Source organism: Lycium barbarum, chromosome 4, assembly GCF_019175385.1.
Source record: "Lycium barbarum isolate Lr01 chromosome 4, ASM1917538v2, whole genome shotgun sequence".
Classification (NCBI taxonomy): domain Eukaryota; kingdom Viridiplantae; phylum Streptophyta; class Magnoliopsida; order Solanales; family Solanaceae; genus Lycium; species Lycium barbarum.
The window spans coordinates 145,435,439-145,505,992 of record NC_083340.1 but is presented as its reverse complement, the minus strand read 5'-3'; the positions used below and the strand labels follow the sequence as shown (position 1 = coordinate 145,505,992).

Genomic DNA, 70,554 nt, shown 5'->3' with positions numbered 1-70,554 from the left:
ATGGGTGTATCGAAAGGTTGTGGTGATGTATTACGTATTCTTCCGTACTTAACGAAAGGTCTCTAGTTCCAATCTTGAAAATAAAACTCTTTTCAACAAGGAGAACTTTATCCTCAATATGGTGCCTCCCTAGGTGAATCCGAATAATGTCGAGTCTTAAAAAACTGGAAGCATAAATGACAAAAACTGTGACAATAAGGACTTTTTAATTAACGGTAAAATCCAATAATTTCTTTTAAGGAGTAAGGTTCTCTAGGAGTATTAGGGTTTCCTAAAAGATTAAAAAAAAATGTCACATCAATTTTGGTACCGCTGGCGCTGAGCTAAGAACTAGGTTCAGTACAATTTTCACAAAATAATGTCTTTTGTCCCAAAAAGAAACGTCCTCGTGATTGTGCACTCTATACTCTGTACAAATATTCTTGTGTCTATCATGCACACATGCGTCTCCATATTGTCCGTCAAATAATAGGATTTAGTCCCCACCCAATCAAGAACAATAGAAACGAATCCAGAATTTTAAGTTTACAAGTTTAACATTACAACACTGCAAGGGATTGAGATTAAGAATTTCATTGCTAATTTATCGTGCTTATAAATAGCTTGTAGGTAATCATTTTCTTAATAATGATATGTCACTAATTCATAGTTAAATAAGATTAGCTACAAATCTTGTTGTTTAGCTACAAAAAGTGTTCTTGTAGTAGTGCAGACAACTTACTAGATTCGGAATAATTAAGTTATATGTACATATAAGTAATTTTGTTCACACAATATAGAGTCTAAGTTAAAGTTATTTGATTTATCGAATCCGTAACTAATGATGTAGATTCCGGCTCTACCCACAGTGAGAGAGAGAGAAGGGAATAGGTGATGAGTCTGATTAGTGTTAGTGGTGGGGGTGGGGGGTTATATTCCCCTTCGCTTATGTGCACATCGATTATTCTATAAAACACCTGCTATATCCTTCTAAACTTAAGTAGATGAAAGGCAATTATCTAGCGTCTTCTAAATTGTGTCACTATTTTCTCATAATTGATCCAGTAAGGGCATTACAAGAAAACTGATCATACCAGCCTGGAGATATACATGGCAAAAAAGCAAGCCAAAAATAATGAATGCAAAGTATGGGGACCAATTTAGCTTTGAAAAGACTTTCTAAATGTAGATCATCATCAAATATGAAGCAGATAATCATGGCCACTGATTGGCACTAATTTTGATGTCAAAAAAAGAAAAGTTATGTGGGTTAAAGTGCATGATTGTAGTCCCATTGTGGTTTTAAGTTGTTAAAAACCCAATAAGCACGCCATACATAAAATGATTAGTTAGGTAAATGATAAAAGAAATTAGGAAGCATTTTCGCCTAATTAATTAGGTTAATTAGTTTAACACATTTTTAAGTACAATAAGTGTAAAGGCTTTTGACTTCTAATCCAACGAGCAATACTCATTGGTTTTTTATTCTTTGTAGCTATTCAATGTTTTTTCTTCATATGTGGATTTCTACCTTAAAATGAGTTAAATTTCCACAAAATGGTATATAGTATTATAGTGTATTTTTCTGAGTGCCCACCACCCCCCTTCCCCCCCAAAACCCAAAAAATAATGCACAAGTCTTTGATACATTATCATTTGGATTGGATTTAAAAAAAAAAAAAAAAAAAACTTATAGTGGAACTTTTAAGATTTTGAAGTTGAAAATCATATTTGACTCGAGAATTAATTTTTTTTTTCCCCTCCCATTTTAGGAGACTCGAGAATTAATTAATTTGCATGGACGGCGCTTATAAGATTCTCCTGATACTTCTAAGATTTTAAGCATTTATTCTCAGTAGTTTTTAAGCAAAAAACTGTTAGGTACAAAATTATCTTACATTTTAAGCATTTATTCTCAGTAGTTTCGAACCAAAAAAGTGTTAGGTACAATTTTTTTTGAGGGGGTAAAAGGAGGAGAGTGGGGTGTGGGGGGGGGGGGGGGGGAGGGGATCAAAATTATTGACTTTTAGGGTCTTATTGTCAATTACTAGTAGGATAATATATGCCTTATTTGTTTGTAATTCCCCCTAATGTAGTAGTGTTAATGTGAAGTTAAAAAGTCAAATTTGTAATTTCAAATAGTTGATCATGTGTATATTTGTTCAAGTGGTGGATTATTTGTCTAAAATTGATTTTTATTGGGGAGGCCTCCTAACATGATTCGGCTTAAGTGTGAACAAAAAAGAGTATTTAAAGTTTAAGTCGAAAAAAGGATTTGGAATTAATAGAAAGGCAAACTCTCAAGAGTTTAAGTTTTATGCACTAACTGTGTAAAAATAATTCACATAATCATGACACTTATTTGGTAATTACAAACATATCTTTTGAAAAATATTAATTGATGATTTGGTAATTACAAAAAGGTACCTAACTTACTATTACATGCATGCTAAAATTCACTAATAGCGTAAGAAATCTCTATTCTCAGTTTATGTAACCTAAGTAGGAGTTTGGACATGCGATTTCATCTCATGATTTCAAGTCATGAGATGAAATCAGCGTTTGGAGATGCGATTTCATCTCATGAGATGAAATTCCAAATCATCCAAAAAGACATTATTTGGGATTCCAAATCAACAACAAGTCAACAACAAGTCAACAACATACTCAGTGAAATCTCACAATGTGGGGTCTGGAGAGGGTAAAGTGTACGCAGAGCTTACCCTATCTCGGAAGATAGGGAGGCTATTTCCGAAAGACCCTCGGCGGGATTCCAAATCATGATTTCAAATTTTCTAAATTTAAAATTTGACCCATAAGTTTAAATTTTGTAAAAATAGATCTTTAAGTTGGTATATATATTTACCAATCATGTTTACCAACCATTTATATCAAATATTAAAAGATCTACAAGTTGGTAGTATATTTATAACAATTTACGCTTACCAACCATGTGGGAGGATTATATTAAAGACTAAAGAGTAGTTACACTACAACTCATGTTCGATTTTCCATTTTATTGAACTAAAGTTTGATCAATTAATGTTGTATTTTTTTGAAAGGCCTTCTAATAGCGTATTAATTTTGTTATAAACTATGACTTGATCATTTGGTAAGATTGTATAAGAATTGAAAAAGTTTTGATGATTTTCATAATTTTTTTTTTTTTTTTTTTGCGTGATGGACATATCCAAACAAATTAATTAACAGTTCAATCCTTCTCCTCTATCCGAACGCAGACATGTAATATTTTGCTAAGAAATTGTAGTAGAGTGAAAAAAGAGATTAAAGTAAAAAAATTGCAAATCTTAGAACAAATTCCAGGTTCTCAACCAATACAAATCCATCAAAAAAAACTTCAAAATCTTAAAACAAATTCCAACTCCTAAACATTTTATAGGTCCAAATTGCATCCTAGAGGTCTTGATCAATGAGATAATCTCCCAATCTCTCAACCATCAAATTGCATTGTCCAGGAGTAACAGGCTCATCATATATACCAAATAACAAAGCTTGATTTGTCTTCTTGATAGTTATTCCTCCTGAACCCTGCAAAATTTTGTGGAAAAAGTTTAGTCCATGAATAAGATTTCTTAATGTACTTCAAGTCAAACAAGACGTAGCATGTTCGATAGAGTCCAATGCGTCTAAATCGGATTATATGCTTGTGGTGTGGAAAAATAATTAGTACATATATAAGGAAAATCTTAGATTCTGAAACAAGATTGTAGTCCATGATGATCTAGTATAAAAGTTTTCTTTTTGTAATTCATGTTAGACTAGACGTAGCAGGTTCGATAGAATCCATTTCGTCTAACTCGGATTATATGTGTGTGTAGTGAAAAAAACTGACACATATATAAAGAGTTGAAGTCATTGACTCCAAAGTAAATACTCTGAAACAAGGGTTCGTCCATGATGATACTGATTATAAGAAATTATCTCTATGTAATTCAGGACAGACTAGATGTAGCAGGTTCCACAAAATTTACTACATCTAATTCGGATTGTGTGTGTGTGAAAAAAAAAATTACACACATATAAAGAGCAGAGTTCAATGACTCTAAATCTTAGATTCTAAAACAATGTTAGTCCATGATGATCTATTACAAGAAGTTCTCTCTATGTAATTCAGGTCAGACTACACGCATCGAGTTCGACAGAATTCACTATGTCCAACCGGATTTATGTATGAAAAAATTGACACATATATAAAGACCAGAACTCATTCACTCTAAACCTTATGTTCTAAAACAATGTCGGCATGATGACATATAAGAAGTTCTTTTTTTTGTAATTCAGGTCAGACTAAACACATCGAGTTCGACAGAATCCACTGCGACTGACAAGATTATATGTGTGTGGAAAAAAAGTGATACATATACTTAAAAAGCAAAATTCACTGACTCTAAATCATAGATTCACATTTATCCCAATAAGGGTTTAGGGTAAAGTACACAACACCTTTTTTCCACGAATGACAGCACCAGGCTCTCCTTGAATCACCATATATTTTGATCCTCCAAGAAATAATCCTGTTGGTGCTAGATGGCCTGGCTGATCAAAATCAGTCAATATGGCCTTCATCTCCTCTGCTTTAAACTGCAAAAGTATTCAAAGAAGAAAAACTGAGTCAATATTTAATCACACTTATGGCATGTTAACAATCCATAAACTTTTTGTTAACATCTTAAAGACCCAATAAGAAAATAATACTTGATGAAAATTACAACAGCATTAATGAAAAAGAGAAATAATGTGGAGTGATCTATGGCAAATAAATAGATAGTGTTCATACTTTTAACGGTTTAAGTTTTAGATGAGACGATTCACATAATTTGACATTGTATTAAAGTGAACGAATATCATCAATAACAATTCATCATATAATTGTATTAAAGCGAACGAATATCATCAATCACAATTCATCAAACATATTTTGATGTGAGAGTGCATTGATAATATGACCTTTTTCTTTCCTACGTTTATGCATCGGTTACATTTCTTTTTAGCCGAGGGTCTATCGGAAACAACTTCTCTATCCTACCAACAGAGGCGTATGTAGCCTATAAGGTTGGGGTTCAACTGAACCCCAAACTTTGGACGCGAAGCCTAAATTTATGTGTAAAAAATTATTAAAATTGCAATAAATAGTAGATATGAACCCCTAATTTTAAAAATATAATGGGTTCAATGCTAAAATTCTATAGATTGAACCCATAAAATTTAAATCCTGGATCCGCCTCTGCCTACCAAGATAGGAGTAAGGTCCGCGTACATCTTACCCTTCCCAGACTCCACTTGTGGGATTATATTGGGTATGTTGTTATTGGTAGAAGCACTTCTATTTTTAATGGAAATGGACTTTACACAACACTAATTTGAAGTAGTGGGATCGTGCATAACGAATACCAAATAATTATAAATTGATTGTCCACTCTCTCACCATCTCCTTTCTCAACCACAAAAATTTTACATGAGAAAAAATATTCAGCTTCAAATAGACATGTACGTTAATAATAACAAAAGCAAATCACTAACGATGTGTCGGGATGGATGGAGTACTGCAATCATTAATCAAAGATCTCGAGTTTCTATCTTAATTCTTGGTACGGAGCACTTTTCCTAAATAGATCTTACTCGGCACGAATTTAAATTAATCGAATTAACGAGTTTCGTATAGCAGACAATTATATCAAAATTATATTGAATGGAAAGAGAAACATATAAGAAAATTGAAATGTACCTTAGGGAAATTGGCACTTTGTGCCCAAACGGAGCCATCGTGGCCAATGATGGCGGCGGCAGTAAGGTGGCCACCACCTTCAACTTCACACATCAAATGGTCATCTACGTACGTTTGCCACGACATTTTTCAACACAAAAATAATCACACACACAATACTATATTCTTTGTCCTTCTGATGTTTTCCAAGTTTCTGTATTTGGAATGAAAATGGAAGATTTTGTTTTTCACCTTTTTTTGAAAGAGAATTTTGTGGGATTAATTAGGAAATATACATGATCCACGTACTCTTCATCAAAATTCAAAAAAGAACCAAGATATTATCTATACCGTTCAATTTTGAGATTCGTTTAATTAGCGGAATTCATGATTAATGTCCGCCTTCATTTCAGGAAACGGACTATTATCTTGGACTTGCCATTTATTTGTATAGATTTTAATATATGTATCTCTTGGCCATTTATACTGCATGTCCCCGAGTGAATTGTCATTTACTGATCTCATACCTTTGTTAACTGTACAAGAATATGTGGAGCTCAACATATTTAGAAACACTTGAGGATGTTCGTCTGTTGGTATTATTATTACTAGTATTTGATATCGCATTCGTAGCATTATTATGCATACCCTATTTATTGCGAGTTGGTCATTGTTAGCACCGATTAAGCTTACGATGTGCTTGATAACCCTCAGCCAAACGAGTATCTTACATAAAGTCGGCAAGAAATTATATTAATAAGTAACCATTTTGTCCATTTTCCAATTTTTATACCAAATCAATAAATGCAAAAACACATGCTTTATGCTTATATTTTCACTTAGTCATGGTTAAGTGATGTATTCTGCCACTTTAGATTTTAACTACTAAAATTAAATTGATTGATATGAACCGAGTGCGGCTATAGCTTGATAAATCGGATAAAAAGGTGTTCAACACTCACAAAATTATATTATCACGAGTTTAAATCTCAATAATTTTCTGACCAAGACCTCTACTCCTTCATTAGATAAGAAGAAAAGAAAAATAGGAGAAGAGGGGCCGCGCCATTGTCATTTCTGCATGCCTTCAACATAGCGCGATGAAACCAAAATGGAAGTGTGAACCATTCTTTTGAGCTTGATGAAAAAAGAACCCCAGCAAATATGCCTCCAACAGCTGCATGGCTACCAAATCTATACAATACCTGGATTTCTCATGTAAAATTTCAAAAAAAAAAAAAAAGAAAGACGAACCCATCTCGATCGCTTTGCTTTTCATCTGAATGGCCTATACTATATTTATTTACCCTTGTAAGACTTCTAGCTGGAAAATAATGACAGCAAAGAAGCAACACAAACTCATATTTCCTCTGTGCAGAGTATTGCCACTCATCTGCAGTTCATTATAGCAGCATGTTTAAAATATCATCATAAAAGATTTACCATCTCCTTTCTTGCAAAATTACAAAAGAAAAAGTGAAGCTGTCAACTATATTTACTATCTTACATTGAAAAAGTAGCAACTTTCGTTCAATGAAGCAATATGATCTTCCTCCAAACACAATACAAGAACTTCTGTCAGGTTTTGCGTGATTCGTTGTTGGTGCACCAATCTAAACTCTATATACATATTCTGGTATAAATCACATATTGGACACTAACCACAGATACGCTTCCCGTCTGGTACTTGCTCCTTTATCATTCACCCTCTTAAACAATTCCTTCTCATATCCTATCACAACATAAACAACATTGAAATCATCATTATTTGTTGGGGAATAAAAAAGGGTAAGGAAAAGTAGCACAGTTACATCATTTTATTTAAGGTCACAATCATTTTATTTAAGGTCACAATTATCAAGTGGAACAATCATACTACAGAAGGATAAGGAATAGTTTTACCTTTACTGCAGTCGACCCCATCCCAGTGTCTCCCTGGTTTGATACTATAACGGTTGGGCGGCACATCTAATCTTCTTTTGATCCAGGTGTGAGCAGGGATTTCTTGTGGAATCCTAAAACCTGATTCCTTCATTTCCTCACTGGCCCAAAGGTCTGGAAGCACTGTCTCCCCATGCTTTTTATGCAACATACAAGATCTTGTCATTCATATCAATACAAATAAATGTTACTACTATTTAGAAAAGAACTCGTGAAATTGAGGCAGTTGGAAACAACCTCTCTACCATGGTAGGGGTAAGGTCTGCATACACTTTACCCTCCCCAGACCCCACTTGAGTGGGGTTACACTGGGTATGCTGTTGTTGCTTGAAGTTGAGGCAGTTGATTCCTCATCACGAAAAATAAATAGAACTCCAGTTACTAGCAGCCAGGGAGGAAAGAAAATCCATGAAAAAAGAAAATCACCTTAACCAAATGAGCCATTGAGTCATCACCCCATCGAGGTCTTTCCTTCTGCATTCAATCAAGTTAAGGATCATCTCTCCAAAGCAAAATGAAGAACAAATCCAAAAAAAAAAAAACTTATCCACCAACTTCCAGACCGTGCAACCCTCGAGGATTTGTCAATCAAAAAAAAAAAAAAAAATCCAAAAGCCAGAAGAGTACTAACGAATATGTATTTCAGGAGCCAGGACACAATTCATTAGATTATACATGAGAATCATCGAAAGGAGTCAAATAAAATAGGCTGGGGCTACCAATAAGTAACATGCCTAACTACCTAGCATCTTTGAAGAAAGAATTTGGTAATGGTGAGAATGCTTAAGTCATGATACTTTCTTAGGGCTACCAACAAGTAGCATTCTAGAACATATTTGAAGAAAGAACACAAGCAAGGTTTTGAATTACTAAAACACATATAAAGAACATATCTAAAAGTGTTTTTACTGATTCCACAATGCATCTTGTTGCTCCTAAAGTTACATGTTAGAAAAATGTCAATGAGAAAGTTCAAGAGTTCCAAATAATTCATGTTGATACAAGTTAAAGAAAATCTAGGTAATTATGCCAAGGAAGAAGAATAAATTGCCATTGCAGAATCCATAAGCACATAATCTTAAAGAAACAAATATTTCTATCAGTTCAACATACCTGCTCCGTGCAAATGCCTCGTCGTTCTCACTTTCTAATTCTTGAAGCCTAGCCTCGAGCTTTCGCTTTTGAGCCAAACCCTTTCCCCATTCCAGTTTTATTTCCTGATGCACAGACACAATTAACAACTAGAGAAGCATATTTCACAAAGGGTTAAGACTAAATTAGCACTACACTAATTTTACCAAACAAACTATCACTCATTTTAGAGTATTCATCTCAATTCAATATAATCTTGTCTAATAAAATGACCCAAGTATGGTACTTATACTAACAAGCTAAAGAAGACTAGGCTGCTTATTACAAAAATACCCTTAATGACACAAGGGTCTTGTTTGTAGTCTTCTTTAGGGGTGATGGCTTGAATTTAGAAAATAGCCTCTTTGCATGGTTAGCCACCATCGCTTCCCTCCTTCTCATCTTCACTCCACGGGACCAAGCAATCATCCATACGTCATACGCCCTCCTATGAAGCTCCTCAATGGTCTCCAACACCTCTCCTTGCATCAACATGGCTTGTAACGCTTGGAGTTCATTGGCTCGGCCTTGGGTGAAGCCATTTGGATCACGTGTGCTCCTCGGGATCATATCAAAAATTTAAGCCCTTTGATTTTTCAGTCCCTAGATTTTGTTAATGAGACAGGCTAGGCACCCCTGGAATTTCTCTGTATTGTACAAGAGATAACTACTGATTGTCTAATCATTAGTGGAACCTGAGAATATGTAGAAAACATAAAAAGAGATACCTTAATTCTTAGAAATCCCAACTCTATACAAATAGAGCTCCAGATAAAATTTAAAATGTTGACTGTTTTAGTGATGCAAAAGTATTTGAATGAATGTACCTTTTGCTTCTCCTTGTCTTCCTGCTTCTTCCAAGACTTCAAAAACTCTTTCTTTGACATTTGTTGCCCTGAGCTAACACAGTGTTACACCAAATTATAGACACATATAGTTTTTTAGAATGCAAAGATGCATATAGTTAATAAGTAAGAAAATCATATATGCTACTTCTAGCTCACCTGTTAGTTTATCCCGATATATCGGTTCAGCCGCTCTGCCACTGTGCAAAGGGTCTATGTCTTTAAACCTGAAATCACAAATATAGTTAATTTAGATCAACTAATTAACTAGAATTAGGTCAAGCAAGTATGACACATTGCTGAGACTTAGTGATTGCCATATTAAGGAAAGCTGATAATTTTGGGCGTCTAACATTTCCCTTTTCTAATCATATGAGGTCCACGCTCTGGACAAAATATTTTACTAGGCTCTGAATTTCCAAAACTAAACAATGATTAAGGGTGTGTTCGGTATGGAGGAAAACATTTTCCTCCAATTTTCCCATGTTTGTTTGATCAAAACATTTGGAAAACATTTTTTCTAGAAAAACAAGTTCCTTAATGAGAAAAATGACATTTCTATTGAAAGTAGAGAAAACAAGCTTCACAAGTTGCATTCCACATTGATTGTGTCCTCTCTACCCTCCAACACACCTCTCGGCCCCACCCCGTAGCCCCCATCTCTAACCACCCCACACTCTTAAACCTGCACCTCACCTCCCATAGTATTTGTCTAAATTATATACAGATGCATTTAGGATAATATCTTTTGCTTACGTACCGAACACAAAAAAATAAGTAAGGAACCCACTTATTTTCCTGAAGAACATTATCCAAGAAAACATTTTCCATAGAAAATATTTTCCTTCATACCGAATACACCATAAGGGAAATTTTGAAAGGTGGGTAAGGGCGAAAAACAGTGGAGACGTTACCTCAGCAGGTCTTCCTTCTTTATCTTAGCAATCTCTTCTTTGATATCTTTGTCAGTAACCAAACCAGTCTAAGTATAAGACAAGAACAAACTTCTGGTTACAACACAAGGATTATATCCTTGGCTTTATTTTCATACATAGGAGAAGATAGTACTATGAAAAAGTTTCAGTAGGTAAAATAATATCGAAAACTTAATTTCTATCCACACTGATTCTCTGTTCAGGTGTGATTCATTAACACATGCCTTACCACCTTCTTTGGGTGGTTGTTACATATCGTCTCATAATGTATCGATTTACATTATATTGCATTCATGTGTTGCATTGTATTGTACTATATACAATATTCGGATAGATTGTATAGTTTTCGTCGATACATAATGTCACACGTCAACAATTTGAAGACAAACCTATAGAAAAAAGGGTATGGGGTAGAACTATTATAAGAAGTAGGGTAAAGAATAAAATAGGACTGTTAGATAACAAGTAAGACAAAATGAGGAGAAAAATTAAGGTAACAACGCGATCACAATAAATCAGCCGTTACATAAAAATATAAATATGGGACTTTTCGTTGTTATGTAATGATGGATTTAACGATACAATACGATTAAATTTAAGTATCAATCACTTAAACTTACAATACAATAGGTAAAAACCATCCAAACAAGTTGTAAACGTAAATTCTATCCAAATTAATTTTCTGTCAGGTGTTATTGATCGACACACATTTAAGAAATACAGAATTTTCCCTAATTCAAGCAATTTGGAGCTGGTCGGTGGAGATTCGTCGATCCGATAACGGGCCGAAATATTAGGAAATTCGAGTCAATGTGTAGTTGGGCTTATGGGTTTGAAGTTCATTTTTTTGCGCTTGACCAACAAATTTTCATTATGAGAAGGAGGAACAAAAATGAAAGACCAACAATTTGAGGGGCAAAAATTAAAGACCAGTTCGTATGAAGGGCAACTTTATACGCTGGTCTACGAAATCAGAAATTTCGGGTTTGATCCCCAGTAGAGTCCAGAAAAAAAATTGCCTTGTCCGACATCAATTCTGTAGAAATGAAGTTATCCGGCATAATTTGTGTAGTAACTAATTCGCTTGGCATAAGTTTATAGAACTTTGCCTTATCCGACACAAGTTCTGCCTTATCCGGCATAAGTTCTGTAGAAATGAAGTTATGCCGGATAACTTAATTCCTACAGAACTTATACCGGACAAGCCTTGCGAAATTAGGTCATAGATAAGGGTAGGTCGAAATTCTTTTTTTATTTTTTTAATGTCAAGAGTATTTTCGACCACTTTTTTGTTACTTAAAGTATCGGAGGACAAAAATTAAAGACCACCCCAAGATAGGACATTCGCGCGAATTGCCTGGAAGACTCAATGCGCACTCATCTGAAATGAGCTTTAGGTATCGAAGATTTCTACCTTAACGAATTTGAGTAGGTCCAAATAATATAGAAGACATTTTTGATTTGTGTTATATATGTATCCATTTACCAGTCGTTAAGGAACTCCAACACTATCTTCCGTCTCAAATATGTACCTCCCACTATCGACTTTTCACCATGACTTTCTTTTTTAGTAACTGATTTTTGTATTACCAGGGAAATATTTACAAGTTCTTTACAGACCAAACCCAAAACTGGCCAAAGGCCCACCTATATCTGCTTCACTACATATCTAAGTAACCTGATCCGCAACCTATCTAACGAAGCAGTACATTAATTAATCTCCAAGGAAAACAGGCTTAAGGATAAGAATTCAACTTTGTTAACTGTCCTGCTATTCTGGCATGTCCTTCTCCTTTAGCATAAATTTCCTGTGCAATCATCCTCAAGACACTTTCACATGTGTTAGCCTTCTGTTGAAAGATGCTCTGATTCCTTTCTATCCATATATGGTATATACACGAATCCAGAATTTTAAGAGGATGGGTCCACCATTGCTTATAAGATAAGGTATAAAATTTTATAGTGGCATCAACTTGGCGAGCAAAACGTTAAAGGCTGCTTAGAATTTTTTTTTTTTAAAAAAGACGCAAAAGTGCATTTAGTCAGGTGCGATCCCGCAACTTAACCAGTGCTCCACTCAGTCTTGCTTGACCATGTGTTCCTTCAGTTAATATTAAATATATTTTAAGGATTATATACATAATATATCGAGTTTAATCAGGTGACCATGAGTTCACGTGATCCATTTTTTATACATAAATTCGCCCCTGTATACAGCAGGCCATGCTTATTCTAAATAGTTCAGTTACAGCAGCTTTCTCTCTTCCATGTTGTATAGCCCACGTGAGCTCCTCTGACCAACTCCTAACATCTTCCATGATTTTCTTTTTCTATTATGGTTAATATAGTGCAACCGCGGTAAAGATATACTTGATCCTTTTAAAATTATTTAGGGGTATTTCAATTATTCAAGAGCATGTTTCAAATTATTACAAAGGAAATACATACCAATTAATCTTAAGGGATAAACTTGCCTTTTATTTGTCTATGTGGCTTTAGACATAGCAAATGTCAGAGCCAAGCTGGAAAATCGTTATAGGAAGGGGCAAATATAAAATGAGAGGAAATCTGGTGCTCTCACGAATCAATGCAAAAACTTATGGTAGATGTAAAATAAATCTAATACTTCAGGTATAAATTTTAACCTTTTAGATGAATCCCTTCATATTTGTTTTTACTTTTGATATTGCTATTATTCATCGTTGGTCATGTCCTTGGCGATCAAATGTACTAAAAGGGGAAAGAAGATCTAAAATCACTTGTAAAGAAGTTGTCTCGAAGGACTTATAATCTTTTGAGACCCATGCAGATTTAATGTAATATAAGGTACAATAAAAAAATAAAAATCTATATAAACTATACCTAATTAGTTGATAACATCTTTCAGTCATGTTAGAAGTTTTACTTTACGTCCTATAATTTTCGAGGAGTTGTTTGGCTTTTCAGTGATAAAATATTATGGTAGTAGAAGATATAAAGAATTTATTGTAAGTTTTATTTTTATTTTATATAATATTAGATTGAGATGAGTTTAAATAGAGTAACATGATCAGTGAAAACTCATATAGCCGGCATCAACTTATCCGGAATTGAGGCATAATTATTAGTACAACCGTAGTAGTAGTATTAGACAGTTATATAGCTAAAAATATCAGGTCCATAAGCCAATAGACAGATAAAAAATTTAATTAAGAAATTTTTTATGCGACTGGTGTCTAAATTACCTCCATTATGGTCTTGAGAGCTAATACATAAAATACCTCAAATGAGAATTTTAGAAGTGAAGGAACTTTGATGAAGTACACTATTACAACTATATCAAATTGCATTAGTTTTAATGTTTTATCAGATTTTAAAAAAGATTATATATTGTCAACCTCATTTCCTACTAGATTATAACATCTTTGTCATGTAAAATTGCAATCAATCTACCTAAAAGGAGGTTTGCCAGTATCTGATTTTAACAAAGCAAAAAGTAGAAATATCAATAATGGAATCTTGAGTTGGCATCTCTAATGGCCAGCAAATGGGGAGAAAATGGCATTGTAATGGTCATTGTCGACCTTTTTTTTTTCCAAGTCATAGTCGACTTTAGCTTTTTCAAAGGTCGAAGTTGAAATAATGGTAATTTTTTGCCATTACCATTCTTAACTAATTAGTTTTTTTTTTTTTCACTCTTTACTACGTGGAAAAGAATTAACCTTTTCAAGTGTTACTTTCAGCTTCTGAAAAAATGATTATGAGTTGAGGATGATACATTTAAACGTATTAGTATAATATTGTCGATTGATGGGGTGAGAGGAATAAGATCCTTTCATCATTCGTGCTCGATTCTTGAGCATGGGGAAATTCTTGATTAATTAAAGCTCTTCTAATCTCCTAACCTCACGCGACACAAATTTGAATTAATCGAGATAGTGAATATCAGATAATTATATTCAAAAAAAGTAATTAGTTGAACTTTAATTTGAACACCTTTGCGCTAAGACTTTAAAGCAAATAAGAAAAATGCAAAAATACAAACGCTTCATCATTTATTTTTTTGCAACACATAATAGTAATAACTATATCTCAATTCCAAACAAGTTAGAATCAACTATATAAATCATCCGTAATCATATTTCTAATGTAAAATAAATTTCTACTTAACTTCACTCAAGCCAGCTTTATATGCAATAAAATTGATAAAAAGTATTGAAAGTGGCATTTGAAGTCGTCTTACCTCCTTGACAAACTTGAATTAAGTTATTCCGTCTTGTTCACCTTACCAATGCATCTCATAACTTTATTTTGCATCATTTGTTACACAAATTAAAATTATTCGAAATCATTGTCCAGGTAATAGTCATGTAGACTAATTTGTTTGCCTCATTGTCAAATTACAAACCTCGAATGAGGAATAACTTAGAGAATGTTCTATTGCAATTGTTAGGAAACTTCAAGGGTCTTATTGGAATATGATAATAGTGGGGGGGCCTTGTGAGAATGAGAGAAGATCTCATTAGCTGGAGACTCAATCATGGAGAATAGTGGTGGGATACTATTTTAAGCAATATTCCACCTTTAAATTCACTTAATTTTACAATTAAAAAATAATGATAATAATAATTATACTGCCATTTATATAATCGGTTCTAAAAGAGAAGACCATTTCTGGTTATTATTTTAAAGCAATAATGGATCCATCAATTACGTCAACCCCAAATTAGACACGGTTAGCTGTATAACAAATGTTCACACATTCCACTTTATTGATATGTTGTTCTCTATTTAATAAATTTATATGATAGTGCGATACTATTTCCTTTAATTTGTTCAAAAAACTATGATCACTTTTTATATTTAAAATGTCTCAATTAATTCTTATTTAGATGATATTATATTTATAAAAATACTATCAGAAGTTTTATAGATATATTTTTTATTTTTTTTTATAAACTTTGTGTACGCTCGAACATACACACTTAAAATGAAACAGAGGTTACTACAAGCCGTCCCCCAAGTTCAATATTCAAAGGATTCATAGTAATCATATTACTGATACACTGGTCTTCAATCTACATCAATCACCATCTTGTATGTGATATAGAAAGCCGTATATTTTGAGAAAAAAAGGTTTTGTGAAAACTGATATAATATATAAAAAAATTAATCGTCGCGTTAAATTAACTTATAAATCCATCTAACTTTTCATAACCAAATCTACTATAGTAATCTAGAAAATAAGCGGATCCAGAATCTAAGGTTTATAAGTTTCTGCATCAATCTTCAGTTAATATACAATAATATGGATAAATAATCAAATGTATGTCGATGTTTAGAAAAAAATTAATAAATTATATAATTTGAACAAAAATTATTAAATTTACGTGAACCCATAGGTTACATTACTAGATCTACCTCTGATAATTTTTATATCCAATTAAATTTCACGACAATAACAATAACAACATACTAGTGAAATTTCAGTGGGGTGGGGTAGATGCATACCTTATCCCTATCTTGGGAGATAGAGAGGTTGTTTTCGGTAGACCGTCGACATAAAGGCAAACAATTCCAAGCAGTACAAAAGATGAAATAACCAAGTGAATAAGCTGTGATAAAGCAGTCTGGAATAAAAAAAATAAAAAAAAGAACAGTAGCTACCACAAATAAATTTCACGCTAGTGTAAAAAATCTTCACACTGTCGATCTTCTGTACATGAATATGTGGAGCTCAGCATATCTGAAAGCACATGAGAACATTCGTTTGCTAATATTATTACCGATATTCAATACTAGGTCATCCATACATTAGTTGTACCTTCTTTATTCATTACGGGTGGTTATCTAACAGCACCGGTTTAGCTTACGATGTCCTTAGACACCCTCAACCAAACATGTATTTTACATAAAGCCAACAAGAAATTCCATCAATATCTAGTCGTTTTGATCCTCTGAAACCACTCGATGAATTCAGTAATACGTAATAAGTAGTATACGACTTAAATTCAAGTAAAAGAATGATGATAATAATAATAATAATAATAATAATAATAATAATAATAATAATAATAATAATAATAATAATAATAATAATAATAATATAAAAAATTTAAGGGGTAATAATGACCTTTCAAAATGACAAGAAAGTACACATCAATCTAAATAAATCCCGATGATTGATTTCATTTTCACACACATCCCTCACACACATTGCTCTATCGCCAATTACAGAGCACCAAAAAAAAAAAAAAAAACATCATCGGCAAGAAATCATCATGTCGTGGCAAACATATGTTGATGACCACCTAATGTGTGACATCGAAGGTAACCACCTTAGTGCCGCCGCTATTGTCGGTCTTGACGGCACCGTTTGGGCAAAAAGTGCCACTTTCCCTGAGGTAATGATTTTCTGAATCATAAAATTAAACTTGCTGACGTGTTTAAAATTTTAAGTCCAAATAGAGTTGACTAGATCTTGGACTAAGTTGGGACTTTGAGATGTAGTTGATGGATTGAGATTTGAGTTGATTGATAATTGAGGGATCTATCAGTTAAAAAAAAACACTTTTTTTTTATTTGTTCAATTGGATTTGATGATTTTGTGAATCACTTAGAGACGTGTAACTATAGAAATAGATAAATTTTTAAGTATTAGAATGAACAATTAAGTGCCAATAGAGTTGAATTGTTAGAAAAAGATTCATAAAGTGGATCTTAACTAGATTTGGATTGAGATTTTGAGATTGTTAATTGAGGGATCTATTAGTAGAAAGTTGTTTTTCTTGTGTTTTCAATTGGATTTGATGATAAAACATATATTGGTTTATTTAAATCTGAATTAAAGCTTGTTCTTGTAGGTGATTGTTGTTATTTTTTATCTATAGTGAATTTGATGAAGTAGTTGACTTGTGGATAATATAGTTTGACCATTTAGGTGATTTGTGAATATTGAAAAGATCTTATTGTTATTGATTTTGGTGTGTTGTTTTTTATCTGATTTATGTTTGTGCGCGTCGATTTTGATGGGAACTTTGGAAGAAACAAGTAGATGGTAGGAACAAATTATAGAGGATTTCATATAGCGGATCTTGACTAGCTTATACTAAGCAAAATGACTTGGTTGAAAATGGTTTTGAATATTGATATAGCTAATCTTGACTAGCTTGGACTAAGCGAAATGATTTGATTGAAAATGATTTTGAATGAAGGAAATGTTTGAAGAACTACTAAGAAATGTGGTAAAGGCTTGATCTTGATATGTAGATGGTAGGATCTGATAAATAGGATTCATATAGTGGATCTTGACTAGCTTGGACTAAGCGAAATGATTGATTGAAAATGGTTTCGAATAAAGGGAATGTTGAGTTTCAGTGAAGAACTATGGAGAAATGTGGTAAAGACTCGATCCTGATAATTAGATGATACGAACCGATATAGAGGATTCATATAGCTTATCTTGACTAGCTTGGACTACGTGAAATGATTTGATTGAAAATGGTTTTGAAGAAAGGTAATGTTGAGTTCCACTGAAGAACTACCCAGAAATATGGGTAAAGACTTGATCTTGATACACTAATGCTGTGAATAGACAAGAACACTTCTTCGTTTTTTGTGTGAATAGCAAATATTTTTATGAATATGTTTGTCTTCTAATTTTGCTATCATGCCTCTGTGTCAAAGACTTTTAACTTATTATATCCCATGCTGTTGTAGTTCAAACCCGCAGAGATTAACGCCATCCTGAATGATTTTAATGAGCCCGGTTCACTTGCTCCAACTGGCCTGCATCTTGGTGGCATAAAATACATGGTCATTCAAGGGGAAGCAGGAGTTGTCATTCGAGGAAAGAAGGTATCTTTTATATACATTCAGAATCTTGTTGAAATTAAACTGCGTATGATAGGTTGTACATTCAGTTTGATCAAGCAGAATGAAAGTATGTGAATTTTCTTACTATGCAATTTAAAGAGTGTTCATTGAGTCCGTCCCAATTTATGTGACACTCTTTCCTTTTTCGTTAATCCAAAAAGAATGATATCTTTCTTTATTTAATAACAATATAACTTTAAAATTCCCATTTTACTGTTAATGAGATGATTACTAGCCACACAAATATCTATGGCTTATTTTAGATTACAAGTTTAAAAAGTCTTCCGTTATTTCTTAAACTCCGTGCCTAGTCAAACACCTTCACATAAATTGGTAAGGAGGAGTACTTATTTTGAGATTAATATGTAGAACTGAGTCAAATGTCTGTTAGAAAAACCTTGCTTTAAAAAGCTGTTTGTGACATTTCACTCTTTTTTTTATTCAGGGACCTGGTGGTATTACTATCAAAAAGACTAATCAGGCTCTACTTATTGGTATCTATGATGAACCAATGACTCCTGGTCAGTGTAACTTGGTTGTTGAGAGGCTTGGCGATTATCTCTATGATCAAGGTTATTAATTTATTGGTGAGTGTTATCAGCCTAATCTCCTTCATTATTTATCTGCAAGATTAATCGACTTTCTAATTAACTGCTTTTCTTTGAAATGGTTGCAGAATTTCCTTTCAATATGTTTGTATTGAAGATTGTGGTGTTTGTTGATGATGGATACTTGAGAGTTGGGAAGTGGTGGATATGATTTCTTTCTGGATTCAAAACAGTTCTCTTTGTATTTTGATTTTGCGAGAATTGATTTAAATTATAATTTCAAGTGAGACCATTGATTATTTTTGAGTGGAATGGTTTTTGGTACCTAAAAATGGATTTCATAATGCACAGAGTTTGGCTTGGATTTCACAATATGCAGCTTCTGTTTCTGTGTATATTCGCCCAAAACCCCTTAAATCAGATGTTCCCCCAACCCACAACCAATTATCCCCCTTTTAGCTCCCAAAGTGTTCTCTCCAACTAAAATTGAAGAATATATCTCAGTATGAATTCAGCTAAGCACAACTATACCTCAGTCTCAAATTTTACCTGAGTCTCAAACTTTGAGCGAGATTGAAGACCGCCTTAATGATTGTTTGGAATGGTTGGCCCTCAACCCCTCTCCTACATTTTCTATCTATCATTAGAAGTAGGATGGGCAGTGTACCTAATTGTTTGGAATGGTTGTCCCTCAACCCCTCTCCTACATTTTCTATCTATCATTAGAAGTAGGATGGGCAGTGTACCTAACTGAGCTATCGATCGTGAAGCTATTGCCCTGTTCAACCAACCGTCCGCCCTTGTTTATGTGATTTGACCGCTTCTCATCGCTAATCCGTATTCTCTTTGGTCTTTCATGATTTGTACATATTTCTGACAGTTAGGTCACACCTTATTCAAAAGGACGACATCGTCAGGCTTTCCCCAGCATAGCATTTAGAACAGCACACATTTAGAACATCATCAATAGTGTGCTGTGTCAAGATTGAAGACTTGCGCAATCATATACTTCCTCTAAAATGTTAAAGATAAAATAATATAGCTGAGGACAGACCAACTTTCTTGATCTCGTCTTTTCAATAGTGTATGAACAAAAGAATGTACTATGAAACATGCTTCCCAAATACTAATGAGGAAAATTGTGAGAAGTTCATTACAAAGATTCACTAAAATGAATTAGTAACCAAGTTTGCTAGCCAACGAATCAACAAAATGGATTCAAAATGTTTCCAGATTGAATTAAACATTACCATTCTCCAAAAAAAAAAAAAAAATGTTTCCAGATTGAATGATTGGGTTTCTTCTATTTTACAAAATTTTGTGCATCATATGGAAATCTGCATCAATAACCCAAGCATCCTCGGCTCAAACATATTTGAGAAGCAATAGTTATAGCCTTCTCAAGGGAACTTAACTTATATCACCTTGCATTATCCTGCTTTTACATTTTTTTTTTCTCTCCGGATTACTCTTCGTTCCATTCACTCGAGACATTTCCACCCAAGTTATATCAGAAGGGTACTAGGAGGAACAGAGGAAAAGCCACAAGTAGATGTTGAGTCCACTGGTAACTCCTTTGAGGGGATGATGATGAAGAGTTGGAAGGACTAGCCGCCGTTGCATTACCAGCAATAGCTTTTTTACCACTGCGAAATTTAAAAAACCAAAAACGAACATTTCAATCAGAAGGCAATAATATACTATGTGTAGAAATATGATTAGTTAGATATAATACCCGGTCGTTGCATAGAGACAGTTGTCATAACCTGTATTGAAAAAGAGCAGTCAGACGGACATTGGAAGAATTTTGTGAAAAAATCAAAACACAAGGAAGAAGGTATCTGGCATCTTTGCTCGAAATGCGTACAGTCGAACCTTTCTATAACAAAATTTCACTATCACGGTCGTTTTTTGATAATATGTTATATACATGTTCGCTATAACAATATTTCGCTATAGTAGTTAACAAATATCCAAACAAATGACGCTGTTATACAAAGGCCTGACCGTGCAACCGAAGTAGTGTTTGTCAATCAGAAAATATTATGAAACAAAGCGTCAAACTAAAGTTATTAATATCACACCATTACACGAAATGGCCGTTTTTCGTCTGTCCATATACTAACTAATAACATCAGGAAGCTGCAGCAAATAGACTTGTAGCTTTTGTACTTCTCAACATTATGGACTATGCTAACACAATTGACACTGAACTAACTTGAGCCATTTTAAAATTTGACAGTCAATATGCTTGTACACAATATTTTTGAGAAGCAACTCCTGAGATGGTCAAATCAGAGCAAAGATAAAGGGTGATGCAACTATGATATATATAGCTACAAGATACTAATGAGCTCTCTACGGTCATTTGGTATAAACCCAGAAGTTACTAAAATCAAGATATGCACAGAAGACAGATATTATGAGTTGAAAAAAAAGGAGGGGGGGCGGGGGTTTGGGGGGCCTGCCTCTTGGACGACTTGAGTAAGGGAGAATGGCAACTGGGCCCTGCAGTGGTACAACCTCGAGAACCAGCGTACTACTGAATATTTTTTGACTTTTTGTGTCTGATGCTTTAGGGAGACTTGAGATACGGCCACATTTTAAGGCAAAGAGATGTAATTCTACATTCACAAGATCTAATACTACCTGCACTCTAATTGAAAACAGATATGCATGAAGAGTTGAACATGTTTTATATGAATGTGCTCTATATATACATGCATTAACGAAAGAGAAGGAGATGGATGGCTGTCTACATACTTGGATTCTTGTTTGTTCTAACACCAACTCCTCCAAAACTGCAAGCAATATCAGTGGCTCCATTTTGCTGGTAGTAACTGTTGAACGCATAAGAAGCATGTGATGCAAGGTTATCAGGCTCAAAACACGGTTGACTCGGTTGTATAGCGGAGCAGTCTACGTTTCCAGAACCACAAGCCCAACTCAACGCATTCTTAAGATCCGCTTCAGATGCAGAAGCTGAAGCAATGCACCACGACGTTCCATTTGAACCGGTAGTATTTCCGGTCATGTCTACAACACCCTTTCCAGTAAAATCGAGGTTATATACACTTGTCTGGTCCGGGAAAAATAAACCCCAGTTCCTCTCGGATGCTAAACCAGGCTTCCTGTTCTCGTTGAACAACGAGAAAACATAAACATCGACTGCCCCTCCCGGCTTTGCGGGTGTTCCAGTATTATTGACAACATGTCGGATCAAATTCGTGTTGTAAGTCTGAGCATTATCTGGAGTTGCAGCCGTTTCTTTCGGAGATCCTTTAGACGGCCAGCCTGTCTCGGTCACCATGATATTAACCGTTTTGAAATTTAGAGCCATTAACGCATAGTTAATAGCATCAAGCTGGGCATCGAACATGTTCGTGTAGAGTAGCCCCGTGTTCGGATCGATCACTTCAGAGGATGCCTCGAATAACGCGTAGTCCAAGGACACATTGGTAGAAGAGTCTCGATATGCGTAATACGGATATAAGTCGATCATAAAAGGTGACTTATTCTCTGCGAGGAATTCCAACATCGGTTTAAGAAAATATGCATGACTACTGTTAAATGCTCCTGCAGAAGGCGGGAATGACCGGGATAATACACCCAATGAATGGGTACTAGAGACTTTAATCTTCTTATGAAGACCGGCTTTTTTCAAAGCCGTCAACACGTTTTGCATTGCAGGGACCACCAGAGTGGACGTACTATTCGGGGCTTCCGTGAGTTCAGCACCAACAGTTATGTAAGTGATTTTCGTGGCTGGATAGTAAGGAAGTATGCTGTTTTTTAACCATGTATTGGCATTAGACTGGAACTGCGAAAACGGGAGCAAATCTGAGTTTGGAATTCCGATCATAAGCTCGATTCCGGTGTTGGCAAAGGCCTTCAGGACCTGGATGTTAGAGTCGTATATCCTTACATATTTAATGTTGTGCATTTGAATGAGCTGCACAGCTTTATCAGGCGTTGGAAGATCATCAGCATTTCGTCCGTAGCAAACTCCAACTTTGCTTGCTCTGCAAATGCCTGTTATTTAGTGAAGAATGGTCAGCAGTTAGCAGAGGAATATCCAAATCAACTATCATATATATATATATATATATATACAGTTAGCTCATGCATGAAAGCATTCATTCAGTTAGGCAGGTTACTTGGAATTTGAGTTTGCCGCTTCCCATGTGATTAACTAAAATCTAATGATGCTAAAGAGCTATGTGATCCCTGTGAATTGGATAAAAAGGGTAAGCAAAGATGATCAGATGCAATAATTCTGACTCAGAGATTCAGATATGACATGGCCAAACGCCAAAGTAGCGAAATGCACATCATTATGTGGTGTCATTTCTCAGCTTAAACATTACTTTGGCTACTTGTTTTGTCACTGTTTGTTTTAACAACTAAAACAACTCCCACACACTAACATTTCATTCCAATGTTTAATAATGATAATTAAGGTTCTCTGCAACTAGAGGTTTTCTATCCTACACTAGTATACAAATCTCCAACATAAACTCTTAAAAGGCCACTACTTAACCAAGTACTTGTCTAATAAAATTCTAACTAGCCACTGAAGTCCAATGTGTCTTACCAACACACGCTGTATTAGTTAATCTCAAAGTTCATACACTTTTGCTAATATAGTTGGTCAGCATGCTTTAGTCAAACAGATTGGGCCATTTGCCTTAAATTCTGGAAAGTGGTACCCCAACGAAACACATTTGCCTTATTTGGCTTTTACTTCATTCATCTTTGCTCGTTAACAATTGAAACTTGTATGCAAATCTAGTGGAACCAACTTCTAAAACATCCACGGGTCTAATTTTGATTTACGAGTGTTAGCAGAACATTAGCCGTGAAAAGTACCAAATACTAGTAGGAATCATAGGCTCCAAACCAAAGCAAATTAATCACATGACATATAATTATATGTTCCACATTGTCACTTTCCATCATGACACATTATTTAGCAACACATTCATACATCATACAAAACTAAATGATCCCTCTTAATAAAGCTGGACTAACAGCATTCAAAATGCAACCACCAGTACTTATAAATCCAGCACATTCAAAGTAGATAGGAACAGTTACAACACCATAAATGCATAAATAATGGATCACAGCTAATAGATTCTGTCGTTTTTCACATGTACTGACTTAAGTCATGGAGAAGAACTCACCCTCCCACATACATAAATGCAGAAGTAATGGAACACACACAAATAGAAATAAGTTCAAATATAAGAGGACAAAGGGGACCACAAAACTAGTGCACTCTCTCCGTTTTAATTTGTTTGTCTTATTTCCTTTTCGGTATGTCTGAAAAAAAAAAAAAAGGCACCTTTTAAGTTTACACCCAATATGACATTTAAAACCACAAGATTCAAAGGGCAGTTTAGTACATTACTGCACATTTTAGTTTAAGATTAGAACATTCAAAAGCCTCCTTTATTTTCTTAAACTTCATGCCCACTCGAACTAAGATAAACGAATTGAAATAGAGGGAGTAATATATTTCCTTTTAAGCCAGTATACAAAACATAAGCAGGGGCCAAAAACATGGTACTAACATTTCAGATTAAGATTTTTTAAATGAAAACCCCAAATGAAGCAAGGTATAAACTGGTCAAAGTTTACTGCAGAAAACTTTCAATAATGTACAATCTAGCATACAAAATTACATTTGTGTAGCCATATTTTTAAATTACACTCCGCATAGCCACTTTTTCACAACAATATACAACATTATACATCTGGAGTAGACAATGTATCAACCTTGTATAAAAGTGTATAATAATGTATAACAGGTGTTTATATCCAAGAAAATTCAATTGTATACAACAATATACAACATTTTTCCAATTGTAGTGAGGGTACAAATATACAACAGGCTTTTGAAGTGAGGGGGTACAAATTGGGCCATTTCATGTAATTTTACAAACATGGGCTATTTCGGGTAATTATTTTTCCTAAATAGTCACAGAGGGTTATTTTCCCTTTAATGTTTATGCCAGAAAATAGTTATACACAGTTACACACCAAATACATTTACTGAGAGGGGTTGTGAAAGTGAAGGAAATGATTGACACTTATGATTAATGCAATAATGAACCACTCTACTGAAACAAGAACTTAAATAATCAACATCACTTAAAAAAACAAAATGCATTTTAAAGAAATGAAAAGGGTGTAGAAGTACCAAGAATCATTAACAGCAAACAAGCTGCAAATATTATACTATATTTCCTTGCCATTCTATCTTCTTCCACTGCTACAACTATTTTGCCTTCTAAGCTCAGCTTGTACTTCTCTTTATTTACCTTAAGAAATGTACTTTCGTTTTTTTTTTTTGGGCAAGTACCCTTTACACAACGGCTCTTTGTGAGTTCAAGTGTACTGTGGCACTGCAAAAATAGAGCACTATGTATAGTTTCAGAAGTATATTGTGTGTCTGTCTTGGGCAGTGTGTGTCTGTTTGTGTCAGCAAATAAGGGAGGAAGCGGATTCAAGAATATTTTATGAAATAGAGTTGAGGGAATTAGCCTCGATTCCGCAGCTATAATATAAATATAATATAATGTGTAGTGTACAGTAGTATTTGGCATATTAGTATGTCTGTTCCCCGCGAAAAGGAAAAGGATAAATGGAAAATTAAAAAAAACCAATATGTTGTACTTTACTGTTTATTTTATTTTTTTCTGAATCTGTATGTATCTGATTTTAATATAAATATAATATAATGTGTAGTGTACAGTATTATTTGGCATATTAGTATGTCTGTTCCCCACGAAAAGGAAAAGTATAAATGGAAAGTTAAAAAAAAACAATATGTTGTACTTTACTGTTTATTTTATTTTTTTCTGAATCTGTATGTATCTGATTTTAGTGTTACTGTATAATTTTTGCTAAAAGCTTAAATAGTAACTCTACAATGCAATACTTGGAATATTGGATTCATTGTAGGTTTGATCCCCGGTTTGGAGCTCGATTAAGCATGATTCACGTCGAGATATGCCATTTTAGGAGTAAAACGTTCTCCACCGAAAGTGATTTGATTCTTGAAGCTCAAACACGAAATACTACCACTTCATCACTAAAGGACTTTTAGACCCGACTAATCTAAGTCTCACTTTGGAAATAAAGCGTTCTCTGTCCAAACGATATATTCTCAAAAGTCGAATTCCAAACATTTGATTTAGAAATTAAGAATATTTATCATCTCATCGCAATCTTTGTTGTGATTCATTGTATTTTGTGTATGTAGTTGAATAATTTTAACATACATTTATATTACTCCCATATTTGTTTCTTGAGGAAGAACTTGCTATTGTGATATTCTATGTTCATTGAATTAATATTCTTAATGCGTTGTTAAATATCAAACGCATTGTAGCAAGGAATATATTTTTTTCCTTGAATAGAGGTCGGTTTAATTAAGTTATAGGATTAACTCGTGATTTCTTAGACCTCAGAGTATTCGATTAATCTTTTAATTAAGTTATAGGATTAACTCGTGATTTCTTAGACCTCAAAGTATTTGAATAATCTATGTTTTATCATGTTTTCCCAATTAGTGAATTATTAAGGAATTTAGTTGAATATTTGTGTGTTCATAATTAGTGGGCGTTTGGCCATTAAAATTATTCACTTTTCTCCAGAAATTTTTTTCACTTTTTTTACTTTTAGCGTTTGGCCATAAAAATTATTTATTTTTTTCCGGAGTTGTATTCCGGAATACTGAAAACAAGAAAAACTTGCTTTTCAAATTTTTCAACTTTTTTCACTTTTTTACGCTATATTTTATCAAAACTACAATTTCAAAAACTATGACCAAACACAACTCCAACTCCAACTTCAAAAATTCCAAAAACAAAATGAAAAAGTTTTTGATATTTATGGCCAAACGGTTAAAAAAAATCTGAAATAAAATCCAAGTCCTCAAAGAAAAGGAATCAAACAATATATGAAATGATAAAAAGAGTCACTTTAAAGGAGTGGACCAGATTTTAGTAGGGGGAGTATGAGACACGAATAGACATTTGATTAGAATAAAAAAAAATGTTCAAAACATTTTAAAAGAAAATTGCTTTTCTACAATATTCCATTTTGGAGAAAGAATTGGCAATTTGCTTTTTCACTCCCATTGAAAGTTGAATTCATGTTAATCGTACTGATAAAGTTATTTTACATAATTGCAATTTTTAGCAGTCATGATTGTTCAAATCAACAATCAGATTCTTTCCTTGGCTCACTAACTAGAATTAGTTTAATTTAGACAATAATGAAATATCAATTACGTATTAATCTAATTTGGGAATAATATATACATATTATGTTCAACTCTTTAATTCAATAATTTGATTTTATGGACAACTTTCTCTCATAATATTGTTTGTTTTGAAGATGCCAAAATTTTAAAATAATATACTTCAAAAATGTTACTTCTATCTTGACTTATGAAAAGAAAAAGACAGTGACTAAAATGTAGTGGCGTGGAGTGCAGTGGGAAGTCCTCTGGTTTAAGAGTAAAGATGATTGATTGATATAACAAGGGAGTTCTTTTACTTTCATCCCGTGTTTGATATTTGTATTGAGACTTTGATTAAATTAGGTTTGAGGTAAAGCTCATTTTCGTATAATAATTATTTCATGCTCAAAGCTCGAACTCATTTTAATTAAGAGTGAAAAGATTTTATTATTCATCTCACTGCATACGGCCGAAGTGCACATATATCTGATTTCGGAACCACCGCTTAAGTTATATTTGCAGTGCGTAACAATTCGAAGTCTACCCTTCAGACGTCAAAGTTACGTATGATTAAACTTCAGACACGTAACCCCTCTCTCTCCATATGGCTGAAATTCAGCTGTTCGCAACATTGCCTGAAGTTTAAGATTTTTGCCTGAACTTAAACCATATGTTATTTCTTTGAAGTTAAGTCAAAACTGTAGACGTGTGTCTGAAATTATTCTAAAGTGGTTAGACGTGTAAAAAAGATTAAAAATCTAAATACAAGTTAAATAACGGTGTCCAAATAAAATATTCGTGGAATTCTTACCACCCCCACGGCTGATGGTTATAGCCAAGGGAGTTGGATGGGGCTGCCATGGCCCTAAACGTAAAACAAGTGGGAGATAAAATTCATGATATTGTATTATTATAGTCCAAGTTGTACCCATCAATTACCCATCTTGATCAATCAACAATTAGTCCTTTGCTGTCTGCTGAGTATTCAATTTGGTCCATAGATAATTAACACAGAACACAAACTAATTGAAACAACATTACTACAAGACTACTTGTACTTAATAAAGACTGGATCCATGATACTGATGTTGGTATAAATCAATAGATCAACAGCTGGTTCAATTTCTAATTAGTCAAAAATCAAATATATCAACATTCTGTATTCTTTCTGCTCTGTTCAAATACATCTCATCTCAACACTAACTCAAGGAATTAAGAGCACAAAAAAAGATCTCATATGGAGGTTAAATTTTGTAAACAGGAGTGATGCCCAATAGATGGAAACACTTCCTCATGACAACTGCTGTTGCCTCACACAGCAAGAGTCTGCTTGTTTCCTCGGCCGAGCCAACGACCTGCCAAGTTCCAATATATATATTTGTAAATGCTAACCGCTGTCAATTCAAATACCATATTTATTCTACACTAATCTTTTTTTTCTTTCCAAAGCTCATTTGCCTGACTAATTCAATTTCACGCCGACTGGGGTGGGGGTGGGGTGGGGGGGTAGGGTTAACGTGCTCCCAAAAGGTTCTCAATTCCTAGGATTCACTTACTTTTTAATTTTTTATGAATCTTAGACGATGATCTATTGTTTGGTGTTACACTAGAGGTTCAGGCTGGTCTATAGCAACTTTAGCCACGGGTTATAGGGATGGATAATACAGTCAGACCTCTCTATAACATCCATCCTTTATAATAACATTTTACTATAACAACCATTTTTTCTGTGGAACTGATCATTCATGTTATGCTATATTATATGTTCTTTTTAACAACTTTGTTTCAGCATTTCATTGGTTTACTTTATTTGCTGCTAGGAGAATTTCATACCTGACAGTTGGTATAGAATCCAGTGAAGTCTTCAGATATATTGTAAAGATATTCACACACCAAGTTTGGCAAAAGATTGGTACAAGCTTCTTCAACAATCTGCAAATGGGAGGGCAAAATTTACTTGCTTAGAACTGTGCAGAAACAATAACAAACCATTAAGTGCTAACAAGCAACAAGATTCAATAAATTCTTACTTCAGCAAACTGGAGCAAATGGAGACCTAGCATACGTTCATCTGGATGAGCCAAATCTATTGCCCCGCTCTGTTCAACGAAAATGAATCAATAACCACAAATAGTAATTCTACAGCCATTCTTGTAATTTTAACATTATTGAAATATTTGTTTACATTGATCTCTTGAGCCGAGGGTCTATCGGAAACAGCCTCCCTACCTCCCAAGGTAGTAGGGCATGCGTACACTCTGCTTTCCCCAGACCCCACCTGGTGGGATTATACTGGGTATCTTCTTGTTGTTTAACATTGACAAACTACAATGTTGTCACGTGTTTTCCTACTTCAAGAATTCTTGGAAGGCCACAAGGGAACTAACAGCAAACAGTTGAAAACTATCCGCCCACCTGGCCATTGGTTGTAGCTGGAGTGGAAACGGGCGGGCCAGGTCGGATATGGGCGGGTCAAATGGGTTAAATAAAAATGGACAAAATATCCGACCCGTCCATTTTTTAACAAGAACAAAAATGAGTTTATCAACGGATAATATGAATGTCTGAGGAATAATCAGGTGAGAACACAAGTTAAAAGCCAATAAGCTTAGACTCCAAGAAAGCAAGAGCTCGTGAAAAACAACAAGACAAATGGGTATTGATAATATGGATATCCATATTATCCATCTAGATATCCATTTTTTATTGGATAATATCCATATTTAATCCATTTTAAATTGGTCAGTTATCCAATCCATATTTAATGGGTCGGACCGGATGGTTACTTGTTTTTTTTAACCATTTTGCCAGTCCTGGTTGTAGCATTACCGCCCGACTCACCCATGGACAAAATTCGTGACAAAGAAGAGTTCAATTGGGGCACATAAAATGGATGAGATTATTGGATTTACCTTTTTTAACTCCTCTATATCTCTGCCAGACTTCCTGATGATTGAACAAATGCGAGCATGCGCGTACAGCAAATAAACAGCGGTATTTCCCTGCCATCACCACAGAAGAATACAAGAGAGAATCAATACTAAACTGAATAGAACATAAAGGCAGCAGAAAAAAAGTAACAAAACATATCCCTGCAGATGGAGAACGTCCATAAAAAAGAGAATCAATTATTAAAACCATGTTGAAACCCATGTGCTTCAATTATGAACTAACTGAAATAGAATCATGGAGGTGTTTCTGTTAAAGACAAGAACTTAAAGAGGAGTCCAATGACCTTGCAAGAAAGGTGTATTTGACGAATTAACTAGGATAAAGCAACTCATGGAAGGCTAACAGATACATTCATTTTATCGAGGGATATCCTTTCACATACCTTGTCACTAAGCATCTGATCAAAGTTAAAGGTATAGTTGGTCAACCTGTTGTTCTTCAGGTCAGCATATCTGTTTTGGGGATCCAAACAGAAGAGGGAAAAAATAAAAAAAGGTCAGAAACCGGCTGAGATAACAAGAAAAGCATAAATGCATAGCAAAACTCTTACTATTGCGAACCCACCTATTGCAAAAACTGCAATCAGATGAGAAATCACTTAAGATGCACAACAACACATCACATATCACATCCTTTTAGACAGGGAATGTTTTGCCAAGATTGATGTTACCTTATTCAAAACCAAAAAAAAAAAATGTTTTACCAAGATTGTAAAAGTTTCTTTTTAGTGCTCTTTTTTAATGATACTACTCTCTTTTGCTACTATATGTTGTTTCTTGTACTTCGATTATCTTATTTATCTGTGGTAGCTAATGCTTCTTTCTCTCAAACTGCTCTATCATGACTTTTTCGCTTTCTTTAGTTTCATTTTCATTTTGCTTTGAACTGCTTGTGCTTATCTGACCTTTTCTCGTCATGTTTTCTCTTGAGCCGAGGGTCTTTCGGAAACAGCCTCCCTATCTTCCGAGATAGGGGTAAGGTCTGCGTACACTTTACCCTCCCCAGACCCCACATTGTGGGATTTCACTGGGTATGTTGTTGTTGTACTCTCTTTTGGTTCTATATGACATCATTTGACCTAGACGAGGAGATTCAAGAGTTAATTTGAGTTGTTTATATCAGTTGATAAAACTTTGAACTGATAGGGATAACTGCATCATGGATTAAATTGTTCAATTGTTAAATGATATTTCTTAAAACTAAAATATTTCTTTTTTGGAATATAATTATTATCCGCCCCAAAAATTCTTTGCTCACTAGAAGTTGGAGAGTACATGGAAGATGTTATAACGTACAAGAGGATATAGAAAATTTGTCTTCCCTTATCATGAAATCCTGTAAACAGGTAGTGTTGACCACCACCAATCCATGGGTAATGTATTGTTTTCCATGAAAGTATGCGTACAATAAAAAACTCTCATTACCCCTTCATCCAATGCGATTTTTTCTCATGTATACTCCCTTTATTCCAAATTGACAGTCTTTAATCATCCAATCAATATCTCCACTTCTCCAGAATAGAAAGCCTTTTACCAAGAAAAAACTTTTTAAGTTCTGGCTTTCAATAGAAGTACTTAAACAGAAAAAATAACTATCATTACTGTTACAGTTTAAAAGGTTATCTTCTTTGATAAAGTTGAAAGGTTATCATTTTAAAAGCAGTTTTGCCAAAAATATTGCACAATCCAACAACAGCTAAACGTGAATCTTTGCATCAAATTGCCGGATCATCTTCGCTCTCCTGCAAAGTATAAAGTGCAAATGCATGCACAAGGATGAGGAACTTACTTAACAGCACCATATCCTACAGCCTCAGCAGTTCGCTCTAGTTCCTCGGCCGTCCATTCTTTACCCTTACCTGATAAGACAATCATGATATAAATTTGCAGTCGTACTCTTTCACAATCTCACTACATATTATCCATAGTATTCACAAGAGAGAAGCCATGACAAGCAAAGAAAAACAAGTAGAAAAGAAAAAAGACCAAATTGCCATATTCCAAAGCTACCAAAAATACATAGAACACACACCTCTCTCTTCAAGTGCTGATTTACACCGGCTCTTGGCCTCATCAAGCAAATCAACAAGCTTAACCACCTCAGTACTTCGAGTACGGAACCGTTTCCCATCTTCTCCTAAAACTAGACCAAATCCTACATGACTGGCTTTGGGGTAATCTTTGTCATTTGAAGGAAGCCAGCCCGCACGTTTTGCAGCCTAGAAGAGAATTTCAACCAGAAGGTTTAAAAAAAAAAGCATGAGTAATGATCAATACCAACAAAGTTGCTTCATTGTATTGTAGGCTAACAGAGGAAAGAGAGAGGGGCATAAATATAAGAAACTTACAGAAAAGAACATCTCAAAGTGCTCTCGCTGTCCAACGTCAGTCACATATACCATCCAGTCTGCTTTTTCTTCATTCAGTCGATACCTATAAAGTTGCGGACAGGAAAGCCTAAATGAAAAATATTTAATGGCCGCTACAAAATCAACAAATTGAATATTTCCTTTTCTTTGTTGACGACCGTACTAGAAATGAATCATTCGATGAAAGAAAATAACCAAAATGACAAGTGTCATAGTTACAGAAGTGGGAACAACAGGCAACAACCATTGAACCTATATTCTTGATGAGAAAATAGGCTTTATTTGCGAAGTCTATCCATAAACACAAATTACCACTAAAACTAACCATAGAGCGGTAAGATCAGTTGAAGCATAGTTGAAACCACCATCCCTCTTCACAACAATAAGAGGTATTTTCTTCCCTTCAATAAAGATGACACGAGCACCTTCACTTTCTTCAATTAATCCCTTCTCATTAAGCAGCTCTAAAGCCTTGGGAATATACGGATTGTAAAAGCTTTCACCCTAAAGCAAGAAAAAAACAAATTAAATTCATGAGGCTTTGCTCACCCATAAACATGTGCATGAAAATGCTCAATAAAGTGAAAAGCAGATATCAATAACAATCAATTCTTCCAAGATTCTTTTACGACATATGACAGACTACCAACATTCTAAAATGAATATTTTTTTGAGAATGAAAAAGCAAAAATGGGATAATGGGCCAGCCCCTCTACCTTTCTCCACATAAATACCAGACTCTTGTCTAAGGCAGGGTTCGAACTCATGACGTGCGCCTAACCCACACACCACGTGTTGCGCTCTTACCACTAGACCAAAGCCCTGGGAGCTAAAATGAATATTTGATTTACTGAAAACAATACCAGAGATTATATGGCTCAATTTCAGCAGCCATAAATGGTTTCCTTTGATTTCTACACCACTATTAGAAATGAAATTAGCTTAGAGTATACACAGTTCTTTCACTCCATTCCCACCCCCCACCCCCCGGGCCCTGTTTCTGAATAAGCTTGGATCATCGAAAAGAATTTATAACACAAACAAGTCTAAGAGTGACCAACCAAGGCAACAGGCTCTACTTTTTCCGCAGATTAAACTATGACAACTCCTATTTAGAAAATAACCCACTTGTTTTTCTTTTTCAGCAACTATCACTATTCAAATCACAGGGCAGCTGCAATATTAATAGGACAATTTCCAGTAATACTTGAGCTCTTTAGATTTCTCCTTTACAAGGAAGGACCTCTAGAGCAGCCTCCCTGAGAATAAGTTGGCGTTTGGACATAAAAAATGTGATATTTGAAAAGAAAAAAAGTATTTGGAAGTTGAAGTTGTGTTTGGACATGCATTCAACATGAAAAAAGTAGAAGTTTTGTGAGCGAAAAAAAAAATCACTTGAAAAACTGATGAAAACCACTTTTTTCAATCTTGAAACTCATCTTGAAAGAAATAAAATCAGTTCAAAGTATAAACGCTGTGTTGAAAATAAAATTGAAAAAAAGGAAAAAATATTCATGTCCAGACGGGTCTCTGGTATTTTGAGTGAACTTTTAATGAATAGCAATTGTGCAGTTATAATGAATACAATATCTGCATTTATTATCAACTTGGAACTTTAACAGATAAAAATAAGGCTTAATACATAAGTAGCCCCTTAGACTTGTCAGGATATTACATTTAGACACTCGAACTAAGTCCTGTTCCAATTGAACACCCCAACTCCTAATAAAGTGTTCCAATTAGACACTTTCAAGTCAAATTTTGGAAAAAAAAATTGCGTGTGTTTTCATTTGTCTATTAGGTAGTTAAATTAACCACATAAAATATATCATCGCCTTTAATTATACACATTAGCCTCAATAAGCCGTAAACCCCGGACATTTTCCACTTGAGATTGATACGTATAATTAAAAGAGATGACATATTTTATGTAATTAATAGACGAATGAAAACACACGAAAAAACTTCGAAATTTGAATCAAAAGTGTCTAATTGAAACACTTTTATTAGGAGTTGAGGTGTTCAATTGGAACTGAACTTAGTTCGAGTGTCTAAATGGAATATCCCGACAAGTTTAAGTGGCTGGCTATGTGTTAAGCCTAAAAATAAACTAGCATGGCAATTGCATGATACACTCGAGGCAAAACTAGGGAACTATTGCATGTCTCCATAGAGCCATCCAAAGTTCTAAGCAATTTAGGAGGAAGAAAAAGCTCAGTGTAGTACCTTTTCCTCTAAGTGAACCCCAAGTCTCTCATAAACCTTCTGAAATTCTTTTCGGCTGATCTCACATATTTGTGCCCATGCCTTCTGATACTTCTCCTCACCGCCCTATAAGACAAGCACATGCACAGGTAAGAGAAACACGTCAGATAAAGCATTGCCCTTTAAAGTTACCAACTATTTGCACTGACCTTTCAGTAAGGGAGCCATCCATTATGGTATGTATTACGGATGGCAAAATTATCCCACGAAAACATGACCGCCCAAGTTTGGGCTGGTCATTGACCCGCCCGTTTATTAGCTCTGCCCGTCAAAAAATTGGGTTGATATGTGACCCAAATTGACCCACGAAAAATTTTGTCAAAATATTTTCAAAAAGACATTTTTTGTATTTGATAGGTTAAACATAGCCATAATAAAGAAAAAAGTAGTTTTATTAGGTGCTAAATAATTATAAAAGAATGGTCATGGTCACTACCCAGTGTAATCCCACAATAGTGGGGTCTGGGGAGGGTAAGATGTACGCAGCCTTACCCCTACCTAGTAGGGAGGCTGTTTCCGATTGACCCTCGGCAACCCTCCTCCTTTATCCGGAGAATAAACAAAGAAATTAAAACTTGGGAAAAATTGGGTGGGTTGGGTTTGACCCGCTTCTTAGCCCATTTCAGCTCAAGTAACTTTTGGGCGAGTTATTAACTCAGCCCATTTTGAGCCGCCCAAATTCATCCCAACTCGCCCATTTGACACTCCTAGAATGTATTACCCTTTTCTTCTTGAGCAACAAAAGAGAAGCAACAGAATTCTGCAGAATCATACATGCCAAATTAAAATAAGAAAATAAATAAAAGGTCACCTGAAGACTAACGACCGCCTTTTGCGCCCTTTCCTTGAATTCAGCATCACTGTCAAATCTTTGTTTTGAAGCCTTATAGAATCCCTAGAATAAATGAAAACAATGATTACCAGGTCAAGTTAAATAAATCTCTGCTTTTCTATCCACACAAACTGCTTGCGCTCCCAAGGAAAATATCAAGAAACATGATATAAGACATGCTTTGGATATGAGTAAGCTCAAGATCTCAAGCACTATTGCGTAAACATTCAAGGTTGCTAAATATATACAATTAAAACCTCAAAATTTTCAATTCTCCAGTCATGACCAATAATTGCAAGCTCAATGCATCAAACCTAATGACGTCGCATGCTTTATCAGAATCCAAATGCAGATAACATGAGAAAAAACGACTATAGAGAATAAGAAGCACCAGACTCACCTCCAAATCTCCAATAGCTGGGGTACTATCAGCTTCCCAATTAGGAAGTTGATCAAAAAGGAACTCAATTAACATTCCGAACTGCAAAAGAAATAACGAGTATGAGGCCCTTAATCAAATTGGCACGGAAACGAACATTTCTAGTAGAAGATATACTTCTCCAGAAAGGAAACTTCATACATAGATGAACAGAAATCGGGCTTCATGGTAAAAATCCCCTGAACTACATAGAATTAAGTCTTCCACTTGAAAACAAATTGAAGTTAGATGGCTCTTAGCTTTTAAACATCCATTAATTAACCACTAGTTACATACACTTGAAAAATTACTGACACAAAGCCCAATTTGTCATATATTTTCAAGGGTAACTCCACTGTATCTTGTAAGCTTGAAAAGAACAATAGCTGATCGGGCAGCTCAGATAATCATTGTATCGGTTTGAAGATAGAAAAACATCTACGGATCGTTTGGCTGCTGGTTAAGAAGTAAGTTATTCGAGAGCTTAACTAATACAATGTTTGGTAGCATTATAGTTGCTATGTATAAGATTCAGCACATCATGTACGATGTTTCGTTACCAGTTTACAATCCCGCATTACGAATACATGTATGAGTTATGAGGGAATCTATGTGTTATTTTAAACATGGTAGAAGATGGAATAACTAATACATGAATCACTAAACCCTGCACAAGTCTAACCAGCAACCAACCGACCCCTTATGGTTCCCTCATATGATTATGTTGAAGGACGTGCAGACCCAAAAAGATTTGTAAGCAAAGCACTTAGATATATGTCTTATAGGTATTACTCATGGGAAGAGAATAGGAATGAAATTACTGAGCATGAAAGCTACCTGTGTGCCCCAGTCACCCACATGGTTTCTCCGAAGAACTTCAACATTGGAAAACTCCAGCATACGGGCCAGAGTGTCTCCAATTATAGTAGATCTTAAATGACCCACATGCATCTCTTTTGCTATATTGGGTGACGAAAAGTCAACGACGGCCCTTTTAACAGGAAGCTTTGGTGCCCATGTCTCTATGCCATCTATTAGCATCTTTTGAAGACTCTGCATCAGTAAGAAAGGAGTGCTTATATGATTCTAACCTCCGAACCAAAAAAAAAAAAAAAAACTGCCAGTAAAAAAGCAGAGCTACTTAAAGAAAATACCTTTGCTATCCATTGCCTTGCTAATACAATATTAACAAAACCGGGTCCTGCTATAGAGCACTTCTCTATCATTTCTGATGCAGGAAGATTCTCTATAATTGCCTAAAATGTGAAAACAACTGACGGTAAGTTGGCAGCTTTCACTTCTAGTACCGTGTTTGGGAAAGAAATGACGTAAAGATTAACAAGGATATCTAATCACCTTTCCAACAGGTTGAGGACCCTTCAATTGTGTACCTTTGCCTTTAAGTTTATTCCACAAGCTCATTGCATTATTGCTGCCCAAAGTTTCCAAGTGAGTACATATGAATTAATTAATTTATTACATACATAATAATAAGGGGCTTTTTTATTTTTGGCCCATCGGCTGAAATTAATTACGGGCGCTAGCCAAAATATACAAACCAATACACAGATTATGTATATTTTGTGAATACAATATGTATATTATACGTATATTTACACTTAATATACAAAACTGATACTTTTGTTGGCTATTACTCTTTTGAGCGGTCCAAAAATGTAATTATCCCAATAATAAACAGCTGGAAATTTAAAAGGATAGTGTTCAACTTAGAGCATAATCAGAGTAATCATACCATTGATAGTCACCATGTTTTGCATCATTGCAAATAGCAATCAAAGGCTGCACATCTGAAACATCAGGGAATGCTGCTCTAAGCGATTCCTCAAATAGCTTTGCTAATTGCTGCTTTTGACTCCCAATAATTTCTTTATCCTGTTCAGATTAAAGGTGGGGCATAATCAACTTAATTTATGCAGTACTGTTTAGGGATGGCACGCTTTACGGGATACTATAAATATGAGATGATGACTTACAGTTTCCATGGTTGATATTGTCCTTGAAGATACTTCTACCGCACCAAAAAACCTCCTAGTTGTTGCTCTGAGAATACCTGTCTAGTGTTACGACACCGAAACAGAAATTACTTAAAGCACTCCTATAATTGCAGCATGTTGAAGATATAATTAAATAAATAAAAGTGCACCCTCTTTAAAATGGTCATATCTGCAACATGGTATCAAGGCAGGCAGAGTTGCTATGTCCAAATCTCACCGCCACAAATTGTCAGGAAAAAAAAAATTACGTGCTTTGCCCATTAAAAAAGAATCAGTCCTACATGTGAAGGCGCGTGTTGAAGATATCATTAAGTAAATAAGGTGGGTCACACACTACAGCACATCTAAGGAAAATAGATGAAAGTACAATGGAACATTCAACACTTGGGAACAATTTAGATACTTGAACACACAAGGGTAGTGCCAAGTTGCCAACAACTTCAGATGCTATAATTTGCTTTTCTTAACGGTTGTGGGTAACATGGAATACCCCAATAGTTTGCATCTCATTTGACATAATTTAAATTGTACAAAAGGTGTTAAATTTATTATCCAGAAAAAACATCTCCGTCTTTCTTCATTTCTTTTTGTTGGTCCGGAAGAAGTACTTATATTATCCCTCCCACTTTTTTTATTTGTGTTACTTTAGTCTTCAATCTGTTCAAAAAGTTTACTAACTTTGTTTCTTAAATGAGCTTCTACTGTGGACGCTACATCATTTTCTCTTGACCACAAGATTCAAGATTAAGAAAATTGCTAGGTTTCTCATCTGTCTCCATTCTTAAAATACCTTTTACATGATACTTGTGCGTGTCAGCTCTAACAGGTTGTCCAATGGATTAGTCGAGTTGTTCACAAGTCAGTCCAGCCCCTCAAACTTTAAACGTGAAGGGTATCTGAACCAATACATTTATCTTCCATTTAACAGCAGCTACATTACAAACTTTTGAGCGGGTCAATAACCGGCCCATTTATTACCTCAACTCATTTTAACCCGCCCATTTGACACCCCTACCAACATAGCAAGCTACAGGGTTCAGTCACATTGCCTTTAAAAAAAAAAAAATAGGGGTAGCGATAGCATTACGCAGAGACAACCCATTCCCAGTTTTGGCAGTTCAATCCAGTACATAGAACTAAAGTTCAATGAAATTAAGCTCAATCCTTCGGCTATACTCCCATCAAGAACAACAAAAACACACCCAACAAAGCACATCAAGCTTATATAACCAGTAGATAAACATAAAGTAGCAAACTTTTCAATGAAACTATAATTTAAAAAAAGAAAAAAAAAATCTAAGTTCAACAAAGTTAGTCCCTTTATCATCAACAGACATAAAACACTGTAAATTGCATTCATACTTACTAACAGGGCAGAGCCACATACGGCTAAGGTTCCTAACCCCCTTCGGCGAAAAATTACACTGTTTATACATGGTTAAAGTTATTTTTTATATATAAATAGTAAATGTTAAACGCCCCTTGGACTTCTTTTATTTACTTCTTCATATTTTGTACCCCTTATCGCAAATCTTAGCTCCGCCACTGCTTACTAACTACTCAACTCAAGAAAAAAAAAACCACCAACCAAATAGCTAAAAGCATCATTTTTTAACATTAATAATAGTCAACAACAACAACAACAACAACAATAATAATAATAATAATAATAATAATAATAATAACATTATCCCATTTTCAAGAAGATAGAGACTTACAGGTATTGAGGAAAAAATGTGAGAAATTGGGGTTTATAAATTGCTTAGTAGAAGGAGGCTGAGAAAGTGAAAGTAATGGTGGAATTTTGAGAGACAAAGCAAAGCTGCTCATATTCCTTTATAAATTTTATTTTTAAGTTCTGTTTGGGTTTTGGTATTTTATTATTCTCTTTTCTTTTTGGGGGTATGTATTAGGGTTCTTTTGAGGGATTTTGGATAGGAACTAGGGCTCATTTTGCAATTTTGGCCATTTTTTGCATTTGCCAATGAGAGAATGCCATGTCATCATGTGACTCTTTTGACAATTAGGACCCTAGAGTGTTAGGAGTCATTTGGTTAGCGGGCAGCGTTATTTCGGGATTAGTCTTGAGATTATAATCTTGGGATTAATTTATCTCAACTCAGAAATAGGACAAAATCAATCAGAGAAAGTGTAAACTTAATATCAAACTTAATTCAGGGATATTCTACCTTATCACATGAACCAAACGACCCCTTTTCTGGCAGAATACATCCATAGTCCTTCAAACTTATTATCGATAAATCTCATTTCGACGCTTAAACTACGACATGCTTTGATTAACATAAAGCATTCCTACTGGATAATTTCGGCTCAAATTTTTTAAAAAAAATTATATTTATTTTTAAGTGACCATTACATAGATATAAGTTATCACTTAAATGTCACGTCTCTTAATTATACACATTAGCCTCGTGAGAAATTGGGGTTTAGAAGCTTAGCAGAGGGAGGCGGAGAAAGTGAAAGCAATGGTGGAATTTTGAGGGACCAAGTGAAGCTGCTCATATTCCTATATATAGAGCTTTGTTTGGGTTTTGAGGTTTTTATTATTCTGTTTCCTTTTTTATGAAATGACACTGTTGGCGTTGGTCTTATGCTGTATAAGGGTTTTTTGAGGGAATTTAGGAAAGGAGATATTGACTCATTTTGCAATTTTGGGCTTTTTTTTTTTGTTTTGCCAATGAGAGAATGCCATGTCATCATGTGACTCTATTGTCATTAGCACCATAGAGTATCCTAAGCTGATTAATTGAGTGAATGGCTTAATGTATATGCAGACTCTTAAACTTGTCTTTTTTTCTCTTCATTTTAGCAACTCAATTAAGTGTTGTTTCTATTAAACTTTTAAACTTGTCTTCAAGTATGTCTATCAAATCTCCAAAATTTAATTTTTATTAGAAGCAGAAATTAAATTGGGCAAATAAAGGTGAAGTAATATTTTAGACATGTGGTAAGCTATTCTTTAGGTCATGAATGTGTCGGTTTCTGTTGGTTCTGCTCTTCCACTACCAACTTAAGTAAGAGCTACTCTTTTTTTTCATCTCAATTGTTGATGATCTTAGCTAAATGATGGTATAATTAAATTAGAATATATATTAGCATGTTGCTACATTGAAGAAGAAATACTATGTAAGTCTGATCGTGTTTGATAGAAATACTTGAGGATGAGTTCAGAGGTTTAATAAGAACAACACTTAGTTGAGGTGTCAAAATGGAAAAAAAAAAACAAGTTTAGGAAGATGCATATGCATTAACCAAAAAAAAAAAAAACATATACATTAAACGTAAGGGACTAGATTGTAGTATTTTTTTTATTTTTTTTTACTTTTCATATAGTTCGGACAGTTTTCTCCTTGTGTATACTTTTTTTTAATTATTGATTTCTTTAAGTTAAACTAGAGCTGTCAAAATGAATTTATCTATCCAATCCCTTTCAACTTTAAAATTTTATAGCTTTACTTATTGCGAAATAATTCACATATACAACCCATGCATCTAGTTTGCGGTCGATGTAGCCCATTGTATTATCAATGTTTATGTTAGGTATAGATAAAGGCTCACGCGTCAAGGTTGCAAGCAATGTAGCCCACTATATCATCGGTGCATTGATGGTGTATCTATTGTATAGTTTTATATAAACATTACATATCCTTTATATATATAGTGTATATGCTGTGTATAATCATGTATTAAAGCATTACATATACTTTATATATATAGTATATATGCTTTGTATAATCATGTATAAACACGCGAAACCAACTCAAATTACAGGGTATAAATAATGAATCTATTCTGTATAGTTATATATAAACATTACCTAGATTAATTGGACGACAAATTTATTTAGACAAATAAAAAAAAATGAAAAAAAAGATTAGAGAATCAATTAAAAACTAGTGAATTAGCAATTGAGGAAGGACATTAGCAGTATTTCGTTCCTTCTAAATCGAGATGAGGAGTCAAGATAAATGCACAATGCAGTTGCTTGTAAATAGTAAATTTCTCCCTAGATAGGTCATAACGCATTACTGAAAGAAAAGTGTTGCTTGTGATGCATTAATAAAACCTACATTAACGGACAACTTCAGAAAGCACAAAAGGAACTAAAAGGATCACTCTATACATTAGTTATGGCCACTTTTACTAATCAGAACAAACAGTAAACAAAATGGTAATATGCAACAATCAGTTCATGCTCCACAGGTATTTATTACCACATATGAAGAGCTTACTCATATTTTATACCACAAGCAATCAAGGACAGTTGTATTAGCCGATTAAACCCAAGTACTTCCTTTATCCCAAATTAATAGATTTGTTGAATGATGCATAAAGTGCTGGCTAACATTGCAATTTAGACAGCCAAAAGGTTTATATGGTAAAAAGTGGGTAGTTGGACTAATAATGGCAAACTAGATGCCTCAATGGACACTCAGCTTAATTTTCTCTTACTTATTTCAACCCTTCATTTAAAAGGGCTTTCGACACGCTAGCTCAATCCAGCCCTACTCGATTTATTGATCCATTCTTCATTTTCATGTAAATCTTTTTGTTGAAGGACACACCGCGTAAATGTTTTTATTCTTTAATTGTTAATTCATAAATTTATTTTAGTGAATTTTGACCCAAAGAAAAAAAGTTAGACATGAATGCTCGTCTAATTACAATGTTTTTATTGGTAGCTTTGTAGAATTTGCACTTGATAGCCTATTTTGCATATGCTATCTATGTTATATTAAATTTTTTTCTAAGTATTTAACTTATAGCCAGTTGTGATAAACTGCATACTTGCGTTGCTATTCTAGCTTTGCTTCTTCTTCTTATTCTTCTTTGCTTAATGATGAGAAATCAAACATTGTATATCAGCTTTATATTTTCTATAAAGACACCAATCAATAGCACTGTAATGTATGGGAAGAAATAACTGGTTTCATGACAAAACAATATGTTTTTAGTTCAACAAAAATTGACACTACTTTAGTCAAGGAGGTTTGGAACGCCAACTTTGAAACAAAGCAATTCAAGAGAGTATTCGATTCCGAAGAAATTAACAATGTGCATTACAAAAGATAATGATGATTACACTAAAGATCAAATATTGACAACCACAAAGCATTTTCGTGTCTTTGTTCCTCGCAACTTGATTTTTTTACTTGACTAAAGCTATGTTGACTTGAGTTTGGGCTAATGCCAATACTTCAGACATTTTGATCTGAATTTATGCTCTACAGAATCTAACTTCAAACCTGAATGCCTGAAGTTGGACTTCATTCAAACCAAGTTTAAAATCTAACATGCATGTCTGAAGTTGGGCTTTGACAGCCAACGTGTATGTCTTAAATTTGAAATATCAAACTCAGAAATATCACAAATTTAAAGTTAATTATGAGACGACTAAACACTCAAGTGACTATATGTGCACTTGTCACAACAATTTGACAAACAACTTCTTCAACTCTTATGTACTCATGAAGTATTGAATAAGGATTTTAGAGCAATAAAAGCTAGTAAACTTTCTATTTGAATTAGAAAGTTTTTGGCATCAACAAAATCACCATAGAAAATATTAACAACTATCGAACAAAAAATGGTAAAGGAATAATAACTAAAAAAAAAAGACTAATTGCAGTCCAAAATTATTTTGCACCCGAAGATAACTATTGTCACTGCAATAAATTCTTTCGTATTTAAGGGGAAAAAAGAGTTTGTTTGAAAATTTATAGAATTCGATATAAAGAATCATTAAAAATTTGAAGTGTGCAGCAATTTTATGCGAGACTGAAGCATTGAGTAATTAGTTTACCCAAAAAAAAAAAAAAAGTCATTTGATTCATCAAAAAATTCAATCTCATAATTCAGTAATCCTAAATATGTTGAATACATAAGCACCCCCTAAACTTATATGTTTTTTTCATCTAGACATACAATTTGGATTTCTTAAGTTGTATTTTTTCTTATAGACATAAAAACCCCACAAGTTGTGAAAACTATCAAAATATTCTCAATTCTTATACAATCTTACCAAATGATCAAGTCATAGTTCATAACAAAATTAATACGCTACTAGAAGATCTTTCTAAAAAATACAACATCAATTGATCAAACTTTAGTTCAATAAAAAAAAAATTAACATGAATAGTAATGTAACTACTCTTTAATATAATCCTCGCACATGATAGACATAAATAAAGGTTGGTAAATGGTTGGTGGGAGTAATTGTTAAAAATATCTACCAACTTATGGGTCTTTTTTACAAAATATAAACTTATGGGTCAAGTGTTATATTTAAAAATTTTGAAATCGCAAATCATGCCTTTTTGGATGACTTGGAAATCGCATGTCCAAACGCTGATTTCATCTCATGATTTCAAAAAATTTAAATGTAAAACTTGACCCACAAGTTTATATTTTGTAACAAAAAAAAGACTCATAAGTTGGTATATATTTTTAACAATTACTCTCATCAACCATTTATCAACCTCATTAACTTCTACCAATCTTTATTTATGTTCTAACTTTTACCGAGTCATAGTTACATTACTATTCATGTTAAATTTTCTTTTTTATTGAACTAAAGTTTGATCAATTGATGTTGTATTTTTTAGAAAGGTCTTCTAGTAGCGTATTAATTTTGTTATGAATTATGACTTGCTCATTTGGTAAGATTGTATAAGAATTGAGAATGTTTTAATAGTTTTCACAACTTGTGGGTTTTTTTTTATGTCTATAAGAAAAAATACAACTTAAGAAATTTGAATTGCATGTCCAAACAACACAATAGTGGTTGTTTGGCCATGAGAATTATTCACTTTTTGCGGATTTTTTTCCCACTTTATTTGAAAATCAGCATTTTGCCATAAAAATTCTAACTACGCACTTGGAATTGTATTTGGAATTTAAAAAACACCTAAAACCTTATTTTCACTAGAATTTGAAGATATAACCCGGATGTTGAAGGATTCATCGGAGGAAAACGGTGGAGGACGTGGAGGCCGGTGAAATGGAGGAGACGATGGTCTCCCGTTGATTCATATTTTTTTCCCTTTAGATTGGTTTTATTTTCCACATCATTCGCGTGTAACACACGCATTTTACATTTCTGGTTGGCTGTGTTTAGGTGTTTAATAGACACAGTTTGGCTAAAGTTCAAATGTTCAATAGGTACAACTCTTAAATTAAAAATTTGGGCAAGTTAAAGGGTCCACATATGTGTTTAACCTTCTGTAATATTTCATGCTTAGCTAAAATGTACTCATTAAAAAAGAAAATAATAGAGTTATTGGTTTATCTTATTAGAAAAACAATCTCAGTATAACTTTTTCACATAACTAACTTTTTGAACTCGTTTATATTTTTTAATCTATTTTTCCGACTAAATATGTTATTAACTTGGTTGAAATTTCCATTTTCTCGGGCCATATTATGTAACTAATTTGACCGGATCTCTTTTTATTTGACATAACTATAGTTCTGAATTTTAAATAGGCGATAGTATATTTTAGGGGTGTCAATAGTTCGATTCGGTCGGTTATCTTGAAAAAGTTGTACCATATCAATTTTTGGTTATTCTATTATATATAAGCAAAATTAATTTTTGAAACCGTGCCAATCATTTTGGTTTATCTTTGATATCGGTACGGTTCAGTTAATATTCAGTATTTTTAAAAGGTCTCCTAATGGCGAATGCAATACCAAAAAATAGTTGAATTTAAGAATTAAAAGTTATAAACAAACTGATGCAACATTATTGATGAACCTAACTAATGAATGTCCTTACTAAATGCCTGTACTCGTTACTTCTAACAAAACATCAATATCATAACAAAAAATTACAGTCAAGAACTATATTAATTAATTAAATTGGTAATCTTCATAGAAAACAATTAATTTGAAATAGATGAACCAAAATTTGTAACTTTGAACCAGTAAAGCATAGGAAAAGGGCAATTACACCAAATATTAAGCTGAAGAACTTGCAAAATAAAGTTAAAACTACTAGCACTGCTAATTTATAACTGGAATAATCTCCTCCAAAGTTTAGAAAAAAATAAAAGAGCGAAGGAAAACAGGAAGATGAGAGAACAATTAGTCAACTACTACAGTTGATAGTGTGATATTAAAGCGGAAAAGGGTCGGATTTGCCCCTGTACTCTTAGAAAAGGGCTATGTTTACCCTTCGTTATACTTTTTGGCTATTTTATCCTTGACATCCAACTTTAGGGTCATATTCCCCCCCCCCCCCCCCGACTGTTAGTTTACTTGTCCCCACCTTTATTATCCTACGTGGCGCCTATATGGATATTTATTCCCACAAATTTAATTCAGCCAAGATAAAATTTCAACTCATTATTTTAACCTGACCCATTTAACAAAAAACCCACCCAACTTGCACTTAACCCACCAAAAATATTCATTTCCATTCTCAAACCTAAAACCCACAATTCATCATCTCTTACTTGAGGAAAAACAAGAAGCATGAGCTACGGTTCTTGACTTCACCTGCTGATTTGAGGGCTTTGAAATCTGCCCAAACCGTAAGATTTATTAATAAAACCAAAGCACTTCAGCTATTCGAAGGAAAACAACGCATCTAAGCTAGGGTTCTTCATAATTCTTCGCGTTCTGATCCAAGGCCTCAATATCTTCAGAAAATGTAAGTTTTTTTTTTTTTAATAAAACGTCTCTTTAGTAATTCTTCCCCTTTCATCTAATTTCTTCTTAGTTTATACTCTAGATTGTTAAGGTTGTACGAAAACCCTTCTTGCAATGTCGGAAAGTAGTCGTTCTTTGACGAAGAAGTGTCCTTATGGTGAAATTGCCCGAAATTTTACTTCAATGACCAGGGGTAGAGCCAGAACATTTGATAAGGGGGTTCAAGAAAATTTAAAAATAAACACGCGAAGAAATCAAAACAAACACAATTCTCTATTGAAAGTGCAAGTATATTGTACACGACGAGGTTTCATTCCTTGAAATGTTTTTATAATAACATCATTAGAAATCCTATTAAACACATCTTTTTATACATAAGGCACCAAGCAACTACTAAAATAACTCTCATTCATTCGACTCCGCAAGTCATTCTTGATAAACTTCATTGCCGAAAAAGTTCTTTCAACGGATGCAGTGGCAACTGGCAAAAGCAAGGCAAGTTTCACTAAGCGGAATACAAGAGGATAGTTTGAATGCTTCTTTGTCTGAACTAATCTTTTTGAAAGATCACAAAGTCCTTTTAGATCGGAGAACCTTACATCAATATCATGAACATCAATAATGTAACTCGCAAGTTGATTCTCAAGAGCCCCCATACTAAATTCATCAAAGTCATCAAGATAATGTTCAGCCATTCTCATTATTTTCCTGAGATCAAAACTAGAAAATAAGTCAATTGGATTTAAACAAGCAATTCCATGAAGCAAATCAGTCGTTACTTCGTCAAAACGATAAGAAAGCTCTTGAATTTACCAATCAATAACTTTGCAAAACACTTCAACGTAATAATGGTGTGAGACAGTACAACCAGCAAGTTTACGCCGTGATCTCAAAGAGGTAAAGTACGGCTCATCTAAATTAGGTATCAAAATTTGATACTTGATACAAAATTTAGATACTTTATCAATAAGCGAACCCCATTCTTCCTCCCTTAACTTTTGCAACCTTTTCTTTGCTACTTGAACAAGTAGCATGGCATTTGCGATATCTTGCTCCTTTTTCTGTAAGCATTTGTTAGGCTCGTCTGTGATTGCTAAAATATCTCTCATCAAATGCAATATGAATGCAACATCAAATGTTTGACATGCTCTGAGAAATCCCATTGCCTTGGCACATTCATCTGGACACTGTGAATCAACAACAATATCATCAAGTACATCAACAATTGAACCAAACATAAGAATAAAGTTACTAAAAGATTTGTAGTGGGATTCCCAACGAGTATCACAAGCTCTAGTAAGACCAAATTGTTGATGCAAGCCTCTACCAATTTCAAGTTCACCCATATCTAATGCCTCTTGAACTCTTTTCTTTTGAGATTCTTGATATTCATCCATGAGTTTAAAAGAAGCTCCCAACATATTCAAAATACTTGAAACCAATAGTATAAGCTCCCCCACTTCAACACACTTTTTAGAAACCGCAACAAGACGTAGTTGAAGTTGATGAGCAAAGCAATGAACAGAATGAGCCGATCTACTTTCTTGCCTAATTAACATTTTAAGGCCATTGATTCTACCTTCCATATTACTTGCCCCATCATAACATTGTCCACGTACATAAGAAAGACTCCAGGAATGTTGAGCAAGTAAATTAACAATTGCTTCTTTTAGAGATGATGCACAAGTATCTTGAACATGAATAATGTCAATAAGTCGCTCCATCACAAATCCCATTCTATCAACATATCGTAAAACAACGACCATTTGCTCCTTGCGCGACACATCAAAAGATTCATCAACCAACAAGGCAAAGCAATCACCATTTAATTCTTCTATGATAGCCTTAATTGTTTCAATTTTGCATGCAGTCACAATTTTTTTTTTTGAATCATTGGAGAAGTCATCAGATCATTTTGTGGAGCATGTTTCAATACAAAATCTTTAATGCTATCACACCTTTCAGAATACCATGTAAGAATTTCAAGAAAATTACCTCTGCTAAGTGATGATTTAGATTCATCATGACCCCGAAATGCAAATCCTTGATTCAAAAGAAGCCTTACAACATCAACCGAAGCAGTTAAGAGGAGCCGATACTCATGCTTAAATTGAGAATCTTGCCTCACAAGTGCAGATTGAATAGATTGTTCTTGTCGCACTAGATCTTCACAATTCTTTCTTGCATGATTATGAATGTTATTTCTGCCACCAACATGTTTTTTAAGACTCTTCTTTTTTTGCCAACTCCTAAACCCTATGGTCGAAAATACATCACCCCCTCCTTGATGAATATTATCGTCTGCAAATAGATAGCAATTCAAACAAAAGACTGCATCTTTACTTTCACTATACTCCAACCAATTAGAATATTCACTAAACCACTGAGGATTAAAACGACGTATGTATCTAGAAACTTTTGTTTTAGGATACTCTTTAAGCCGAGGTTGACAAGGACCTCTCCTAAGGTATTCTCTTTGAATGACATCTCGATGATTTGGATGAAAGTTCAAGATTTGAGTTCTTTCACCCGGATCATGCTTTAAAGAATTCAAATCAAATTCCTGAGAAGAAAGCAATGGTACTTCTGAGTGCTTGACATTTTCTTCTAGATTAGGTTGATCATGAGGGTCCAAACTTGATTTTGGAACTTTGGTAAAATAATTCTTCGCTGACTTTTGAGACTGAGTTATAATAAAAAAAATTGTTAGAATTAAAAGCACAATGTCAATCTTAAAAGCCAATAAAACAAAGCCTATTTAAGGTCATCTAACTGTGAGAATAAAAACTCAATCTTGTATATAGCAATACAGCAAAAAATAATCAGTAACCTTAAGCATATCCCATTTCAAATGCCTACAGATGATCATATATTATAAAAAACTCTACCAAATGTCTCAATAAGCAAGAAAACAACTTGACCACAATCCAACACACATAAAAGGGAATTGATTACTAAATAAAAATCTACACTTTGATTCTTTTATCAGCTAAAAATAAATATCTCGAAGACCAATTTTGCAACCAAACAACATTTAAGAATTAAAACAATCAAGGCTTGGGGTTCATGGATGGAAAATGGATCAGCTACCCATTTCACAAAATAGGTTGATTAACAACTAACAAGAAACAATAATGGGTTTGTTGTGATTTTGAGTATGGTGAAAAAAAAAGAGGAAAAAAAAAAAAGAAAAACCTTGGAATTGGAAGCCATGGGCGAAGGCCCAAGAAGATGACAGAGTAGGCGCAAGGGTAGAGAAGATAAACAGGAGCAAAGGACCTTTGAAGTTTGAATAAAAAGGCAGCCGGCAGCAACACAATTGAGTTGACAAAGAACAATGTCAACACGTTTTGAAATTAGGGATTCTTTTATCCCAAATGGCTCACGTTTTTCTTTAATAATAATAATAATAATAATAATAATAATAATAATAATAATAATAATAAATAGAGTCCAGCATGACGTCGTTTCTGTTAATTTTTTTTTTTAAAGGGACTGGATGAAAAAAGTTTAAAAAGGCGTCGTTGCTGAGAATCAAACCCGCAACCGCGGGCTCAATCATAGGCGCCTCATCCACTGATCCGAAATCTCCATTATGTTAAGGGGATGCAAAAATAATATTTATACATGAATAAAAAAATTCACCGTATATATATAGTGCAATTTTCCGATGAAGGGGGTTCGATTGCCACCCCTTGCACCCCTGTAGTTCCGCCCCTGTCAATGACCCCCAGAAGGAAATTTTATAAGTGTTCAAAACCTAAGTGTTTTATTTAGATTATCTAATCTCTGTAATTTTCAAATTTATTCATGTTTAAAGGATCATAATTGAAGTTGATTTCATTGTATTTCTTAGGGAAGCAACTGTGGTTATTGGAAATGGGAAGATGGTCATTTTTCGGATTCAGCGATTTAATCAACAAGTTAAAGGCTCAATTGGATGCAGTTACTCTTGAAAGGGACAGATTGAAAGAAAAAGTGGAGAAAATGAAAGCCCAAATTTAAAAGAGAAAGTTGTCAAGGGGAAGATGTTTAAAATGATGTTATGTGCACTTTTTGTTGGATTTGTTGCGATAATAATGAAGTGAAGACGCCGAAGATTTGAAGTTGAATTTGTTGGCATTTTGTATGAATTGCATTGTTTTAGGTTAATCGATTGGTGTAATATTAGATATAGTTTAATGTTGAAGTGTAGGGGTTTGACGTTGTTGAAATTTGACTAGTGTGAATTTTGGTGGATGAAGATTGTTACGCCCTATTTTGAATGGGTCAAAGATAGTTTGCAACTTCCCGATTTTTTTAACTGGTTTAAAAAGGGTTAGAGTCGCCACCTAATTTTAAAGGAAAATCAGAAAACTTATATGTATTTGTGTGTGTACTCCATTTTAGTCCACGAAACCTATGAAATTCTAGATAAGGGTTTTATTTACCCCGAGAGGAAGGTATTAAGCATCCCTCAGAGCCTGTCCGAAGACAGTCCTTAAACTTAGTTTAACTGAACACTAGAGAAGGGTTATCTATCGTTTGTCATTATTATTACATGTTTTCAAAATGTTATGACTTCATGAAAAGCTACACTAGGTGATAATATACTAAGTATATACAGTGTATAAAAAATGTATTTATATCAAGTATCAAGTATTCATAAAGAATGCATATTAAAAAGAATATATAAAAGAGTATAAAGAGAATGTACCTCACAAGTATAAAAGTGTATTTGTTGGTATAAAGAATGTATATCCGTTAGTATAAAGAATGTATACAACTATATAAAGCATGTATAAAAGATATAAGAGTATGTAAAATAGGTATATCAAATATAATAAAGACTGTGTGTCTGTGTATAAAAAATGTATGTATATTAAACATATAAAAAATGTATTTCAATTATAAAGGTGTATATCAAACATAAAATATATGAAGAATTGTATAACTAGGTATATCAGTGAATAAAGAATGTAAAATGAATCCCCGAGTATTCATCGGTGTGAAGAGCTTATATAATAAAGGAATTCAGAAAAAGTGAAGTCGATTTGACTTATTTCTACCGTTTCGTAAAAGAGTGTTTGTTTAATGAATATCCTACCAAAGAATAGAGAACAAAAGAATTGTTAAAAAAAGTATTGGTAAAAAATAAATATTAGAAATTATGTATAAAAATGAGTGAAAAGATATAATGTCTTTAAAGAATAAAAGATTGTAAATGGACAGCCTAATAAATACCTAGCGTCAATAATGTGGATTTAACTTGATTAAAATATGTATTAGTGTACACGAAATAATATAAAATGTAAGTTGTATTAAGAGTGTATAAAGAATATAAAATAAAGGATGGACTAGTATGTTTGACTAATCGTCAAAAGTGTGAATTTATTTAACAAAGTATTTATACCAAGTCAATTTAATCTAGTTATGAAAGTATTGACAGCTTAAGTCTTGACAATTTTAAGTTTAACAAACAAGGCGACAAGTAAATAAACATATCAACCTGTCATTCCAAAAATAAAGTTTCCACTATACTATGAGTTTATGTTTTGTACAGTTATAAAAAAAATGCGGAAAGTAAATACAAACAGTGATTCGATGAAGTCTTCGGGTTCCTTCCGAGTGTCGTATTCGGGATGTATCTCCGGGTACATGTATAAACACTTAGTAAAAATGTTAGTAAGAGAATAAATAACTATCGGATGAATTAAAGAAATAATGAATAAACTTAAAATAAAAAAACCCGTCTTTGTACATGGGAGGCCTTGGAAATCGACGGAAATTTCTTCATCGGCCAAAAGTGTAGTATTTGTAATAAATTGCAAGATGAAAGAAAAAGTATTAGTTAAAATAATTTGAAAAAGTCAAAAAGTAAGGTATGTGACATAAAGTCTTTAAAAAGTGATTTGATAAATATTCTTTGAAAAAGTAATGTGACCAAAGTCCTTGAAAAAGTAGTTTGACAAAAAGTTATTGAAAAGATTATTTGACATAAAGTTTTTGAAAAAGTGATTTGACAAAAGAATGATGAAACTTGATTTGACCCTAGGATTAGTGTAGTGTATGTAATGTAACAAATGTATAGATGAATGATATATGTAAAAAGAACATAAGAATACAAATGAAAATATAGGTAAATATAAATATGATGTATAGCCAATGTAGGGTAAATGTAAATAGCAAAATATATAGAAAAAATAGGCATGTAGTGTGATGGTATTGGTAAAAGTGTAAAGAAAATACTTGACAATGTATACATGTATTGAAAATAAATAAAGTTGTAGAGACAATATAGCAAAATATAAAGATAATGCATAAAAAATGTAGAGGCAATAAGTGCATTCCTTTTAATGAAAAGTTTCTCCTTTCTTTTCTTGGTAGTTAAGTAATGTAAATATGTACATGTATATGTATATAACGTACGTGTATAAAAAATATATAAAAGAATAGATAGACGTAAGATAATATAAAAGAAAAGTGTGGAGAGTGTAAGGAAAATGTATGTAAAATGTAAAGAAAAATGTATAGAGAATATAAAAATATAGAAACAATATATGAAGAAATTTAAAGACACAATGTATATAAATAAATGTAAAAATAATATAGATAAATAAATATAAAGGCAATCTATATAAAAATAATATAAAGACAATGCAAGTAGATAAATGTAAAGACAATATATATATGAATAAGTAAAGAAGCAATGTATGAATGAAATATAAAGACAATTAAAAAAAATATAGAAAGAGGAAGAAAGTGCTAGACTTACTAGACTTACTAGTCTTCCTATAGAAAGAAAATCTAGAGAGTGTAGAGAGAAGAAAAATGTGTGTAAGGTAGTGTGCAAGTGATGAGAAAAATGAGAGGGGAAGTCGTCCTTTATATAGGCAAAGGTAAATCACTTTTTATCCAAACCCATGTGCCAAAACCATGGGCTTCACAAAACCATGGCTTTTCAAAACCATGTGCTAAATCTTATCTGTGTTTAAAATTAGTTCTTCCGACTTCCATGTAATAATAGACTGTAACTAAAATAATAAAGTATAAAAATATATTTAAGGTAATTTCGTGAATAAAGTAAAAAATGTGATTTGAATTAAAGAGACCTGCTAATTAATTGAAGTAAAACTGTATTAGCATGTTGTTTATATACAAACGACTGTAACAAAATAATTATTTAAAATGAAAATAAATTGATAAAAATTCCTATTATTTAAAAATAAGTACAATCATCAATAAATTATATTAAAGTTAAAAAATATATAAAAACAGTATTTTGTGCTATTTAATGACTAGGAAGCCTAAAAAAGTTAATTTTTAAATACAGAGGGCCAAAATTGGGTGTCAACAAAGATGGCTATTGGATGCCTCAGGGAAGGAAAGGCAGATCTATATAGCTCTCTTGTTGAAAACATGTTGACAATTGATCATTAAGAAGTCTTATTATATTGGAACTTATATGGTCTCTTTGTTTATGTACTTAACTGACTTCCAATTGAATAAAATGCTTATGTTTACTTTTGATGAATTGAGACACACGAAGCTAGGAATCTAGCATATATTATAGAGTTTTTGTAGGAACAAATATTTGATGCATTCACAATACTTAATGTAGCTCAAAGTTGTCCAAAATGAAGGTGCATTTGAGGCTGCATTTCAGCACCTAAATTATGGCCATCTTGGCAGATTTTGGTGCATTTGAGCCTGCATTTTCAGCACCATAATGTAGCAATAGATTAGTCACTTTTTTTGTGCATTTCCTGGTGCTTTTTAAACTGCATTTCAAGTGTTTTTTTTTTTTTTTTTGCTGCATTTCAGCACCATTTTAGACCATTTTCAGCACTATTTCTGCACTATTTTAACACCATTTTCAGCACCCATTCAGCTACATTTCAGCACTATTTTAGACCATTTTCAGCACTATTTCTGCACCTTTTTAACACCATTTTCAGCACCAACTTGACCAATTTATAGTGCATTCTCAGCACTATTATAGCACTATTTTTGCACCATTTTTAGCATCAAATGAGCCAATTTTTGGTGCATTCTCAGCACCATTTTCAGTAACAACAGACCAAAATATATATATTCAGCAGTTTAAACATCTCACAAGCTCAAAATGCCCAGAAATAGCAGTAATTGTCAAGAACTGAACCACAACATCTCACAAATTAAAAAAAATAACTAGAACAACTACATTCACACTTAATATAAACAACAAAATGATACAAATAATTGCATTCATAAGTAATATTAACTGCCATATTTTGGTATGCTTGATGCCATATTATAACTCCAAAAACTTACACATCACCACTCATAATATGACATCAATTGTTCACCACCAAAAACAAGTAAACTAGAAAGACATTAACTAAGAATTACTGTCATAATCAGTAATTACAACCCATGAAACATATCAACAAAAAATAAATTTCAACACCCTAATGCATCACTCTGGTCCCTTTCTTTGCTTCAACTTTTTAGTTCTTTGTCTACTTTGCATCTCCAATTGGCCTTGATTTACAGCAGCATTTCCTCTCCATGTGAGGTTGACCGGTGAGTAGGGAAGATTAGAAGGGACGCTCACTCCATTGTGATCACCTGTAAAGTTAATTATCCTTATCCCTGAAGGTGTCGTCCCTGTTTCCTAGCTTGAAGTATTGTGCTTTCTGACACTACTCTTGGCCTTATAGTAGGATCTGGATCATGATTTGGGAAGTTGATTGTCACAGCTGGATGAACTGTCTTGCTGAATCTTGGCCTTGAAGATTCTGGGAATTCTAAATCTGATTCATGTCTTGGAATATTTGGTCCTGGATCTAAAAATTGTGGTACCTGCTGCCTCAATGTTGGTGTAGGCCTAAAGTTCTGGCTTGCTTGACTTGATTGAGGTGTTGTTAGGTTTATTTCATCAGGTTCATCAATCAATGTTTTTCTCTTCTTCATTGGCCTTGCATTGGCTAGCTGTTGTAAAAAAGAAATCAAAGTTAGAAATCAAACTTCAGAAAAAAAGAAGCTATTAATAGCATTGAAGTTATTTTACCTTTTTACACCCTTTAACATTGTGACTTGGCTCTCTACAGTTATTGCATGTCATAATTCTTCCTTTTCTTGAACTTGCCCACTCACCTTGCCTCTTAATTGCCTCGTCTTTTTCCCTGACTCTCTTAATTTTAGGTCTACCAGGCCTCTTCACTAGCTCAGGTGGTTCCATTGCTTGAGATGGACCCACCTTCCAGAATTTTTCACCTCTAACAGGCTGTAATTTGTTCTTATAGGTAAGCAAGAATGCCTCTTTGCTATACCACCAACTCATTTCACTCAAAGGGTCCAACTTCTTATACATCATTGCTTTAATTGCATGTGGGCATGGAATTCCATTAAGATCCCATTGCCTACATGTGCATCTCTTCAAAGTCATACTTACCGTGTGCCTATCAAGTCCTTCTGTGATCTCATACCCATAATCACCATTGAAATGAACCTTGCATTTTTTAGCAATCTTCCTGTACTCATTGTACAACTGCATACTCTTTGGGCTAAATTCAGTAGCCCAAAACCTCACTTCATCCTCTCTTTCCCTTAACTGGTTCATGACCTTGATTCTTATTTCCTCAAGCATTTTGATGATTGGTTTGCCTCTAGGTTCCAGAATCCATTTATTCACTGACTCAGTGAAATTGTTCTCCACTCCATAGTTCTCGCACACAGTGTCAAAGTAGGCTCTACACCAAGCTTGTGGAGGATATGTCAGCAACTTCTCAACAACTTTCTCATTCAAAGAACCAATCATATTGAGTCTATCTATGAAGTCTTCCTCATAAGTGGTCCATGAAGACCACCAAAATACCTTTGTCAGTTCATCTGACCTCCATTCTTTGCACTAGTTTGCTTCAACATGTTTAGCACATAATTTGTGATGTGATTTAGGAAGCACATTCTTCATTGCTTCGTATAATCCCTATATGAAATTAAATAAAATAAAAATGAGCAAAGAGTTTATGTTTCAATAAATTTTCAGTTATTTCATTTCACTTCTGGACAGAAATGAAACAATGAACTGGACAGTTCTTTATTTTCAATTCTGTCCATAAATGAAACAAAGAACTGAAAATTATTGGAACTTACAAAATGAACTGAAAATAATGGAAAAAAAGTAATAGCCAGACAGAAATGTTAAAAAAGAATACCTTCTGCATGTCTGAAATGAATGTTATTCCTTCACCCATCTCCTTCAGATCCAATGATCTTTTAAGCAAGCCCAAGAACCAACTCCATGTGATTTTTGTTTCTTTATCCACAACTGCCCAGGCAATAGGATAACTCTGGTTTTGGCAATCCTGACCAATAGCAGTTAACAATTGACCCTTGGCTTTTCCTGTTAAAAAGGTTCCATCCAAGCCAATAAAGGGTCTTAACCCATCCTTAAATCCCATCTTAAGGGCTTGGAAACAAATATACATGCGTAAGAATCTTCTTTTACCATTGCCAAGTGCATTCTTTGACAAATTTATAACCACATCGCTTCCTGGATTACTAGACTTTAGCTCATTTGCATAAGCCTCAAGTCTATTATAATCATTTGTAAAGCTCCCTTTAAGTTTTTCCAAAATCAGCTGCTTTGCTCTCTTGCACTTACCATGACTAACATTGACATCAAACTTGTTATTCAGATCATCCCTCATCTCTTTGACCTTATACTTTGGGTTATTTTGCAACTTAGTCTTGAAATAATGTGCTATTGTAATATGATCCACCCCACTATTGTCATATGCTTCATCACAATCATGCTTGCCTATCAGTGTTTTAATCCTAACACCTAGCATGTCCCCATCCCCAGAAATGTGTACCAAAAAGGAACATCCTTTAACACACTTATACCTTAACCTTCCAGGATCACTTTTCAACTGCTCCAAATTCCTTTTGTTTGAAAGAGCATAGAAGTTAATGCATAATCTAGCTTCAGGTATATCCTTGAAGCTCATACCCTTGTATAAGTCCTTGAAATCTAGCAAATTCTCATCAATGACCCTATTTTTACGAAGAACAATCCAATTCAGTTCATCAAAATCATACTTTACCTTAACCTGATTATCATCACTCTCACAATCAGTTCCAACTTCAGTTTTTGCAGCATATGACTCGAAGTATTGGGCAATATTATGAACATTTACTGACACTTCACATTCATCTACAACATATATATTAAGGACCTTAAATTCTTCGGACACTAAGTTCAATAACTGTCTTATACCTTCGTCACCTTCTATCTCATAGTATTCACCAGAGGGAACATTAACAATAAGTTGTTGAACACCTAAATACCCAAACTTAATGTAGTCATCTACTAGATCAATAAAGGAAAGAAGGTCAGGATCATAACCTGTCCAAGATTCAGTCAACTTCTTTGAATACATGACTTTTGGTTTTCTAATCCACTCTCCACCATAATTGAAGATTATGTCTACTAAGGCCATCTTTAATATCCTACAAAACAAAAAAAGTCATGTAATCAACAGAATAGTGACAAATAATATGAAAAACGGATCTGGAGAGATTAACCCTAACTGTCACGACCCAACCGGAGGGCCGCGACGGGCACCCGATGCTAACCCACCCGGGCACCTCTTATCATACTTTCACATTTACATCTAGGTGAGCCACATAACTAAATCATACTTTCCATCCATTATTCATACTAATTCCATTGGGCAACAATACATATATATCATCATCAATAACAATGCCCATATAGGTGTACATAAGCCGACGAGGCTAACAAAATGATATCCAAAATATAGGCCGACAAGGCCAAATACATCTAACCATATACACATGTCTACGAGCCTCTAAAGAGAGTATGTCATATGATATAGGCGGGACAGAACCCCGCCATGCCCATAAATATGTACATAAAAGAATAAATACCCAAAGCTGTAGCTCCGAATGAAATGGAGCTCCGCTATGTAGTCCCTGAGTAATAAAGCTACGGATCAAGCCTGTCTCCCTGGCCACCTGCGGGCATAACGCAACGTCCACAAACAAAAGGACGTCAGTACGAAGAATGTACTGAGTATGTAAAGCATGATCAACATCATTATAGAAGCATAATAAGCAACATAAGAAATATCATAAGATGAGAGGTAGTAGATCCAACGTCATAGACACTTACTTGCTTTTCATAGGAACTTTCCATTTCTAATACGTGATTGTGTACATACATCCATATCTGTATCCGTACTCATTTATATTTCGTATCCGTAATCATATTCATATACATATTCATATTCATATACATATCATTTACATAGCATACCCGACCACGAAGGTTCGGTGTTTCGCGTACCCGACCACGGCTAGGCTCGGTGATTATACATACCTGGCCCTACCAAGGCTCAGGGTTACACATACCTGGCCCTACCAAGACTCAGGGTTATCCGTACCTAACTGCAGTGGTGCGCGCGCAATGTGTGTCTAAGGGACCTTTTTGTCACTTGTTTAACACCTCATTAACAATCTAAGGGACGTTATAAATTTTCTCCAAAACATCGTTAAGTCATCATTAATTCGGTACTCGTAAATCCTTTTCGATACATAACGTATTCCTTGCCTTTTCTCGGCAACTTTCTTCTCTTACCTCGAATGTCTTTGAAATTTCAATTAGCATCATCAAATGCTATTTCTCACTTATCGAAACATCGTATACTTCGTGCCCTTCATTAGTCTATTCACTGTGCATTAACAGAAAAATTTTCCGAGATGTAACACTAACAATCTAAAACGAAATGGAGAAAAACAACAGAAGAGTCTACACACAAGAGGGTAACGTGTTTTGGTTTTATTAATAAATCTTACGGTTTGGGCAGATTTCGAAGCCCTCGGATCAGCAGGTGAAGTCAAGAACCGTAGCTCATGCTTCTTGTTTTTCCTCAAGTGAGAGATGATGAATTGTGGGTTTTGGGTTTGAGAATGGAAATGAATATTTCTGGTGGGTTAAGTGCAAGTTGGGTGGATTTTTTGTTGAATGGATCGAGTTAAAATAATGGGTTGGAATTTTATCTTGGCTGAATTAAATTTGTGGGAATAAATATCCATGTAGGCGCCACGTAGGATAATAAAGGTGGGGACAAGTAAATTAACAGTGGAGGGGAAAATATGGCCCTAAAGTTGGATGGTAAGGATAAATATAACCAAAAAATATAACGAAGGGTAAATATAGCCCTTTTGTAAGAGTACAGGAGCAAATCTGACCCTTTTCCGAATATTAAAGTATATAGAGTGCTATTTGAGACCCTTTGTAAATTGTTATTGTTTTAACAAGGTTGGTAGGTTTAGATTTAATTGTAGCCCTCTTCATCTAAACCATTCCAAGGCAAGGCTTAAGGTAGAAAAAGTTTAATGCATTGTATTTTAAACTTAAGATATAGAACATATTATCTACATATATTTTTATTCGGTTCGGTTCCATATTTTTTCGGTAATTTCTATAAAATCAATAACATAACCTAGTTATTTGATACGGTTATAGCTTAATATCGGGACTTTCGGTTTGATTTAAAAAAAAAAAACTAAAAATCGATTTGATATGGTACAATTCGGTCGGTTCAATCAGTTTTTGAAACCCTATTTCTTAGATTGAATAGTTTTTCTATTTAACTCGTGCATCTTTTGGAGATCCAGTTTTCAGTTAGATTTGTAACAAGTTTGGATACAACTCCATTTTTTTTTGGGGGTCCAATCAAGCATTTTAAACAAAATAAATACATAAGATAAATAAAAAAAGAAACAAGAAAAAGTATACATTGGAAACTTATTCATACATTTGTGTAAATTAATTACTGGAAAGAGAAAAGCAACGTATAAGCTTCATTTTGTTTCTGCTTTTGCTTTCACGCGCTAACATGACAAAATCACTCTCTGTCACTTGATATTATAAGGTGGTAGTAATAAACATTGAAAAGATAAGTTCAAAGATGTAATGCAAACATAATATAATTTTAGGTTTAGTGATTAATGAAGTTGGTTGAGAAGCAAGGATGTGATTGAGTGTCGTGAACTATGAAATCTCAAATTAAAATTTCGAAAGAGGCAAAAAACAACTTGATTTCTTTTCATATGACTAAGTTATAACTGACAAAATTATCTGATACATGTGTTGGTTGAAAAAATAGCAAATATCTCACCCATCTGGTCAAGCTTAGTTGTCAATTCCTTATACATGTATATGTATTGACAAGAGATGAAAATTAAATTAGATGAAATATGCGCAAGCTAATTCCGACATCATGATATAAAAAATGAAATTACAGCATAGTTTAGACATGTATATTACAAATTGAGCCAAATTTAGAAGTGTTTTTTGTTTTATACATTATCCCTACATTAAGTTAGATATTAATATTTGTAAGTCATTCAGTGTACCTTGTTTGTAAAGATCCACAGTTTGTTCTTATCCAATTCTCCTTTGCACATGTCAAAGTCACATGACAGAACCAAGCAGACACCTCCCTTTAAATATTTACTAATAGAACTTTTAGTCCCTCAAATTTTAAATTATTTATTATTCTAATCCTCATAATATTTGACTTATTTAAATTTGACATTCAATTTATTGAAACGTATACTTTTAATCTTCTTACACATAATTATTCATTATTTATCATAATTATTAATTATTATATCACTTAATTATCTCGTGTTATATTAATATTATGCAATAACAACAATAACATATCCAGTATAATCCCATCAAGTGAGATCTGGGATCTAGAAAGGATAAAATGCATAGACCTACCCTTACTTTATAAAGATAGAAGAACTTATATTAATTTTATATTATTACTTTATATTCGATAGCATATAATTCTAAAAATAATTCAAATATAATATTAATATTTTATTGTAAAAGGACCAACTAAATATGTTTAATCAAATATAATAAGGACCAAAATAGAAGTTTATCAATAATTCAGGGACCAAAAACTAATATTATCCCATTTTTCCTCTATAAATTATCTCCTCAAAAACCTACACTTCATCACTCACTGTCTTCACTGAAAAAAGATCAGTATGAAGAACACATCAAAAAATTGCAAAATTAGCCCAAAATCTGGCCAAGATGCAAGAAAAGACCGGCGATCGGCTAGTGGAATAAATGGATCACCTAAAAAAGGTGGCCATGGTGGAAAGTTTACATGGGCCGGTGATGGAAACTATTTGGCCCAGAAAGAAGCTGTTGTTGTTGATGCAAATGATCCTAATTTTGATGAACCAGAAGAGACTAATACCACTGAACCATGAATCTTGATTTGACTTTGTATGGTCATTATTAGTTTTTTTTTTTGGAGATGTAAATATTCAAGATTATGCTAGTATTTGGTTATCTATGCAGAATGAAGGAGGGAAATGGAGAGGATCTGTTATGTTTACCTTGTTATGTTACCTACTTACCTTGTTTGATGAATAAATTTGTATTTTTCTCTCTCTCAATATTCATAGTACTTGTTCTTACTTTCTTGCAGGGGCGGTTTAACAAAATTAGTGATCTAAAGCTAAATTTATCTAACAACAAGAATATACCTGTGTATGGAGTTTATCCGATCCGCCGTTGCGGAATAGAGAGGTTGTTTTCAATAGACCTCGAAAGAATAAAGCTAAATTTATCATGATTATTAATTATTTTATTAATTAATAACTCATATGTAATAAGTATTAATTTATACTTGAGAGTAATATATAATTTTAAACGTAATTTCAAATGTAACATATTTGTTTACATAAATGGACAAAAAAAATCATTATGAAGAAGGCATCAAAAAGTTGCAAAATTAATCCAAAATCAAGCCAAGATGCAAGAAAAGACTGGCGATCGGCTACTGGAATGAATGGGTCACCAAAAAAAATGTGGCCATGGAGGAAAGTTTACATGGGCCGGTGATGGGAGTTACTGGGCCAAGAAAGAAGGTGGTGTTGATGCAAATGATCCAAATTTTGATGAACCAGAAGAAAATACCACTAATCCATTGGTTTGTTTTTTGCTTTATTTGAGATATAGAGCCCATTTGGATTGACTTATAAGTTGTTTATAAATTGCTTATGAGTTTTTTTCAGTTTTTTTAAGTGTTTGGCTAGTCAGTTTAAAGTCATTTTGTGCTTAAAATAAATTTTAAAAAATAATTGGGTTAATTTGACTTAGCTTATCTAAAACAGCTTATAAGCTGTTAAAAAAAGATTAGACTGTCTCAATTTTTTTTTTTTTTAACTTATAAGCTGTTTGCGCCTTATAGGAATAAGCCCATCCAAACATGCTCATAAATATTTCAAGAATCTAGTGATGTTTGGTTATCTATGCAGAATGAGGGAAAATTGAAATATCTGTTATCTGTGCCACTTTGTTTGATAAATGAAAATGCATCTCTCTCTCTCTCAATATATTCATATTACCTGTTCTACTTTCAAGCAAGGGTGACCAAGACTCAAGCAAATTAGTGGCCTAAAATCAAATTTACGATGATTATTAATTATTCTGGCTCACTTAAGTACTTATGTGTAATATTAATTTTATAACATACTTTTTACTTTATATTTGAAAGTAATATAATTTGAAACTTAATTCAAATATAACAATTTTTTTTACATGAATGGGACCAAACTGGACTAACTGAAGGTTAACTACATTTAGTTAAATATTACCAGGAAAATCTGACTGAAGAAAAATCACAACGAAGAACACATCAAAAAGTTGCAAAATTAGCCCCGTTAGGCCAAGATGCAGGAAAAGAACGGGTCGGCTACTAGGAGCCTGTTTGGATGGGCTTAAAAAATGCTGAAAACAACTTATAAGTTGCTTTAGATAAGTTAAGTCAAACGGACTCAATTATTTTTTTGGACTTATTTTAAACACAAAATGGCTTATAAGCTGACCAGACAAACACTAAAAAAAACGGAAAACAGCTTATAAGTCAATCCAAACGGGCTCTAGAATGAATGGATAACCGAAAAAAGGTGGCCATGGTGGAAAGTTTACTTGGGCTGGTGATGAGAGTTATTGGGCCAAGAAAGAAGCTGTTGTTGGTGCAAATGATCCTAATTTTGATGGGGCAATTCGCAGGAATTCCCTTAGTTTGGGGTGGTCTTTAATTTTTGTCCATTAAATTGGCGGTCTTTAATTTTTGCACTTCGTTAGAACCTCTAGGTTTCTCCCGATCAGTCAAAAATTTTAAAAAAATTGCAAAGCAGAGTTTGGATTCGCAAGGCGGAATTTTGCATAATTCAAATAGAATTTCAAACTCTATCTTAAGGCAGAGTTTTGAGGCAAAATTCTGCTTTGCGAACCCAAACTCTTACCTTGCAAAATTCCTTCTTTTTTATATTGAGCTGAGGTTCGAACCCAGAACCTTAAAGTATTAGGCGACGGACAAAAATTAAAGACCACCAATTTGAGGGACAAAAATTAAAGACCACCCCGGAATAAGGGCTATCCGAGCAAAAAAATGATTTTGATGAACCTGAAGAGAATACCTCTGAACCTTGAATCTAGATTGACTTTGAATGATGATGATAATTGGTTTGTTTTTGCTTTATTTGAGATGTAAATATTTCAAGAATCTTAGTAATGTTTGGTGATTTATGCAGAATGAAGGGAAAATTGAAAGATCTGTTATCTCTATGCCACTTTATTTCATAAATAAAGAAATATTTTTTCCCTCAATGTATATAGTGCTTGTTCTACATCCTCTTTGATACGAAGGTCTATCAAAAATAGTCTCTCTATCCCAACAAAGGTAGAGATAAGGTCTGCGTACATTTCATCCTTCCGGACTTCACTTGTGAGATTATACCGAGTATATTGTTGTTGTTGTTGTTCTACACTGTCTCTCCAGACCCCACTTGTGAAATTACATTGGGTATGTTGTTGTTGTTCTACACTATCTCCGCATATCCCACTTGTGGGATTACAATGGGTGTGTTGTTGTTCTACATTGTCTTCCAGACCTCACTTATGAAATTACACAAAATATGTTGTTGTTGTTGTTGTTCAACACCATTTCATTCAAATGTTAAAGGTTTCTAGTTAGAACTCTTGGGTTTGAACTATGGTTAATGGAGATCCTTAGTTAAATTTTTGAATTTAAGCTATGAGAATGGGGATGGTTAGTTAAATGTCTCCGATTTAAGTTATGAAAATGAAGATCCTTAATTAAATGTCTCTGATTTTGGGTTTGAGATATGAAAAGGGAGTGGAATGCTAAACCCTTCACATATAGATTCGAATTAGTGGGGTCAATAAATTTTGGATCTATAAACTTTAATAGTATATAATATTTGCAGAAAAAGTAAGGAAAATTAGGGGTCTAAATTTTTCTAGAATTATAGTTGTGGGACTAATTTATCCTATTTGGGAGGTGAGATAAAATAATTCCAAATGTAATGAAATAAGATGGAATATACCAGAGTTAAGTTTGAACTTCATTTTATATTCTATTTGCTAGAATATAAAATTAATCTCAAATTTAATTTTGATATCTAGCGGACAAAACGACCGCTAAGTGATATAATGACTTAAGCATATAATCAGTAATATTCTGTCTTGTTGGGGATAAGGTTTCTGCAGGACTATAGGATTATAATCCTGCAAAATTAGGGAGAACCCTTAAGAATCCATGTAATAATAAACTCCCAAATACTTGATTGCTCAAAAAGATTTTTCTGAAAGAAAAAAAACAAAATTTCTGATAAAACAACACTACAAAACTTCTTTTTATCTCTTATGGAACTTTTAAAATTATAATATCAAAAAATTTATCTACTCAACAATTTTAAGAGACCACATAATTGAAGTTTATGAAAATGTGTCAACTCATTGTCAAGGTCTAGTCTTGCAAACTTTAACTTTAGCTTTGAAACACCAAGTTTTGATTGACAAATTATAATTTCATTACCCTTTCGAAAAAAAATATATATTATAATATACTCTTTAAAGGTCCAAAAGTTTCTGTTTTGACTGGAAAAAGTAGTAGTATTTATTTATTTTTCCTGCCTAAAGTAGTACTCTCCTATTGTTTGTCACCAAAATGACCTGGATTATTCAACCAAAAAATTATAATTCAAATTATAGTGTTAGGAGTTTGAATTTACAGAGATGAAAATGATAAAATTTCCCTACTCTGTTACTATGGAGAAAAATAAGAAACTAGTACCACCAGTCACCTAGTTTTATAACAGATGAAGCACTAGAAAATACTTTCTCAGGGTAAGCATTTTCACACTGAAAACATCTACCATAGAAAAGATTTACCATGTTTGATCTTTAGCAAAATTTCACAATTTTGTTAGAACCAAGCCTGTGGAACCATATATATAACTACTTGCTTCATTCTTTTTAACATAACAATATTGTAAATGATACTACAAAGATTCATGTTAGTCGACCAGTGAGGACTAGTGATGCTTGTGTGATGGCTCGAGCAACCCGCCAAACTTCATGTTGCACAGAACGCCACGAGTCAGCAGAATTCAGGCTCTGGGCTCTCTCGATAGCATCAGATACACCAGGGAACGAGTTAGATCCATAATCATTGTGCCTTGCTGGTGCGTAAATCTGAGTAAAAAATTGCAGTACACAGTAATTTAATCCAATCTGTCATGAAATGGATACAACAACAACAACCCAGTGAAATCCCACATCGTAGGGTCTGGGGAGGGTAGAGTGTACGCAGACCTGACTCCTACCAAGGTAGGTCGGCTGTTTCCGAAAGACCCCCGGCTCAATAAAAGCATAAAAGAAGTCAGATACGGTTAGATAAGGTTAAGAGATTCGGATAAGAGATTTAAAGCGATATGGAAATGAAATAATGCAAGCGACAAAATTACTAAGAAATGGATAATTATGACCTACCAAATGTTTGTACCATGTCCTTGAGGAAAGCCCGTCTCTTTCTGTGAAAGCTCGTTCTGTCATTATTAGTCTGTCGTTCAACTCTCTTAACGATGCCCGACTTCTTTTTGCTTTGAGTGTCTACAAGTCATGTGTTTGTTAAATCCATGTGCGTAGTCTTAAGTATTACTGTTGAATTGTGTGACCAACTCATTTAAAAACTTAAGCTGTTATAGATAGGACACTCTATAACAGAATTCATGTTGTACCTTTATGTCATCCTTAATACTTGTGGCTGCTTTTTTCAGTTTTTCAATAGAAGCATACAAGGGAACAAGTGAAATTCCCTTCTCCGAAATTTCGGCTTCCAAGTATTCTGCACTTTTCTGTTTCATGAATATTTGGATCATTAGGTAGCATTTCAGTTGTAGCTTAAAGGACAATTTAACAATACCTGGAGCTCAGACGCGTAGGATTGGTAATTAAAAGGTAAAACTTCGTCATCTGCAAGCCGAAGAGCTACTAAACCCCAAATGCTTGCCACTATAAAAATAGTAATAAAATTAGATCGATCTATGATGAAGAACAAGGTATTTGCTGGACAGTAACATGGATTAAGAAGCAATGATCTGTTATAAGTTAGCATATAGAACCATGAGCATAATCTTTGCTTCAGTTATGTAGAAACATGCACATAATCTTGATGAGAGTCCATATAACCTTCAATATTTTCCTTTACTTGAATTTCCACATCAATAACTCGATGGATTTAGTAGATCGTTTTAGGAGGCCCTAATGACTGTAGATTGAACCTATCCAATTTTTACAGTATGATGGATGGCTATTCACAGCCTGGCTGTACCTACTGTCTTTTTTTGGGATCACTATTTTGACGGTTATAAAATGATCTTAAAATATCCTACATACGTAGGGGGGAGCAGGAGAAGCAAGGAGGTCAACTTCTTTCAAATATGCAACATAGATTCTGGTAATGTAGTTGGACTCTCATGTTGATCCTAATGAACTAATCCATAATGATAAAGTCGAGGCGTTAGCCTATTAGTGAAGAAAATTCAATGAAGCAACAACCAATACCATATAGAAATATGTAAGATAGCATGTAGAAACTTGAACATGTAATTAATAGGTGCAAAACATGATTTCTTTTGTGCCTGTGCAATTACTTTACATCTTAGTCAGACTTTTTCTTATATGTGACAATAAATAACTGTATTAATCTTTGCTTTCTATGCTTTGACTCTGCATTTGCTTTTCTACTTAAGATCAAGTTTAAGCATATAACAGAAGCAAGCACTCTCACACAGATATGCAAGATGCAACATATGTTAATTTGGGAAAAGGAGCAACAAACCTGCTACATGCCTATGAAACATTGGGTCTCCAAATTTCTTCATCCAGAAAAAATCATCATACATCGAGTGGTAGACTGGGAAACCTGCAGACAAATGTCAGAAGATTATATGGAAAATTGAACGAAGTTTGTAGTATGTCACAATATATTTTTGTTTCTCCTTTGTTTTTGTGTGGTCTACTCTTTTCTTACCTATGGTTCAATGCCTATATTTTAGGAGGTTTCAATGCCTATATTTTAAGAGGTTTTTGCTTCGTGAGGTAATTAATATGTCGTTACCTTGCCCAAAAGACAGGTCTAGCGCTGGAGTGCCAATGTGTTGAACAAATGCCGCGTAATCTGATCCAGCTCCTCCTAATCTCCCGAGCTTCATGCAGAAAAAAAAAAAATCAGGACAAGTCTCTACCTGTTCTTGTCAAAGTTATAAGTTCTTAAAAAGGAACATTGAGGTATCGATGAAGATGACTTTCTCCACTTAGGATGATGTCTAAACTTAGGCAAGCATTTTAACACTCTCACCTTTATTGTTGTATTGTTTCCAGAGGCGAGCCAGGATTGGTAGATAGTTTGTGAGGAGTTATCAGGATCTTGGACCTTCCAGAAAGAAGTAAGTTTAAGATAAGTCAAAGGTCAAAACAACAGTAAAATAGGTGTCTAGTATTACTCTTATACCATGTTGAAGTGTGTGAACATTTCTAAAAGTTTAAACTGTTAGACGGAGCACACTTTAATTTACTTAATTATGTCTTTAAGACTTCCAATACGTTTTTTTGGGGATAATCAGGAGATACCTGCTGCGCAGCTTGCATGATTATTTCATCAAGTTGAGGAGTTGCAGAGGCTCGAAAAGGCCCCCCTTGAACTGCACAATCAACGTTCAAGTAGGCGACGGCCCTTGCAGCTAGCATTTCCCTATTTTCTTCAACCCACTCAGTTGAACCTATCTGAAACGAGCAGGTTAGCATTTAGTTACTTGTGACATAAAGTGTTGGTATACAAATATGCTCGTGTCATATGTGTGTGTTTCTAAGAGAAGAGATGAGTCACCAAGCCATACTCCTCAGCGTCCCAGTTGCATAAGACAATTGTTCTTCGCGGTCTCCACCCTATTTTTTGCAACTTTTCGAGCCTTTGAGCAATCTACATTTCACAAGAAAATCAGGTAATCAGTTATATATGTATATACATATTTTCTGCATGAAATATATATCCTTGACAGTTTAGGTAAAGTTCTCTGGAGAAATAATACCTCAAGTAGGGCCGCTGTGCCACTATTCGGATCAACAGCTCCAAATGTCCATGCATCGCGATGATTACCTAGTATAACAAACCTGGAAACATCTCCCCTTGAGTGGCACAAACATTTTCTAACTGATTTTTCATTCATCTTGTTTTTCACTAGACTAAGTTTTATATTTGTCCTTTGTTTTATGGACGTGAAATGAGCCAACTCATCAATTATTCAATCAACTAAACCTCAATCCTAGGCTAGTTAAGGTCGACTAGACGAATATATGAATTCATTATATTCTGTTCAACCCAATTTCTGTCTAAAACTGATATATATTATGCATTTTAAGGCAGTAGTAAGGTCAAATAACTCATGAAAAGTTGAAAGTTAGATAGGCGTACCGATCAGGTTCTTCTTTCCCTTCTATAACTCCAATAACATTTTGGATTGTGCTTATGACTTGTTGTCCCTGCAGAATTTACATCCATTTAACAAGCCCAAAATTTACTTGTAGACTAGCACTCTTTATACTTTCTAAAGGAAAGGGTGAACCGTATGATATATACAAATGACAGTTAGTTCTGATGATCACTTACAAAGCTTAGTCTTTGTCATATTCCCTCAAAACATATACAAAGGATAGTCCTTGTAAGAAGGACCAAGGCGCACCAAAAGAACCTATCGATTCTTTCCAGTCATAACAACCAGAAAGGGTGAATTTGTGTTGCTACTATAAAGTGCTTTTCGTAGTTCAATATAAAAAAGAGAGAAGAATTGTTCCATTTTTTGTGACATTCTTTCGTTATTGGTCAATTTCAACAAGAACAACGCCTTTTTATATTCAGAAACAATTTAACTTTAAACTTCCGATTTACCCTTAATGTCGTGATCTTATAGCTATCGGAACGTCATGGCATGTTTAAGACCATAAGTTCCAAAATAAAATCTTTCTTTCTTAAAGTCCGTGCTCAGTCAAACACCTTCACATAAGATGGAAACCGGAGGACTACTTACTTCATAACTGAGATTTGCTATTGCAGGTCCTGGCCCAACTCTATAAATGTGGCTATCTTTTCCTCCTTGCCAATCCACATTGGCTATTTTTCCACCTATAGTCCTTATAATTGCATCTCCATCAGCCCAAGAAATTGGCAATGAAGGTATCAATGGTACATTCCCTTCATTATCTACTTCCTCATTTGACAATCTTTCACATTCTCCAGTACTAGGCCACCCTGGTGTTGTAGGATCACCAGTTCCATCATACACTAATCCAACTTGAACTCCACTTGGTGGCATCCACTTATCGTCCGGAAACCATTTTCCGCCGCCATAGTCCTTTTTATCTGTAA

The 70,554-nt window shown here is 34.0% G+C and overlaps 9 protein-coding genes across 13 annotated transcripts in view; 1 reads left to right on the top strand and 8 right to left on the bottom strand.

Annotated features, from left to right (window-relative positions):
• Positions 1-3,023: 3,023 nt before the first annotated feature.
• Positions 3,024-6,005, bottom strand: LOC132636843 (profilin-4-like). The gene is made up of 3 exons (XM_060353886.1): positions 5,726-6,005; positions 4,444-4,581; positions 3,024-3,528 (listed from the first exon to the last, which is right to left on the bottom strand). Exons 1-3 carry the CDS (start codon positions 5,849-5,851, stop codon positions 3,394-3,396), a joined length of 399 nt encoding a protein of 132 aa, XP_060209869.1. The 5' UTR covers positions 5,852-6,005; the 3' UTR covers positions 3,024-3,393.
• A 605-nt stretch (positions 6,006-6,610) lies between these two features.
• On the bottom strand, positions 6,611-12,874 carry LOC132637987 (uncharacterized). Its single transcript, XM_060354988.1, is given in 9 exon segments — positions 6,611-7,097; positions 7,212-7,436; positions 7,607-7,787; positions 8,072-8,147; positions 8,759-8,862; positions 9,604-9,671; positions 9,781-9,848; positions 10,536-10,603; positions 12,806-12,874. Coding segments are annotated over 8 exon segments (723 nt in total). The 3' UTR covers positions 6,611-7,097; positions 7,212-7,347.
• A 3,857-nt stretch (positions 12,875-16,731) lies between these two features.
• Positions 16,732-19,330, top strand: LOC132636842 (profilin-1-like). Its single transcript, XM_060353885.1, has 4 exons — positions 16,732-16,939; positions 18,255-18,392; positions 18,856-18,997; positions 19,087-19,330. Exons 1-3 carry the CDS (start codon positions 16,817-16,819, stop codon positions 18,988-18,990), a joined length of 396 nt encoding a protein of 131 aa, XP_060209868.1. The 5' UTR covers positions 16,732-16,816; the 3' UTR covers positions 18,991-18,997; positions 19,087-19,330.
• A 729-nt stretch (positions 19,331-20,059) lies between these two features.
• Positions 20,060-25,472, bottom strand: LOC132636841 (glucan endo-1,3-beta-glucosidase 13). Its single transcript, XM_060353884.1, has 4 exons — positions 25,164-25,472; positions 21,722-22,990; positions 20,694-20,724; positions 20,060-20,604 (listed from the first exon to the last, which is right to left on the bottom strand). Exons 1-4 carry the CDS (start codon positions 25,216-25,218, stop codon positions 20,469-20,471), a joined length of 1,491 nt encoding a protein of 496 aa, XP_060209867.1. The 5' UTR covers positions 25,219-25,472; the 3' UTR covers positions 20,060-20,468.
• A 2,766-nt stretch (positions 25,473-28,238) lies between these two features.
• Positions 28,239-39,957, bottom strand: LOC132636840 (arginine--tRNA ligase, chloroplastic/mitochondrial-like). 2 transcript variants are annotated; one of them, XM_060353881.1, is made up of 18 exons: positions 39,781-39,957; positions 38,042-38,118; positions 37,801-37,940; positions 37,404-37,479; positions 37,202-37,303; positions 36,885-37,100; positions 36,030-36,110; positions 35,609-35,692; positions 34,759-34,863; positions 32,858-33,036; positions 32,512-32,596; positions 32,196-32,382; positions 31,953-32,022; positions 30,547-30,616; positions 30,125-30,214; positions 29,243-29,311; positions 29,046-29,144; positions 28,239-28,567 (listed from the first exon to the last, which is right to left on the bottom strand). In XM_060353881.1, exons 1-18 carry the CDS (start codon positions 39,890-39,892, stop codon positions 28,457-28,459), a joined length of 1,953 nt encoding a protein of 650 aa, XP_060209864.1. In that variant the 5' UTR covers positions 39,893-39,957; the 3' UTR covers positions 28,239-28,456. The 2 variants fall into 2 exon arrangements, with proteins under 2 accessions (XP_060209864.1, XP_060209866.1); XM_060353883.1 differs by having other exon boundaries at positions 38,042-38,122; positions 39,781-39,922.
• A 7,146-nt stretch (positions 39,958-47,103) lies between these two features.
• Positions 47,104-48,471, bottom strand: LOC132637986 (uncharacterized). Its single transcript, XM_060354987.1, has 2 exons — positions 47,549-48,471; positions 47,104-47,455 (listed from the first exon to the last, which is right to left on the bottom strand). Exons 1-2 carry the CDS (start codon positions 48,469-48,471, stop codon positions 47,104-47,106), a joined length of 1,275 nt encoding a protein of 424 aa, XP_060210970.1.
• A 134-nt stretch (positions 48,472-48,605) lies between these two features.
• LOC132637985 (uncharacterized) lies at positions 48,606-55,669 on the bottom strand. Its single transcript, XM_060354986.1, has 2 exons — positions 55,403-55,669; positions 48,606-49,418 (listed from the first exon to the last, which is right to left on the bottom strand). The coding sequence occupies exons 1-2, from the start codon at positions 55,667-55,669 to the stop codon at positions 48,606-48,608; spliced, it is 1,080 nt and encodes a 359-aa protein (XP_060210969.1).
• Positions 54,956-59,743, bottom strand: LOC132638791 (uncharacterized). Of its 3 annotated transcripts, none has more exons than XM_060355558.1 (3): positions 59,540-59,743; positions 58,107-58,210; positions 54,956-56,684 (listed from the first exon to the last, which is right to left on the bottom strand). In XM_060355558.1, exon 3 carries the CDS (start codon positions 56,514-56,516, stop codon positions 55,758-55,760), a length of 759 nt encoding a protein of 252 aa, XP_060211541.1. In that variant the 5' UTR covers positions 56,517-56,684; positions 58,107-58,210; positions 59,540-59,743; the 3' UTR covers positions 54,956-55,757. The 3 variants fall into 3 exon arrangements, with proteins under 3 accessions (XP_060211541.1, XP_060211542.1, XP_060211543.1); XM_060355559.1 differs by having other exon boundaries at positions 59,579-59,743; XM_060355560.1 differs by lacking the exon at positions 59,540-59,743 and having other exon boundaries at positions 58,107-58,284.
• Positions 59,744-65,906: 6,163 nt separating this feature from the next.
• Positions 65,907-70,554, bottom strand: part of LOC132636839 (probable glutamate carboxypeptidase LAMP1) — a 6,255-nt gene continuing 1,607 nt past the window's right edge. Inside the window, exons 2-14 of one of the 2 annotated variants that reach the window (XM_060353879.1) lie at positions 70,217-70,554; positions 69,604-69,671; positions 69,221-69,302; positions 69,019-69,111; positions 68,763-68,915; positions 68,491-68,565; positions 68,251-68,338; positions 67,972-68,055; positions 67,054-67,142; positions 66,869-66,985; positions 66,621-66,740; positions 66,444-66,488; positions 65,907-66,323 (exon numbers count right to left, since the gene is read on the bottom strand). The exon at positions 70,217-70,554 is cut by the window's right edge and continues 177 nt beyond it. In XM_060353879.1, the coding sequence (XP_060209862.1) occupies positions 66,141-66,323; positions 66,444-66,488; positions 66,621-66,740; positions 66,869-66,985; positions 67,054-67,142; positions 67,972-68,055; positions 68,251-68,338; positions 68,491-68,565; positions 68,763-68,915; positions 69,019-69,111; positions 69,221-69,302; positions 69,604-69,671; positions 70,217-70,554 (1,535 nt within the window). In that variant the 3' untranslated portion in view covers positions 65,907-66,140. The remainder of the gene's footprint in view (positions 66,324-66,443; positions 66,489-66,620; positions 66,741-66,868; positions 66,986-67,053; positions 67,143-67,971; positions 68,056-68,250; positions 68,339-68,490; positions 68,566-68,762; positions 68,916-69,018; positions 69,112-69,220; positions 69,303-69,603; positions 69,672-70,216) is intronic. The other variant, XM_060353880.1, reaches the window with a different exon arrangement.

Coding starts and splice junctions, on each gene's coding strand:
- LOC132636843 (XM_060353886.1), bottom strand. CDS start 5,851: ATGTCGTGGCAAACGTACGTAGATGACCATTTGATGTGTGAAGTTGAA. Junction 4,582..5,725: donor AAAGTGCCAATTTCCCTAAG/GTACATTTCAAT, acceptor ATACTTTTGCAG/TTTAAAGCAGAGGAGATGAA. Junction 3,529..4,443: donor CTGTCATTCGTGGAAAAAAG/GTGTTGTGTACT, acceptor AAAATTTTGCAG/GGTTCAGGAGGAATAACTAT.
- LOC132636842 (XM_060353885.1), top strand. CDS start 16,817: ATGTCGTGGCAAACATATGTTGATGACCACCTAATGTGTGACATCGAA. Junction 16,940..18,254: donor AAAGTGCCACTTTCCCTGAG/GTAATGATTTTC, acceptor ATGCTGTTGTAG/TTCAAACCCGCAGAGATTAA. Junction 18,393..18,855: donor TTGTCATTCGAGGAAAGAAG/GTATCTTTTATA, acceptor TTTTTTATTCAG/GGACCTGGTGGTATTACTAT.
- LOC132636841 (XM_060353884.1), bottom strand. CDS start 25,218: ATGGCAAGGAAATATAGTATAATATTTGCAGCTTGTTTGCTGTTAATG. Junction 22,991..25,163: donor TTTGCTGTTAATGATTCTTG/GTACTTCTACAC, acceptor ACTAAATAACAG/GCATTTGCAGAGCAAGCAAA. Junction 20,725..21,721: donor TAGAACAAACAAGAATCCAA/GTATGTAGACAG, acceptor TTTTCAATACAG/GTTATGACAACTGTCTCTAT.
- LOC132636840 (XM_060353881.1), bottom strand. CDS start 39,892: ATGAGCAGCTTTGCTTTGTCTCTCAAAATTCCACCATTACTTTCACTT. Junction 32,023..32,195: donor ATCAGCACTTGAAGAGAGAG/GTGTGTGTTCTA, acceptor TTGTCTTATCAG/GTAAGGGTAAAGAATGGACG. Junction 30,215..30,546: donor ATCAGATGCTTAGTGACAAG/GTATGTGAAAGG, acceptor TGGTGATGGCAG/GGAAATACCGCTGTTTATTT.
- LOC132637986 (XM_060354987.1), bottom strand. CDS start 48,471: ATGGGATTTGTGATGGAGCGACTTATTGACATTATTCATGTTCAAGAT. Junction 47,456..47,548: donor TTTTGCAAAGTTATTGATTG/GTAAATTCAAGA, acceptor CTTATTTTCTAG/TTTTGATCTCAGGAAAATAA.
- LOC132637985 (XM_060354986.1), bottom strand. CDS start 55,669: ATGAAGAAGAGAAAAACATTGATTGATGAACCTGATGAAATAAACCTA. Junction 49,419..55,402: donor ATCCTACTATAAGGCCAAGA/GTAGTGTCAGAA, acceptor ATTATAACTCAG/TCTCAAAAGTCAGCGAAGAA.
- LOC132638791 (XM_060355558.1), bottom strand. CDS start 56,516: ATGATTGGTTCTTTGAATGAGAAAGTTGTTGAGAAGTTGCTGACATAT.